This window comes from Anomaloglossus baeobatrachus, chromosome 1, assembly GCF_048569485.1.
Source record: "Anomaloglossus baeobatrachus isolate aAnoBae1 chromosome 1, aAnoBae1.hap1, whole genome shotgun sequence".
Classification (NCBI taxonomy): domain Eukaryota; kingdom Metazoa; phylum Chordata; class Amphibia; order Anura; family Aromobatidae; genus Anomaloglossus; species Anomaloglossus baeobatrachus.
The window spans coordinates 909,934,396-910,006,484 of record NC_134353.1 but is presented as its reverse complement, the minus strand read 5'-3'; the positions used below and the strand labels follow the sequence as shown (position 1 = coordinate 910,006,484).

The 72,089-nt window shown below is 46.6% G+C and overlaps 2 long non-coding RNA genes across 2 annotated transcripts; one reads left to right on the top strand and one right to left on the bottom strand.

The window, feature by feature from the left end:
- Positions 1 to 19,671: 19,671 nt before the first annotated feature.
- On the top strand, positions 19,672 to 56,569 carry LOC142302054 (uncharacterized). The gene is made up of 4 exons (XR_012752923.1): positions 19,672 to 19,759; positions 20,119 to 20,181; positions 42,488 to 42,563; positions 56,241 to 56,569. It is a non-coding gene; the product is annotated as an uncharacterized LOC142302054 (long non-coding RNA).
- On the bottom strand, positions 29,957 to 35,852 carry LOC142302047 (uncharacterized). The gene is made up of 3 exons (XR_012752921.1): positions 35,264 to 35,852; positions 32,111 to 32,236; positions 29,957 to 31,619 (listed from the first exon to the last, which is right to left on the bottom strand). It is a non-coding gene; the product is annotated as an uncharacterized LOC142302047 (long non-coding RNA).
- Positions 56,570 to 72,089: the final 15,520 nt, after the last annotated feature.

The window sequence follows — 72,089 nt, the reverse complement described above, 5'->3', positions numbered from 1 at the left end:
GTAGTCACACCAGTAGCATTTGACTGGGAAGCCGAGGAGAGAAATAGGGTTCCCACACCCAATCCAGGAACACCTTGTTAACTCCACAGGGGTTCTGGAATACGCTGTCCATGTGCGTAGGAGGCACAAACAGACAGGTGACACAGCAGCCGCAGTCCAGTTAATGCCACTGGACTGCTATAGCACAACTGGAACGGCAGCAAGGAAGCACGGCGCCTGACCCTGATGTGCCGAGCCACGAGTCTTGGCATGACAGTCACCGTTCGCCTAGCCTTACTTACCGCTTCCAACAAAGCTTATGCCACCATGAACTCTAAATGAAGACGGCGCACCTCCATGTTGTCTCCAGCCCCTTTTATAACCTGGGTCCACCCCAAACCTAGGGTGGAACCACCAAGGTCCAATAGCAGAGTGCCATGTCAGCAGCGACGTCACCAGCGGCCTATCCAGAACCGTCACGTCATTGATGACCTCATGGCAGCCACGCCCCAAACACTTCACCAGTCATCGTCTGACGACCAATGGTGAGATGCCAGATCATAGGGGCGGGCCTCTGCGAGCCAGTCCGGAGTGGCCACGTCATCAGGACACCTGACACCCTCTGCCCCATCAGGGCTTGCCACCTCACGGACATGCTCAGTGAGGTCCTTACTGGGCCTAGCCTTTGATGCACTAAGTGCCTGAGCATGCTCAGTAGACTGAACAACAGACTCAGAAATCAGACTGCCTGAGCATGCTCAGTAGGAACATCCCAGAACTTAGACACAGCACGAAGTCCAAGTACCTGTGCAAAAAGGCTGTTAGGATTAATGGTGGGAGCATGCTCAGTAGCCTGAACTGAGGACTTATTCTCAGAAATGACACAATCAGGCTGAGCATGCTCAGTAGGCAAAACACCAGACAGACTCTGGCTGGGGTAAATTGGCGCACACATGCGCACTAGCCGCCTCTCCACACTTAGACATGGTGTAAGGAGCAACCAACTGGACGACCCGAGGCACGTCCAAGAATGGCAGCCGGTGCCTGGGCACAACAGGAACCGCAGCAGGCTGCTTGCGGCTATGGCGGAGCCGGTTCGTAACAGTACCCCCCCCCTCTAGTGGCCCTCCCACTCGAATGGTCTATAGTCGCCACAGATACCACTGAGCAACGGGGGGAAGATGGAGACATGCAGTGGGAGCTACAAGACTCGCTCCACCGCATAATCACCCAAGACGACCAGTCAATACGTGTGGAATGCCGCTTCAACCAAGGAATACCCAGCAGAATATCATCTGCACCCTTAGGGAGAACTAGAAATGAAATGGTCTCCCTATGCCCAGATGACATGGCAAGGGTAATGGGCACTGTCCGCTGGTGAATTACCTTGGGCAACAAGGACCAATCCACCACATGGACTCTCACTGGCTTTGGCATTTGCACCAGCGGGAAGGCATGCCGCCGGGCAAAAGAGGAAGAGATGAAATTATGCTCAGCACCTGTGTCCACACTTGCCCTTGTGGACCATGTTGATCCCTTAAAGGAAATGGACACAGGAAACGTCACCCTAATGGATGACGCCGAGTCCAGTCTACCTCCAGCTATGGTCACCAATCGCGGTCGCTTACCCTGACGCTTTGGGCAACGGTTGGCATAATGACCATACTGCCCACAAGCGAAACAGGAAATGCCCTTGCGACTCGATGACCTAGCAGCACCCACCATAGAGATGTCCATAGAGACAGAGATGTCCTCTAAGGAAGATGCAGTAGGAGAGACCACCACAGTGGCTGAACGACCCTCTGACCTGAGCTCCAGCTGACGTTCAGATGTCCGTAGATCAATGCGAGTAACCAGTCTCATAAGGCCCTCAAGGGTAGTTGATACCTCTCGCGACTCTAACGCGTCCTTCACGTGCAAGGCTAATCCCTTCCAGAAGATTGGAATGAGAGTCCTTTCTGGCCACCCAAGTTCTGCAGCAAGTGTCCTGAAGCTTACAGCATATTGACTCGAGGAGGTACGCCCCTGCTCCAAAGTCAGTAGCTGTGGGGCCGAGTCCTGAACTACAGGGTCATTCCTCTCTCACAATGGTGTAGCCCACTCCAGTGCTCTATCAGAGAGCAAGGAGATGATAAACCCCACCTTCGACCTCTCTGTAAGGAACCATGCAGCCAGCAACTGCAGATGGATTGAGCACGGGTTCACGAATCCCGTACATGCCTTGCTGTCTCCTGTAAACTTAATGGGCAGCGAGAGGTGAGGGAGGGGTGTAGTGGGCTTGGTGGCAGACACCATTGCGGCCGCTCGAGCCACCACATCATCCATATCAGCAGCATGGGCAGACTGCTCTAGAGACCTAACTCTGGCCTCAAGCTGCTGTATGAACTGACGTAGCTGCTCTATCTCCGCCATGCCAGCCAGACCCTGGCGCAGTCTTACTGTTACGGGGGAACCGGCAGATTAGGACCAGGGGGTATATATCCCAATCGCCAGTCGGAGCCCACCGTGCTTTAGATAGCAATGGAGCCGCTGGCACCCTGTGGGTTAGACGGAGACTATAGAGCTGCTGACTAGAGTTGAGCGCGGTTCGAGGTTCTCCAGTTCACGGCTCGAGTGATTTTGGGAGCTGTTCTAGATCGAACTAGAACTCGAGCTTTTTGCTAAAGCTCGATAGTTCTAGATACGCTCAAGAACGGTTCTAGCAGCAAAAAGACCAGCTAATTACTAGCTGGCTTTCCACTGTAATAGTGTAAGTCACTCTGTGACTCACAATATTATGAAATTTCAGTGTGTAGTGTGCGGGAACAGCGCATTCAGATCACTGCTGTATGTATAATGGCGATCGCCATTTTTTTTTTTTTTCCTTGTCTTCCTTCCCTAAGCGCGCGCGTGTAGTGGGGCGGGCCAGCATGTCAGCCAATCCCAGACACACACACAGCTAAGTGGACTTTTAGCCAGAGAAGCAACAGCATGTGTGATAGGATGTCCATGTCACATGTCCCTGCATTATAAAAACGGACATTTTCCTCCAGCACGCCATTATCTGCCTTCTGCGTCCTTGGTGTCAGTCACCGCTGGCGCAGCTCCTATCTCCGATACTGCTGTGTATGCTCTATACACAGCGCTGTACAGAATAGGGATAGAATTTTCTATCAGTCCTTTTAAGGGCTAATACCGGCAGGGTCAGAGCCATAGGTGACAGGTCCGTGAAAACAGAGTTTAACAGCTACACAAGATGACAGAGTCTGTGTAGGTAAGGTCAGGGATTTCCTCGCTGCATTTCCCCATTAGGAGGGATAGAAAGGCAGGCTTCCTTTCCTCTATCCAGAGACCCACAACCCTGCCACTGTACCCTCCTGCCCTTTGTGTTACGAGGGGGACCCGGGGAAGCGTGCCAAGATGGTATATGGACAGCTTCCGCCGGTCAAGGTCCACTGTGCGGTGTAAGGGACCGCTGCTATGGTGGGAGAAGAGTGAGCGGGTTGCTGCTAGCGATCGTCTGGAATGTCACAGACGATCTGCGTACACCTGTCCGCCCTAACCCGTGAGGGTTGTATGGCACGGGGCTCACAACTCGGTGTACCTGTTGCACGGGGACGCACAGAGGTGCCTACGCACGTGTGCCAGCGGGAGTCACAGGAATATGGCATGAGGGTAGCACAGAGGTGCCCACGCACGTGTGCTTCAGAAACCAGGTGAGTCCGACAGAGATTCAAGGAGCTCACCTGGGACAGGAACACAGCCTGTTAAACGGAATACTGCCGGAGCAGCAAGGCAGGGGCAAGACCTGCAAAATACAATGTCTGTACAGTGGCGTGGCAGCACGCTGCCAGACATCCAAACATAGAAGGACGGTCGCGCGCCGCCATGATGGCAGGAGGGGTTTTTAAGGAGATGTAGCTCCAGCCAAGGGCGGGCGCGAGACGGATGTGACCCAATCATGATCTGTGACGTCCTGGCCCGGCCAGTCAGGATTCAGCACATCACCAGCCTCGTTATCTGGCCGTGTGATACCAGTGAGCGAATCAGAAGACGTCACGTGGGGCACATGCTCAACCTCCTGCCTCTGGGTCATAAAGGCAGGATCTTCGGTTTCACAATGTGCAGAGCTAAGGGAAGTCTTGCTGCTTCCCTGAGCATCTATCCTTTGCACACTGTGCAACCACTCCGACCCTCTGCGATGCTGAGCAGGAGGACACGTGGCAGGCAAGGGATGGGAGACCACTCCATTCCTTACAAGGAATAAACCACTAGGTGTCACCCTTCTGCTGCATCTAGGAGGAGGAAACTCCTACAGTCTCCTAGGCCTTTGGCGCTGCTGAGTAGGAGGACTCGCGGCAGACAAGGAATGGGGGACCACCTCATTCCTTGCAAGAGGAGAGCCACGAGATGTAACATTACCACCCCGTCTAGGGCCCCCCCGCCGCCTGTGCTCAAAGGCTGCTACCAAACCCGGAGCATGGACATGATCCTCCAATTCCCAGGTCCTATGCTTCGGTCCACGACCGACCCACTCCACGAGGAAGTACCTCTTGCCCTGAACGATTTTTGTTTTAACCAACCTCGCTACTTCAGGGTTGTCGGACGAGGAGTCGGCCGTCGGCCACCAATCCTGCCTGGCCTCTAGAACTCTGGTCCTGTTGGACCTGAAGAGGCCCACGACCTTGGAGGTATGGTCCCAGGAAAGTACATCGTTCCGTAACCTAGGAAGAACGAGGGTCTGGCCAGGTGGCACCAGGTCTAAGTGAGTGGGTGACCCGGTGGTCCCGAGGTGTTCTTTACATGACCCTGCCCAGGACGAGATCTCCCCTGTTGTCCAGTTGAGTATTGGAGCATGCCATTTCAACCAGGGGAGTCCTAGTAGGATCTCATCCGTCCCTTCTGGAAGCACCAGAAAGGACACCTGCTCATGGTGGCCTGGTGGTACATCCATCCTGAGAGGGACGGTGATCTGGGTAATGGGTTTGACAAGTAGGGACCCGTTGACTACCTGGACACTGATTGGTTTAGGCAACAGGACCAGGGGAACAGAGTACCTAGTTGCCAGGGAGGCTGAAATGAAATTGCCGTCAGCGCCAGTGTCTAAGCAAGCCAGGGCAGGGAAGACAGTGGTGCCGAACTGCAACTGGGCGCTGAGGGTTAATTTAGAAGGAGAGGCAGCGTCTAGGGTTCCTCCTCTGATGGAAACCAGACTTTGTCTCTTTTCCGATGGGTTTGAACATCGGGTAGCTACATGTCCCCTCTGCCCACAGGCAAAGCAAACGACCGGCGGCCGAGAGCCTGTGGTAGAGGAGACCACCTTGGAGACTTCCATGGGCCCCACAGAGTCATCAACAGAACTGGCTGGGAGACTGGTCTGGTGGGGAAGGAGAGTCAGAGGCTCTGTAGGCCAGGTAGACGTGGGTGCCGAAGAGACCTCGAGCCTGCGCTCCGCGTGGCGGATGTCTATGCGAGAAGCAAGCCGTATCAAGGCCTCTAAGGTGGTCGGCACATCACGCGTGGCCAGCGCGTCTTTGACGAACCCTGCCAGACCCTCCCAGAACACAGGGACAAGGACTTTATCTGGCCAGTCCAGCTCTGCGGCGAGTGTCCTGAACTGCACCGCAAAGTCCCCGACTGAAGTGGACTTTTGCCGAAGGCGTAGGAGTCGAAGCGCGGAGTCGTGGGTGACTTGAGGCCCGAGGAACACCTTTCTCATGGCCTCAAGATAAACTGGAAGGTGATTCACCACCCGATCTCCGCGCTCCCACAACGGCGTGGACCATTTTAGCGCTCTCCCTGTGAGCAGGGACTGGACGAATGCTACTTTCGCCTTCTCAGTAGCATAAAGAGTGGCGGACATCTCCAAGTAGGTGGTAACCTGGTTTATGAAACCACGGCACTCGGAGCTGTCCCCGTTGAAGCGCTCTGGGAGCGCAAGGCGAGGCGACTTTCCGCTCAATTCCACAGCCTGAGTAGCCGCTTGGGTGGCAATTGTCGCTAGAGCAGCCTTATCGGGGGAAGACCACTCCACAGCTGCCAATCGTGACTCCAACTGCTGCACATAACGCAGCAACTGCTGCTGCTCTTCTGCCATAGCCAGACCTTTGGCGCGACCGTAATGTTACGAGGGGGACCCCGGGAAGCGTGCCAAGATGGTATATGGACAGCTTCCGCCGGTCAAGGTCCACTGTGCGGTGTAAGGGACCGCTGCTATGGTGGGAGAAGAGTGAGCGGGTTGCTGCTAGCGATCGTCTGGAATGTCACAGACGATCTGCGTACACCTGTCCGCCCTAACCCGTGAGGGTTGTATGGCACGGGGCTCACAACTCGGTGTACCTGTTGCACGGGGACGCACAGAGGTGCCTACGCACGTGTGCCAGCGGGAGTCACAGGAATATGGCACGAGGGTAGCACAGAGGTGCCCACGCACGTGTGCTTCAGAAACCAGGTGAGTCCGACAGAGATTCAAGGAGCTCACCTGGGACAGGAACACAGCCTGTTAAACGGAATACTGCCAGAGTAGCAAGGCAGGGGCAAGACCTGCAAAATACAATGTCTGTACAGTGGCGTGGCAGCACGCTGCCAGACATCCAAACATAGAAGGACGGTCGCGCGCCGCCATGATGGCAGGAGGGGTTTTTAAGGAGATGTAGCTCCAGCCAAGGGCGGGCGCGAGACGGATGTGACCCAATCATGATCTGTGACGTCCTGGCCCGGCCAGTCAGGATTCAGCACATCACCAGCCTCGTTATCTGGCCGTGTGATACCAGTGAGCGAATCAGAAGACGTCACGTGGGGCACATGCTCAACCTCCTGCCTCTGGGTCATAAAGGCGGGATCTTCGGTTTCACAATGTGCAGAGCTAAGGGAAGTCTTGCTGCTTCCCTGAGCATCTATCCTTTGCACACTGTGCAACCACTCCGACCCTCTGCGATGCTGAGCAGGAGGACACGTGGCAGGCAAGGGATGGGAGACCACTCCATTCCTTACAAGGAATAAACCACTAGGTGTCACCCTTCTGCTGCATCTAGGAGGAGGAAACTCCTGCAGTCTCCCAGGCCTTTGGCGCTGCTGAGTAGGAGGACTCGCGGCAGACAAGGAATGGGGGACCACCTCATTCCTTGCAAGAGGAGAGCCACGAGATGTAACACTTTGCACACTCAAACTCATTGTTACTAAGGCATTATACTAGCAAACACTGAGTGAACTTAGTGGCATCCTAAATGTGGCTGTTGGACTTCTGTATTGTTCCACTAGTGCAAAGATATTTGCAGCACGTCTGCCTGCATTGCACACTCAAACTCATTGTTACTAAGCCATTATACTAGAAAACACTGAGTGAACTTAGTGGCATCCTAAATGTGGCTGTTGGACTTCTGTATAGTCCCACTAGTGCAAAGATATTTGCAGCACGTCTGCCTGCATTGCACACTCAAACTCATTGTTACTAAGCCATTATACTAGAAAACACTGAGTGAACTTAGTGGCATCCTAAACGTGGCTGTTGGACTTCTGTATTGTCCCACTAGTGCAAAGATATTTGCAGCACGTCTGCCTGCATTGCACACTCCAACTCATTGTTACTAAGCCATTATACTAGCAAACACTGAGGAAACTTAGTGGCATCCTAAACGTGGCTATTGGACTTCTGTATAGTCCCAGTAGTGCACAGATATTTGCAGCACGTCTGGCTGCATTGCACACTCAAACTCATTATAACTAAGCCATTATACTAGCAAACACTGAGTGAACTTAGTGGCATCCTAAACGTAGCTGTTGGACTTCTGTATTGTCCCACTAGTGCAAAGATATTTGTAGCACCTCTGCCTGCATTGCACACTCAAACTCATTGTTACTAAGCCATTATACTAGCAAACACTGAGTGAACTTAGTGGCATCCTAAACGTGGCTGTTGGACTTCTGTATTGTCCCACTAGTGCAAAGATATTTGCAGCATGTCTGCCTGCATTGCACACTCAAGCTCATTGTTACTAAGCCATTATACTAGCAAACTATGCTGTCAGTTTAAGGGCCGTAGTTGCATTGTCAGGGATAATTATTGTTGTTTATTCTGCTGTTAATAAAGCTAGACCACCGCTGCAATCTACACCACCTCTCAATTTTTACTATCACATTTTAAGTGCACAATATTGTCGCAATCAAAATGAGTGGCAAAATGACAGATGCTGGTGGAAAGGGGAAGAGGCGTGTTGGAAAAGGAAAAAAAGGTTTTGTCCGTGGTGAAGGTGACAAAGCTCCATTAACATCTGCTGAAGATAGACCATCTTCCAGCAAAAGTAAGATGTCTACTACTTACCGTGGACAATCCGATGTGCTCCCTTTTTTACGGACACGAACAACTGGAACAAGGGTAGATGATGGCCAAAAAAGGAAAATGCTTGAATGGATCTCAAGTGGTCCAACAAGTGCCCTCTCCGCCACCTCAACTACCGCATCCAAAAAACACCAGTCCTCTGAGTTGTCATCCCAATCAAACTTGCTTTCTCCCAGCTCTAAAGTCTCCATCCGCCCTGCACAGTATGGTGGAACTGAGATGGGTGAGTCTGCAGAGCTGTTCAGTCACACTATAGCCTGGGAATCAGAGGTCTGCTCCCAAGCTACAGTGAGTACAGACCAGGAAACGGTCTGCAGTGATGCCCAGAACCTTTGTGACTCTGATTCAGGCCGTGAGAACCAAGTTTCTGAGCATAATGTTGACCCTTTTTCACAAACTGTAACACCTGTTGTTATAGACAATGAGGAACATACTGATGACGATGAGACGCAGATACCAGATTGGGATGACAACTTAAATATTCGGTCAGGGCAAGAAGAGGCTCGGTCTGAGGGTGAGGGGAGTGCAAACACAACAATTGATGAGGAAGTTCTAGATCCCACCTACTGTCAACCCACAGTCAGGCACTCGAGGAGGTCAAGAGAGGCGGTGGAGGAGGATGCAACCGACGACGAAGTTACCTTGTGCCTTCCTGGACAGAGTCGGAGCACTGGTAGCACGTCTACAACTGCATCCTCAGCCACCACTCTGCCTCTGAGCACTAGTCGGGGGGGCTCAGCAGGTCGCATGCCCTCTAAGCCTTGCCTAGCCTGGTCCTTTTTTGGCATAGCAAAAGATCGCCCAAATTATGTGATCTGTAAAATTTTTCGTGATTCTGTTAGTAGAGGGCAAAACCTCAGCAGTTTGACAACTTCTTCCATGAATCGTCACATGAATAAATATTATATGTACCAGTGGGAAGCTCACCGTGCTGCAATGCGGCCTAGCGGAGCGAACCATCCACCGCCTGCCCCTTCCAGTGCATCCGCGCGCTCTTCATCTTCTAGGACTGTGGGGACAGCTGTCACACCTGGTTTTCCACTACTGTAACCGCAACAGTCAGTTTGCTTGGTAGGTCGTCAGTTGGTTTGGAAGGGGAAACAAGTGCATGTGTACAGTTCTCTCAGACATCGATAGCACCAACGCTGGATGAAGGCAACATCATGTCTCCGCCTGCACTTTCCTCACAAACCTGCATTTTTCCAGGGACACCCTACTCAACACCGTCTACACACAGCAGCCAGATCTCTGTCCCTCAGATGTGGACAAATAAAAGGCCATTTCCTGCGACCCATGACAAAGCTAAGAGGTTGACTTTATCCCTCTCTAAGCTCTTGGCTACCGAAATGCTGCCTTTCCGCCTGGTGGACACACAGGATTTTAGAGACCTTATGTCTGTCGCTGTGCTCCAGTACCAGATGCCCAGTCGCCACTACTTCTATAAGAAAGGTGTGCCCGCGCTACACCAGCATGTCGCACACAACATCAACGCTTCCTTGAGAAACTCTGTGTGTGAACGGGTGCATTTCACCACCAATACTTGGACCAGTAAGCATGGACAGGGACGTTACATGTCGCTGACTGGGCACTGGGTAACTATGGTGATAGATGGTGAAGGGTCTGCTGCACAAGTCTTGCCTTCCCCACTACTTGTGTGTTAATCCTCTGTCTGTCCAAGTTCCGCCACTGCTTCTGCCTCCTCCACCTCATCTGTGTCCTCCACCTCCGCCCCAAGCCTGCCTGGTCAGGCCACCAGCGTTCTCACTGCGCAGAAGGAAGCACGCACCCCTCATTACTATGCTGGCAGCAGAGTGCAACGGCATCAGGCGGTCTTTAGCTTGACGTCTTGGGAATAGGAGTCACACAGGTGAGGAGTTGTGGTCAGCTCTGCGGTCCGAGTTTAATAAATGGTTGTCTCCACTCAACCTGCAGCCTGGTAAGGCCGTGTGCGACAATGCTGCAAACCTGGGTGCAGCCCTTCGCCTGGGTAAGGTGACACACGTGCCTTGTATGGCTCACGTGTTGAACCTTGTTGTCCAGCAATTCTTAACACACTATCCCGGCCTAGATGGCCTTCTGACCAGGGCACGAAAACTGTCTGCTCACTTCCGCCGTTCAACCGCCGCAGCTGAGCGACTTGCATCGCTCCAGAAGTCTTTCGGCCTGCCGGTTCATCGCCTGAAATGTGATGTGGCGACACGCTGGAATTCGACTCTCCACATGTTACAGCGACTGTGGCAGCACCGCCGAGCCCTGGTGCAATACGTCATGACGTATAGCCTGGGCCAACGAGATGCAGAGGTGGGGCAAATCACCCTGATGGAGTGGTCTCAGATCAAGGACCTATGCACCCTTCTGCACAGTTTCGACATGGCGACGAATATGTTTAGCGCTGACAATGCCATTATCAGCATGACAATTCCAGTCATTTACATGCTGGAGCACACGCTAAACACTATTCGGAGTCAGGGGGTGGGACAACAGGAAGGGGAGGAACTACAGGAGGATTCATATGTGCAAGACACAACAACATCACCAAGGTCCAGACGTTCATCATCACCAACGAGGCAGGCATGGGACCATGGGGGACAGGGATCAACATGGGCGCATGGTAGCAGGCGAAATGTTGAGGAAGGTGCAGGAGAACATGAAGAAATGGAGGACGAACTGTCCATGGACATGGAAGACTCAGCGGATGAGGGAGACCTTGGTCAAATTTCAGTTGAAAGAGGTTGGGGGGAGATGTCAGAGGAGGAAAGAACGGTTAGCACCTCTATGCCACAAACACAGCGTGGACTTGGTCCGCATGGCTGCGCAAGACATATGAGCGCCTTCTTGCTGCACTACCTCCAACATGACCCTCGTATTGTCAAAATTAGAAGTGATGATGACTACTGGCTTGCCACACTATTAGATCCCCGGTACAAGTCCAAATTTTGTGACATAATTCCAGCCATAAAAAGGGACGCACGTATGCAGGAGTATCAGCAGAAGCTGTTACTCGATCTTAGCTCGGCTTTTCCACCAAACAACCATGCAGGTGCAGGCAGTGAATCTCCCAGTTGTAACTTGACAAACATGGGACAGTCTCGTCATCTTCAACAGTCTACCCGTACCAGTAGCACCGTATCTGGTGCTGGTAACAGCAATTTTATGGAATCTTTTCATAATTTTTTTAGACCGTCCTTTGCAAGGCTACCAGAGACAACAAGTCTGACACATAGTCAACGGATGGAGAGGATGATACAGGAGTATCTCCAAATGATCATCGATGCCATGACTTTGCAAATGGAGCCTTGCTCATTTTGGGCTTCAAATCTTGAAAAATGGCCAGAGCTCTCCAGTTACGCCTTGGAGATTTTGTCGTGTCCAGCTGCTGTTGTCTCTGAACGTGTCTTCAGTGCTGCTGGGTGTGTGCTGACAGATAAGCGCACACGTCTGTCCAGTGACAATGTGGACAGACTAACGTTGATCAAAATAAACAAGTCATGGATCCACAAGGAATTTACTACCCCTGTGTCATCCTGGGGAGAGTAAATGCTTGTGGATTTGGAAAGTGCTTGATGCAAATCAAAACATCCTGTTTGCAACTAGGGCACAAGTGCTGCCACTGAATGGGTGGGTGTGTGTGGGGCACAATTTTTGGAAAAAAAGGGAGACTCCGCTTGGAGTAACCCTTGCTTGCTGTGTTTTTTAAAAATGATCCAAGATGAACAGAGCTAGGATCAGGAAAGACTTTGCTACCTACCCCGGTGTCATCCTGGGGACGGTTAAGTATGGCGTATTTTTGAATGTGCTTGATGCAAATCTAGCTGTGAAGTGTACAACTAGGGCACAAGTGCTGCCACTGAATGGGTGGGTGTGTGTGGGGCACAATTTTTGGAAAAAAAGGGAGACTCCTCTTGGAGTAACTCTTGCTTGCTGTGTTTTTTAAAAATTATCCAAGATGAACAGAGCTGGGATCAGGAAAGCTTTTGATACCTACCCCGGTGCAATCCTGAGGACGGAAAAGGATGGCGTATTTTTGAATGTGCTTGATGCAAATCTAGCTGTGAAGTGTACAACTGGGGCACAAGTGCTGCCACTGAAGGGGTGGGTGTGTGTGTGTGTGGCCCAATTTTTGGAAAAAAGGGAGAACTCCGCTTGGAGTCACCTTGTGGTGTTTTACATGATTTTAGAAGGGCGTGCCATGCCTATATCTGTGTCTCCTCCTCTTTTTCCTTGTCCAGCTCTTTTGTTTTCGAATGAGTATATGTGCTTATCACTTTGCCATGTGTTTGTGTTGTGTTGTGAGTTGTTTGTGACCTTTTGGACACCTTTGAGGGTGTTTTCTAGGTGTTCTTATGTGTTTGTGATTGCCTGCCATTGTTTCCTATGCGGTTCGAGTTTGGTTCGTCGAACGTTCGACGAACCGAACTCGAATGAGACCTCCGTTCGTCAAACCGAACTCGAGCCGAACCGGGACCGGTTCGCTCATCTCTACTGATGACTCAGAGATAACCCAGGAGACCTGGGAACCGGTCACGTGTGTAGGGACACGTCAAACCGGATGTCAACCCAGTTAGCGTTTCGGTGGAGCGGGCGCTACTCCGACCATGTGTGTAGGGAACACGTCAGGCCGGATGGTAACCAGTTAGCGTTGACCGAGAAGACCACTACGACAGCGCCCTGTTGGCCACGTGTGTAAGACACGTCAGGCTGAGCGGTCCTTCGATTAGCGTTTCTGGTCACCACTCGACTGGCCACGTGTGTGAAGGACACGTCAGACCACGTAGTCACACCAGTAGCATTTGACTGGGAAGCCGAGGAGAGAAATGGAGTTCCCACACCCAATCCAGGAACACCCTGTTAACTCCACAGGGGTTCTGGAATACGCTGTCCATGTGCGTAGGAGGTACAAACAGACAGGTGACGCAGCAGCCGCAGTCCAGTTAATGCCACTGGACTGCTATAGCACAACTGGAACGGCAGCAAGGAAGCACAGCGCCTGACCCTGATGTGCCGAGCCACGAGTCTTGGCGTGACAGGCACCATTCGCCTAGCCCTACCCACCGCTTCCAACAAAGCTTATGCCACCATGAACTCTAAATGAAGACTGTGCACCTCCATGTTGTCTCCAGCCCCTTTTATAACCTGGGTCCACCCCAAACCTAGGGTGGAACTACCAAGGTCCAATCGCAGAGTGCCATGTCAGCAGCAACGTCACCAGCGGCCTATCCGGAACCGCCACGTCATTGATGACCTCATGGCAGCCACACCCCAAACACTTCACCAGTCATCATCTGACGACCAATGGTGAGGTGCCAGATCATAGGGGTGGGCCTCTGCGAGCCAATCCGGAGTGGCCACGTCATCAGGACACCTGACACCCTCTGCCCCATCAGGGCCTGCCACCTCACGGACATGCTCAGTGAGGTCCTTACCGGACCTAGCCTTTGATGCACTAAGTGCCTGAGCATGCTCAGTAGCCTGAACAGCAGACTCAGAAATCAGACTATCTGCCTTAGCATGCTGAGTAGGAACATTCCAGAACTTAGACTCAGCACGAAGTCCAAGTACCTGTGCAAAGAGGCTGTTATGATTAATTGTGGGAGCATGCTCAGTAGCCAGAACTGAGGACTTGGTCTCAGAAATGACACAATCAGGCTGAGCATGCTCACTAGACAAGACACCGGGCTTAGACTCTGGCTGGGGTAAATCGGCGCACGCATGCGCACTAGCCGCCTCTCCACACTTAGACGTGGTGGAAGGAGCAGCCAACTGGACGACCCAAGGCACGGCCAAGAACGGCAGCCGGCGCCTGGGCGCAACAGGAACCACCGCAGCAGGCTGCTTGCGGCTATGGCGACGCCGGTTTGTAACAATATGTGTTATCCTTAACTTTATGGCTTTTACAGATAATTTCATCTTCAACTTGCTTAATTGTTCAGAATATCAGTAAACTTGACATGGGGTGCTCAAACATTTGCATGCCACTGTATGTAAATACCTGAGGCTCAGGCCTTCATGGCCTCCAGGCCTCCTGATTTGAACAGCTGACATGTGTGCCTACCAGGCACGAGTGTATCCGCTCTCCATCCACGACTATTAACACCTTACGTCTCGCTGTCAACATCTAACAGCGAGATGTAACAGCGCGCCGTGGTAAGCATTCACTTATCCAGGACCATCGGAAGTCACATGACATTGATCACGTGACTTTCAATGGCTTTTAGTGGCACAGGATCATGTGATGACTCCTGTAGCTATCATGAGTCACTTTCTCCCACTGCCAGCAGGCTGACGTGTGTGAGAGGAGAGCTGCTTTTGTGCAGATCAAAGCAATGCTGCTCTAATCTACAGAAAGGAACAAGCAATCAGACTGCTGATCCTTATAGTCCCCTAGGGGACGTAGTAAAATTAAAAAAAAAAAGTTTTAAAAAATTTAAAAAAATTAAAAAACCCTAAAAGTTCACCCCCCACTTTCCCCATTGAAAATGAAAGGGTTAAAAAATAAAAAAATATACACTATTTGGTATTGCTGCGTTCCAAAATGCCAGATAAATCAAAATATAAAATCAATTAAGTTGATCGGTAAACGGCATACTGGCAAAAAAAATCCAAACACCAAAATTATGTTTTTTGGTCTTCACAAATTTTGCGCAGAATGCAATAACAGGAGATCAAAAGGTAGCGTCTGCGCAATAATGGTACCATTAAAACGTCAGTTCGGGATGCAAAAAATAAGCCATCACTGTGTCATAGATCCCAAAAAATGAAAACACTACAGGTTTCAGAAAAATTCGCAAAAAGTGAGCCACATTTTTTGGACATACTTGTCAATTTATTTTAACCTCTTAGATAAAAGTAAAGCTATACATGTTTGGTGTCTACAAACTCATACATAGGTAAGGATGGTTGACCTCAGGGAGATCAACATCCAACACCGCGGAGACACTATCACGTGTTTCTCAACACAGTGACACTAAAACAAGGCCCCCTGGGAAAATATGCAAAACAACAATGCCGTGGAGACACCATCACATGTTTCTCAATGCTGGCAGGAAACTAGCCAGGTCTTTTACCGGGAAGGAACAACCACGGGAAGGGCAGTCTCCAGTCAAGGAGACCACCTATGAGAAACAGGGTATCCATCCACAGACAGCTGTTTCGGAGTATTTGCCCCTCATCAGTGTGGAGTAGGAATCTGGCTAGTGGGAGCAATGCCTAGTAGAAGTCTACATAGGTAAGTATGGTTGACCTTGGGGAGATCAAAATCCAACACCGTGGAGACACCATCACGTGTTTCTCAACACAGTGACACTAGAACAAGTCCCCCTGGGAAAATATGTAAAACAAGAATGCCGCGGAGACACTATCACATGTTTCTCAACGCTGGCAAGAAACTAGCCAGGTCTTTCACCGGGAAGGAACAACCAGGGTAAGGGCAGTCTCCAGTCAACGAGACCACCTATGTCAAACATGGCATCCATCCACAGACAGCTGTTTTGGGGTATTGGTCCCTCATCAGTGTGGAGCAGGAAACTGGCTAGTGGGAGCAATGCCTAGTAGAAGACTACATAGGTAAGGCATTGCTTCCACTAGCCAGTTTCCTACTCCACACTGATGAGGGGCAAATACCCCGAAACAGCTGTCTGTGGATGGATACCATGTTTGGCATAGGTGGTCTCCTTGACTGGAGACTGCCCTTCCCGTGGTTGATCCTTCCCGGTGAAATACCTGGTTAGTTTCCTGCCAGCGTTGAGAAACATGTGACGGTGTCTTCGCAGCATTCTTGTTTTACGAACTCATACAGAACTGAGGCATCACACAGACACATCAGTTTTAGCATTTAGTGAATATGGTGAATAAAATATCCCAAAAACTATTGTGCGAATGTGAAGCCCACCTGTAGTAATCGTCCCAGGGACATCACTCCACCTTCAGGGATGCCACAGAGTCTTCTTTTGGTATTTCTGGCAACAGGTATGTAGGTTTTTGTTTATTACTCATAACGCCACTCACGGTTTGCGGTCAGGGATATGGGTTACCACCACTGCAGATTTAACGAGCGTCTGGGGCTGATGGAGTCTGCAGTCAGATGATTTAGCCTTCCGTGAGTGAGGCAGGCCCCAGGGGCTTGGGTATGTAGAACAACAGGTCCCAGAATAACTCAGGCTCAGTCCATAAAGTCTTTCAACTTGTTTTTACTCACTTTTGCTGTTATCGTGAGGTAACCCGGGTGATGCTGAGACAAACCAGGTGGAACCAGGAACTCCTTCGGGCCGACCTGAGGGTAACCATTAACTCGCTTTCCTAGCACTTCTTTGTTCGGATAACCCCTGACTTGAAGTACCGTGGGGTCTATTCAGGGAGTCGCTACTGCCTTTTCTCCCTTTTTGGCCCGTTTGCCGGCAGCGTGGACCAGGTGAGATGGCTTCAAGCTCTATCTCCTTATGGGTCCCTGCGTTGCTGCTGAGGCTCGAGCTCTACCACTAGTCCCCTCACCAGCAGGTTTAGCAGATCAATAAATGGACGTCTACTCTAGGGACCTGTTCCCTGTGCGTGCCTAGTCACCAGCAGTCCTCATACTCGACTGCCTCTCTCTAGGTGTCTTTCTGACTGACTCACTGGTAACCGCTCTCCCCTGCTAACGGCTACTTCACGTGCAGGGTCTGACTAGCGTGTGTGTGTGCCTGTGTTTCCTAGCAACTGCCACTCACTGCTACCGGACTGGCTCACTCCACTTCTTTCCTGACAGCCTCTCCACTACACCCCTTGACAAGAACTGAAGGCCAGACCCCTCCAGGGACTGCCCTACTGTCCCATCTAATGGTGTGCGAGACCTGGTTGCTATGTGTCTGTGCGTACACACCTCATTCTGGCCTTTGGAATTACCTGGAAGCACTGTCCCAGCGTCGGAGCAGTACTCAGTGGTGCCTGACCAGGTCAAGGGCGCCACACGATCACACTTTTTTTGCAGTTTTTCCACACTGTTTTCCAGTACACTATATGGTAAAACTTATGGTTTCATTTAAAAGTACCACACTTCCTGCAAAAAACAAGCCCCTCAGATGGCATGATTGATGGAAAAATAAATGGAAATTGATGGAAAAAGTTACAGATCTCAGAAGAAGGGGAGCAAAAAAAACCCCTAGATAAACGGAAAGTCGCCCGAAGGGCTTAAAGATACAAAAAAATACCAAAAATACAAAACACACAAAAAAAAAATCTATAAAACACAGAGAGGCAGAGAGAAAAATGGGGGGGACAGGAGAATTAATGAATTGTCATGTCATGAATTGTCATGAGTAAAAAACACACCCACAGCCACCCACTTCTGCAATCATGGATTTCTGTGGGTGTGTTTTTTACATATGACAATTTACTATTTCTCCTGTCCTCCCCCTCTCCTCTTTTTCTCTCTGCCTCTCTGTGCTTTATAGATTTTTTTTGTGTGTTTTGCATTTTTGTTATTTTTGGAATCTTTAAAAAAAATAATTTCTCTATATAATGTTTTTTGGTGCTTATACTTCAGTTTCTCCTATATTAAAAGTATATAAATATGTTGAGGCTTTGAATATTCACTGTAACTTAAAGGACCACTCCAGTGGGTTTTTTTTTCCATTGCACCGCTGGAGTGGTCCTACATATCTAACCTGTCTTATGCTCAACTTGTGCCATCTTCATCTTCTATAGCTGCTGCTCCGGTCGGTTTCTTGTATTTTGTTACTTGCCGGCAGCTCCAGTGTTTGCTGGAGCATGCCGGAGCTCACAACTCAATACATGTCTATGAGAGCCTCATTCTGGCTTCATTCTGGCTCTCATAGACTTACATTTGGAGCATGTGACGTATCTTCTGACTTAGGACCAGCCAGAAGATACAGTCACAAGATGGCACCTTGGGACCATAACGGTGTTGGCAAAAGGTGAAACTGCTAGTGTCGCGGGCGGGGAGGACGCCGCCGCTGCTAGTGCTGCTTGGTGGCTCGAGCCGTGGGCCGGATCCGGGGACTCGAGCGGCACCCCTCGCCCGTGAGTGAAAGGGGTGGTTGGTTTGGGGGATTTAGTCCGTGACGCCACCCACGGGTCGTGGTGAAGATGGGCACCACCGCTGCTAGTGACGGGGATCCCGGGAGCGATGGTAGGGAGCAGCTGGGATGTTGTTTTACCCCTCCGTGGGTAGGGGTCAGTGGTCCCGGGGCTCGGTGATGTGACGGGGAGGCAGAGTTGGTGAGGTGCAGGGTTGCAGGGACAGCGCGGCGCGGTGCCGGATGGCACGGGTGTACTCACTCAGTAAGAGATGCACAAAGTCCTCGGTAAACCAAACGGCTGGATGGACGGGTCCCGCAGCCGACTGCAGTGTCTCTCCCCAGACAGGTGATGGCGGCAGTCTTTCCCTGCACCTTGATGTACTTAGTTGATTACTATGGATCCCCAATGGTAGTCCGCTCCCCGGTGGATGGATGCCGGAGGAGCCCGTTTGCTCGCAGGCGCTGGCCCTTGGGTCTCTAGCCTTAGGCAGTAGCTATATTCCCTCACGGTGTGGGCGGTTGCCTTCTATCGGGTCTTTGGCTGTTAGGAAACCCCTGGGGTTCCGGTCACACTCGGATTTGACTATTGTCGGCGGCTCCAAACCTGGTCGGGGTCCAATGGCCCTGCCTGTGTGTGCTGGCTTCACTTCGCTCCCCGGTCGGTACCGGCGGGCTAACGCCCGACCCCGGTCCTACGGTTCCGCGTTGCTTCACCACTCCTGCAGATGGTCACCACCGTCTGCCAACCTTGCTGTCAGTGCCTGGGCCACAAACCCAGACACCCAAGTGCTTGCTCCTCTCACTTCGAACTCAGACACTACTCCGACACTTTTCCCGCCTCCAGGGCTGTGAACTCCTCGGTGGGTGGGGCCAACCGCTTGGCTCCTCCCCACCTAGTGTGGACATCAGACACTGGAGGGAGGCAACAAGGGTTTTTGGTTTGGCTGGTGTCACTGTCTAATGGGGTGGGGGTGTTTGTGTGTTATCTGTGACGACCTGGCTAGTCCAGGGTGCCACACTAGAAAGTGAGTATATGACATAGGACAGGAAGCTTAGATTGAATGCACCACTCCAGCACTGAAACCATCCCCCATTGGAGTGGTGCTTTGGTAGCGCCCCTGAGACTGGTCACTACAGGGTATTGTATTTTATGTATTTCATAGTGTCCTTCCATCCTAGGCAGGAAGAGGTTAGAGTCTGGTAAGTTTTGATTTGCCTCACACAGCCTTGCAAACACAGACAGCAGGTGCCTCACACAGAGACAAAGGGAATTTCCAGTGACCATAAACAGTGGGCTGGAACATTCCTCAGGTGGGGGCATAAACAGAGAGTTTAGTTTCTTTTTACTTCAGAACGGCTCTAGAGACCAGACCTCGACCTCTGCCCTGCCTGGGATCGACCGGAGTCATTGCAGTAAAGAACCACATCCCGGGTGCGACACGTAAGAACTGTGAGTAAAAGATCTGAAACCTGCAACCCAGTGACTCTGACTCTGCTTGTCATTGCTTTGCGCTCCAGCGATTCCCAGTCCTCCTGTTCTCCCTCCCGGGGGCCTCTCCGCCTGTGGGGAGCGATATCATCCCGGCTGCACCACAACATCTTCCCCGGCGAGGTACCCTGCAGCGGCGGACTTATTCCTGGCCGCACACCACAGGTGGCATAATCGACATTATCCATTCCACTCCTAGAGGAGGAAAGGTCGGAGGAAGGGTCCGCAGCGGAGGAGGCCGGGACCCCAGTCACCACCGTAACCGGTGACAGCTTCTCCAGGAACAATCCTTGCTAACTCCCTTTTACTGTGCTCCACAGGGCCATGGAACAGGGTCAGGCCACGACTTCTGCAAACCACTGGCCCGGCGACGGGTATACAAGGTATGGACCGAAGCTCCTATCTTGATCTCCGTGGGGTGTTACACTTTAATTTTCCCATTGGAGTAGTGTGACTATTGTGTTATTGTATCTATGAAGGGAAAGAAACCATCTCTCAAGTACTTATCTTGAGCTCCGTGGGGTGTCAACTGGTGTAGTCAGCAGGATTGCGTGCCCAATCAAATGGGTACTGCGTGCCTTTACTGGACTGTGTCGTATGTTTATTTTGTGCCCACAGTTGTGGGCACCATGACTACTGGACTGGGACTAAAATGGTGTCCGTTGAGAATGGGATGAGCGCCGTGCTGACCAACAGAGACTGGACTTGCCCGCCCTTCATGGGTGGGATTGTAGCGGGGTGCGAAAAAAGAGTGCCCACCCCTTTGTTGGACATTCACACTAGGAGCCAGAGACTCTTCCTCCCCAGAACAAGGAGAAGATGGGGAGGTGACATGTACTGACCAGGTGCGAGCCCTGGTGAGTGGTTGAAAGTGGGTAAGCCTGGCACCACAGCCCGCACAAGGATCGGACTGCTGTAATAGTTCCCCGAACCTTGACACCTGGAGGGCCCTGAAGCGTTGCAAGGAGGCCTGTTCCACAATGTTTAATAACTTGTTTCTTGATTTATGCCAATGTTTCCTTTTCCTTTCTTTTCTTTTCCTTCTTCATCTTTTCCATCCTGCTCCTTCCTTTCCTTTATTTGGTCCCAGTTAAAGAAACGTGTTAAATTACTAAATTATAAAAAAAATTGCGGTGTAATTTTCTCTTGCACCCCAGGAGTGCTGTGTTTCACTCTGGGAGAATGTAGCGCACCTGTGACTGGTCGGTACAAGGAATTGTATTTTATGTATTTTATATATTTTATATATTTTATAGTGTCCTTCCATCCTAGGCAGGAAGAGGTTAGAGTCTGGAAAGTTTGGTTTTGCATCACACAGCCTTGCAAACACACACAGCAGGTGCCTCACACAGAGACAAAGGGAATTTCTGGTGACAATAAATAGTGGGCTGGAATATTCCTCAGGTGGGGGCATGAACAGAAAGTTTAGTTTCACTTTACTTCAGAACAACTCCAGAGACCAGAGAGAATGGACGCACACTTTTGCAGCTCCCTCTGAGAGCTCCCTCTCATGGAGGCAGAGCAGCAGAACAACAAGGTCCAAAGCGGTGCATACACCCTTCACTTACCTAGTACCGGGCTGGTGGATGGCTGAAGGCCCAAGCTGAGAGAGCAAATCCAGGTGGGTACTCGATGCCGCCAGTTAAGAGGTTCCCGATCCATTAGTCGGCAGAGACCTAGAATGGGAGAGGATAGCCACACAAGAGCACAAAAGGAAGGAGCCCACAGACTTTCTCAAGTACCACCTTGGAGAGGTAGTTACTTTACAAGTCAATGTCTGAATCTTGAACATGACCGGATATAATTTTCAAACCTCAGCTGGTCTCTTTAAAGAAAATAAGTAGTTCCTCCACAATAAAGTTGCAGTAATGATTAGTTTATACCATGGGGAAAAGGTACATGTAGTCACTAAATTAACCTATATCGATGGTGGATATTTCGTATTTTATGGCACCCATTTAAATAAATGGGGTCGCTCAATAAAGTAAATGTGAGAGTTGGTTTAGTAAAGTCTCTCTTATAGATTAGTGGAGGATAAAAGTTGAGGATTCCCTAACAGTATGTTGTACAAATGCAATAACGAGACATTTGAAAATGGGTTGTCCTTTTACCCTTCTCATCCATGTCCATTTTTTTCCCATGAAAGATACAAGATAAATGTTAAATGGCTGAAGACGCCCAATATGGAACATGTCTCTTCAGTGTGGAAGTAGACTTGATCTCTAGTGCCACCTATTGAAAGTAGCAATCCTGAAAGACAATAACAACCTTTAAAAAGTCTTGTCATATGACTAAGGATGAATAGCCAAATGAGAATCTCAATTTGCAGACATGGTGTTTTGGTGTATCGCCCGTCTACAGTGCAGAGCTTGAGATCTGACTTGGCTAGATGAGAGGCTAAGACTGGGATATAAGAGGTAAGGTTTCTCCATGTGGAGAGTGACATGCCAGTATGAGGAGACTAAGGGTTTTTACACTCAACGATATCGCTAACAATATGTCGTCGGGGTCACGGAATTTGTGACGCACATCCGGCCTCGTTAGCGACGTCGTTGCGTGTGACACCTATGAGCGAGTGTTAACGATCAAAATTACTCACCTAATCGTTGATCGTTGACACATCGTTCATTTTCAAAAAATCGTTGCTGGTGCAGGACGCAGGTTGTTCGTCGTTCCTGAGGCAGCACACATCGCTACGTTTGACACCCCGGTAACGACGAACAACACCGTACCTGTGTCCTCCGGCAACGAGGTGGGCGTGACTTTCATGCGGCTGCTCTCCGCCCCTCCGCTTCTATTGAACGCCTGCCATGTGACGTCGCTGTGACACTGCACGAACCGCCCCCTTAGAAAAGAAGCTGTTCGCCCGCCACAGCGACGTTGTTAGGAAGGTAAGTATGTGTGACGGGTACTAGTGATTTTGTACGCCACGAGCAGCGATTTTCCCGTGATGCACAAATGATGGGGGTGGGTGTGAACGCTAGTGACATTGCTAGTGATGTCGCAGCGTGTAAAGCAGCCTTTAATGTCTGCAAGGCTCCTCTGGGAAATTAAATATGCAAATTGTCTTTTTAGAAAGGAAGAAGACAAACTCTAGTGTCTCCTATTGGAAGTAGCAAATCTAAAAGTCAATATTGACCCCATAATGAGCCTTCTCATATAACTTAGGATAAAAGCCAAACAAAAATCTTAATTTGCAGATACGGTGTTTTGGGTATTGCCCCTCGTCAGTGCAAAGTATGAGATCTGATTTGACTAGATGAGAGGCTAAGACTGGATCTATGGTGTAAAGTTAAGCCAGGGTAAGGGAGAAACCTTACTCTAAGGACCCCCACTATACCATTGAACAGAAGTTTCAACCATATTGTTCTGCCTCACTGCATCAGGGTAAATAAAGCTGATACTCCATTCATGTATTTGGGATATATGGAGATTAATAAATGTTATACTCTTCTATCTCAGACCCATATACACTAAACAGAGAGGCAGTGCTCTTGCTGCACCATAAAATCTGAATGCGGGGGGAAGGACAAGGAAATCAGGACTCCCATTCTAATGATTGTTGGGTCCGGACCTCCAGAGACCAAATATTTATCAACTATGCTGGGACTTTGATGGGAAATCCGCTTAAATTAAGACTTCTACCTAGATACCTTAGATTACACGTGCAATATTTCCCCCAGACCACGAGCAGTTCTGGGTAAAAATTTCTAATCCCTGCCTAACCGCCTCTGTATCTAGTAGCATACATACAGAGATCTCTAGAAAACGTTTTTCTAAAAATCGTTTCTTATATGCTAATGAGGCCAGGGACTAGTCACAAGGGCGTTAGCTGCTGAGCTCATTCCACCCTCTTAACATGTTAGCACACCCACAGAGGCATACTAACATACTATTCAATGCAGCATCACCAGCAGTGACCGGCATACCTGTCCGTTGCTGCAGCCTCAAATGCCTGGCAGTACGCATAATCAGAAGTCACTGCACCTCCGATCATGTGCACTAGACCACTCTGAAGCCGGGAAGCATACACCTGGCTTCATAGTGTCCATGACCAGAAGTGTGATGACCTGATTATGCGCAGTGCCCAGTGTCTGAGGCTGCAGTATTGTACACATGTACGCGTGTCACCACTGGTGATGATGCTAGCAGTGGGTATTGAATAGTATATTAGTACACCGCTGTGGGTGTGCTACCATGCTAAGAGGGCAGAATGAGCTCAGGAGTTACCACCCTTTAGCATATGATAAAGGATCTTTAGAAATACTTAAGCCTGCTTTACACCTTACAATTAGGTATGCGATCTCGTATGCGATGTGACACGCCCAGGTCGCATATGCGATCTAATGAGATTGCATGTAGGTCGTTCATTTGCTGTCACACGAGCGTTAGTAGTCTATGTTAAATTGATCAATTTTGTGTGCGATCCTTTAGATCATGTGTTCTGTGACGTATGCATTGGGCACCTTTTTTTTTTTATTTATTGACTTGACAAGCGTGTGTAATGTGTAGGGATGCGTTTTTACTATGTCATCTGCCGTTCAGCTCTGCTACATGGCCGCTAACAGCAGACACAGACAGCCATGTAGCAGCGGTGAATGGCCGCTGACAGCAGACACAGACAGAGCCGCACTGTCAGAATGAACTCGGGTGAACCTCACCCGACTTCATTGTCATGCTGCGGCTCTGTCTGTGTCGCGTCCTGATTAGCGGTCACCAGTGAAGGATTCACCGGTGACCGCTAATCTCCTGAGTAACTGAATTGAGCAGCCCTCTCTCATATACTCACCGATCCCCGATCCCCGGCGCTGCACGGCATTCACACTGCTCCGGCGGTTTTTACTATTTTGAAAAAGCCGGCCGCCCATTAAACAATCTCGTATTCCCTGCTTACCCCGCCCACCGGCGCCTATGATTGGTTACAGTGAGACACGCCCCCCACGCTGAGTGACAGGTGTCACACTGCACCCAATCACAGCAGCCGGTGGGCGTGTCTATACTGTGCATTGAAATAAATAATTAAATAATTAAAAAAAACGGCGTGCGGTCCCCCCCAATTTTAATACCAGCCAGATAAAGCCATACGGCTGAAGGCTGGTATTCTCAGGATGGGGAGCTCCACGTTATGGGGAGCCCCCCAGCCTAACAATATCAGCCAACAGCCGCCCAGAATTGCCGCATACATTATATGCGACAGATCTGGGACTGTACCCGGCTCTTCCCGATTTGCCCTGGTGCGTTCGCAAATCGAGGTAATAAGGAGTTATTGGCAGCCCATAGCTGCCAATAAGTCCTAGATTAATCATGTCAGGCGTCTATGAGACACCTTCCATGATTAATCTGTAAGTTACAGTAAATAAACACACACACCCGAAAAATCCTTTATTAGAAATGAAAACACACACATATACCCTGGTTCACCACTTTAATCAGCCCCAAAAAGCCCTCCTTGTCCGGCGTAATCCAGGATGATCCAGCGTCGCTTCCACCGCAGCTGCATGGAGGTGACCGGAGCTGCAGCAGACACAGCCGCTCCGGTCACCTCCACACAGCTAATGAAGACAGCCGTGCGATCAGCTGAGCTGTCACTGAGGTTACCCGCTGTCACTGGATCCAGCGATGGCCGCGGGTAACCTCAGTGACAGCAGCTGATCGCGCGGCTGTCTTCATTTGCTGTGTGGAGGTGACCGGAGCGGCGGTGTCTGCTGCAGCTCCGGTCACCTCCATGCAGCAGCGCTGGATGCGACGCTGGATCATCCTGGATTACGCCGGACAAGGAGGGCTTTTTGGGGCTGATTAAAGTGGATAACCAGGGTATATGTTTGTGTTTTCATTTCTAATAAAGGATTTTTCGGGCGTGTGTGTTTATTTACTGTAACTTACAGATTAATCATGGAAGGTGTCTCATAGACGCCTGACATGATTAATCTAGGACTTATTGGCAGCTATGGGCTGCCAATAACTCCTTATTACCTCGATTTGCCAACGCACCAGGGCAAATCGGGAAGAGCCGGGTACAGTCCCAGATCTGTCGCATATAATGTATGCGGCAATTCTGGGCGGCTGTTGGCTGATATTGTTAGGCTGGGGGGCTCCCCATAACGTGGAGCTCCCCATCCTGAGAATACCAGCCTTCAGCCGTATGGCTTTATCTGGCTGGTATTAAAATTGGGGGGGAACCGCACGCCGTTTTTTTAAATTATTTAATTATTTATTTCAATGCACAGTATAGACACGCCCACCGGCTGCTGTGATTGGGTGCAGTGTGACACCTGTCACTCAGCGTGGGGGGCGTGTCTCACTGTAACCAATCATAGGCGCCGGTGGGCGGGGTAAGCAGGGAATACGAGATTGTTTAATGGGCGGCCGGCTTTTTCAAAACAGTAAAAGCCGCCAGAGCAGTGTGAATGCCGTGCAGCGCCGGGGATCGGGGATCGGTGAGTATATGAGAGAGGGGGATAGACTGACATGGACAGAGAGTGAGGGACAGAGATAGTGACGGACTGACAGAGATTAGTTAATGACAGACATTGTGAGGCGCTTCAGAACGCAGCTTTTCAGCTGCGCTCTGAAGCAGACCTTTTTTAAGCTGCGGTGCAGAGCGCACACCTGCGCACATAGCATCAGACACCAAAATCGTATGAGGGATGTCACACGTTACAATTCACTAGTTTCGTACAACAAAACGTCCAATGTATGAGGAATAAACGACGTGTATGCGATCACCGTATTTTCGTTCAATCTTGATCGCATGTAGGTTTCACACGCAAATACGTCACGAACGATGCCGGATGTGCGTCACTTACAACTTGACCCCGACGACGGATTGAAAAATCTATTGAAGTGTGTAAAGCAGGCTTTACTCTAAAGTTCTCTTTATGCTAGTGTGCCGTCCCGTGCTCGGCGGCAGCCGAACCGCTCGGGTCCAGACCTTCAGTGGGTGGCTCGAGGATCTCCGGACCCGGGGGTCCACGGGCACTCTAAAAGCAGTTGGTGGTTTGGGGATGTAGGTGTATGGCCAGAGCCATGTTTGAGTTCGTGATGCCACCCACGGGTTGTGGTGAAGGTGGACACCACCGCTGCAGTTATGGGGCACCCTGGGGAGATGTTATGCAGCAAGTTGTTAACCCCTCCGTGGGCAGGGATGGTGGCCCGCCCCGGGACCCGTTGGGAGTGTTCGGCAGTGCAGGGAGATGGGCAGCCGGAGGGCACTTATGTACTCACTATTAGGAAACACACAAGTCTCTGGTAAACCAAGGTGATGGTGGTCGGTGCCCACAGCAGGCTGCAGTCTGGTCCCCCGCAAGGTTGGGGGTCTCTGCCTTTCTCCTGCACCTCTTTTTGTGATGATGGACTACCTGCGCCTGCAATGTCAGGAGTCCGTTCACCCGGCTTGTGGATGTCGGAAGAGCCCTTTGCCCGCAGACGCTGGCCCGTCGGATCTCTCTGCCGTGGCGGTGGCTTTCTATCTCCCTCGTTGGGCTATTGTCTTCAGCCGGAACTTTGTGTGGGACAGGACCTATAGTCCTGGCCACAATTAGTTAATTAGCTAGCCCCCAGTAGCTTCTGGACCTTGCTTCAGGGTCTGAGTACACCCCTTTGTGCTTTGGTTTCTGAGTCGGTTCCCCGGGTCGGTACCGGCGGGCCACTACCCTGTCCCGGTCAACCACGGTTCCACCGAGCCGTCTTCCCGGCTCCTGCAGGCAGAGGCCTCCATATGCCTCCTAGCCAAAGGTGCCTGGGCTCCTACCCTGTCACCTGTCAGTCTGCTACAGGCCTGTCACACACAGGACTGACCTCCTCCACTGAACTCTCAAACTGATCTCTCTACTTTTCTCGCCTCAGGCTCTCTGAACTCCTCGGTGGGCGTGGCCAACTGCCTGGCTCTGTCCCCTGGTGTGTCCATCAAGCACTGAGGGGGGTGACTAGGGTTTTAGTGTTTGGCAGCTGTCACCTTGTTAGGGGACTGGTGTTGTGCGGGGCCCTATCTGTGACTACCTGGCTGGCCAGGGTGTCACACTAGCGTATACAAGGTTAGTTAGGCAGGGATTAGCAATATGCACCAAGAACTGCTCATGGTTCTGGGTGCATATTGGTCCTGACAGGTTCCCTTTAAAACGTAGAGATGGGCAAACCAATTTGCAGGACCCTAAACCAGCAGCAAAGTCAGTACTCTATGTCACCTTGATGGTATCCCTGCGAATATCTTTGTAATTATCGGCATCTTAGGCTTCTCTTTTATTTAGCCAGTCTGGCACCGTGACATTATAATTGTGGTGTAATGCATAACATTGTAACCCACCAGCTAATCAAGAGAGGAGCTTAGGATGCCAGCAGGCCAGAGGTGGTGGGCAGGATTCCCATCCAGCAGCCACAAAACACCGACCTCATTGCTTGACTTGGATCTTGGTCATTCCTATCTGGACAATCCTGTAGTCTTTAATTTCTTTGAAACAAAAACCCATAGAATTGACTACATAGGTTTAGTAATCTGCCACTAGAGAGGCGCATTGCTCTGTGTGGGTGCTGTTGAACCAAAACAGGTTGTGGTTTTTGAACCATTTGTAGGCCCATTTCATGACATCTTTTTGCCTATACTAACTCAAACAAAAATCTGAGAAAAATGTGTAGCGCCCCAGAAGCGGAGTGTTTGTGTGTGACTGGCACTGGTCTTCTGGGGCCCTAGGGGGTAGACCCTGCATCTTGGTGGGGATACAGAACCTTGTAGCTCCCTGAAGGCTTCAGGGGCGCTACAAATGTTTTAGCTATAATTTCTGTTTACTTAAGGTCCAGTCACACTAAACAACTTACCAGCGATCCCAACAACGATAGGGATCGCTGGTAAGTTGCTAGGAGGTTGCTGGTGAGATGTCACACTGCAACGCTCCAGCGATCCCACCAGCAACCTGACCTGGCAGGGATCGCTGGAGCGTCGCTACACGAGTTGCTGGTGAGCTCACCAGCAACCAGCGACCAGCCCCCAGCGCCGCGTGGAAAATGCTAAGCTTGGTAACTAAGGTAAATATCGGGTAACCAACCCGATATTTACCTTGGTTACCAGCGCACGCAGCTACACGTGCAGAGAGCAGGGAGCAGCGCACACTGAGCGCTGGCTCCCTGCTCTCCTAGTTACAGCACACATCGGGTTAATTACCCAATGTGTGCTGCAGCTAAATGTGCACAGAGCAGGGAGCAGCGCACACCGCTTAGCGCTGGCTCCCTGCTCTCCTAGCTACAGCACACATGGGGTTAATTGCCCGATGTGTCCTGCAGCTACATGTGCACAGAGCAGGAGCTGGCGCTGACAGTGAGAGCGGCGGAGGCTGGTAACAAAGGTAAATATCGGGTAACCAAGGACAGGGCTTCTTGGTTACCCGATGTTTACTGTGGTTACTAGCCTCCGCAGAAGCCGGCTCCTGCTGCCTGCACATTTAGTTGTTGCTGTCTCGCTGTCACACACAGCGATCTGTGCTTCACAGCGGGACAGCAACAACTGAAAAATGGCCCAGGACATTCAGCAACAACCAACGACCTCACAGCAGGGGCCAGGTTGTTGCTGGATGTCACACACAGCGACATCACTAGCAACATCGCTGCTACATCACAAAAGTTGTTCGTTAGCAGCGATGTGCGCTTCACAGCGGGACAGCAACTACTAAAAAATGGCCCAGGACATTCAGCAACAACCAACGACCTCACAGCAGGGGCCGGGTTGTTGCTGAATGTCACACACAGCGACATCACTAGCAACATCGCTGCTACGTCACAAAAGTTGTTCGTTAGCAGCGATGTTGCTAGCCATGTTGCTTAGTGTGACGGGGCCTTTAACCTATTCCATTTCCCTTTATTTGCTTTATATTTCACCTTTTGATGTTTGCTAAATGCCATAACAAACCTGCTCAAGACACGTTAAAGGTTCTTATAATCATAATTTACAAGACAGGATCAATACTCGGCCAGTTATTTATACATCTCGGAAAGCTCAGGCCGGGTAATTTGTCTGGGCCGTAACATCCGAATTAGATAATCAAGCCGAGCAGAGGGAGCATTCATACCGCTCGGATTCTTGGGCTGTCATTGTGCATTTTTTATGAGAAGTGACATCAATACCTACCTAGCCTTTGTGCACCTCCAGTGCAATTATTATCAAAGCCATCTGTCTTACCACGTCAAAGTAACAGGGCGGATACGCCCTTACTTACGTAGCGCTCACTAATATACAAATTAGGCACACTGAATACAGTTTTATGGTAAAACAATAATGTAACAATTTATTAAGATAGCATCAGGATAATGTTCAATTATGGAATGACAGAAACAATATTACCCTGTTCTATTGATTCAATTAATGTAAATCATACAGTCAATATAAATCATAGTATATAGAGAAATAAAGCATCAATAATTACCGAAATATTGTAGCATCACTTCCCACCAGAGGGACCACGGTCAGCGAGAAGGAAATACTCTGGTATCACCATCACAGAAGAAGTGTGTCCACTGTACCTCCTGGAATGTTCCCCATCTCGCTGAACAGGGTCCCCTTTTTTATACACAGCTCTCACATCCTCCTCCATCACGGCTGCGTAGTTTTAGCAAAATCATCAGTAACTTTACCAAAGTTAAAGTTTTACTTAAGTTTTATGATTAACCACCACACAGTGCTTCAAGGTTGTCTCTTACTAACATAACCCAAAGTTTGTTTGTAAGGTTTGTTTGCTATTGTATAACATCTACTTAAGTTTTATGATTTAACCACCATGCAATGCTTTAAGGTTTACTCTTACTAACATAACCTCAAAGTTTGTTTGTAAGGTTTGTTTGCTATTGTCTAACATGTCAAAGTTCACTGGTATGATGTTTTCACCAAGTTAACTCCTCATGTTCAGGCATAACACTCGTGGATTGTAGCATATGGACAGCATGACTTCCATAATCACCTATTCTGAAAACTGGATACCTATTCTAATCCAATCACACACTCATATTTGTCTCATTTGTATCACAATCGGTCCTTGATTATTGATGTTATGCATGACCATTGCTACACGAAACCATCAAAACGTTTTGGTCTCTTTTGTCTCCGAGCATCATACCATTATTGAACACAAGACCCACTTGTTCAAACAACATAAACATTCATTGTTCATACAGTTTTTATCTTTTCTATTAATGTTTCAATATTAATCGATAAACTAAATCACACCAACCAGGGCTTTGTCCAACAGGACTACAATAACCCACATCTGGATTAGCACAAGTTTCTTGTCCTGGTGTGTATTCAGACGACTCATTACACATCAAATTCCCTTGTATATTACTACAAGATTCATTAGTCCTGTTCACAAACATTTTAGTAAATGTCCATGAATTATTGTGAATAAACCTTGCCAGCAATATAGGTTTAAAAGCATCCGCCGTATTTAAAGTTGATTTGAAACTTATTTGAATGTTGTCCATGGTTACAGTTCCCAATTTAGTCAATCCTGTTTTTATTTCTTGGCACCCATGATCCTCCTTGAAATGCCAAGTATTGTAAGTTTGTATTAGTTCTCCTCATGTTTCCTTGCCACCAAGGAAGATTTACCCATCCGGAGAGTGGGTTCATATCCAGCAATCCATATGTTGACTGCTGTTCAATGCCTCAGAAATCACTTGATGATGTATTAAGAATTGATTGGCCATTGGCTTCTCCTGGTAGAAATTCTTCCATCCATCCACAAAAGGGAGTACCAGGACCCATAGCCACTACATCTGACACTTCATTTTCTAGATTGACCAACAATTCTGCACCAAGGATTCCATAAACTGATTTTCACTTCTGTAATCAAGAGACACAAGTATTATTCCCGCAAATAACATTTTTTCTTGAGGAACATACTCCCATTTCTCAACCCCAGGTCTTATTAATAATAGGGTATGATCTTTCCCTACTGCAATGACCTCAGCCTCAGAAGGCGGTCCTTGAACATTTTGGATCCAGATTTTGACACCTACATTAGTGATATTTGAGGACCCAAACCCCTTGTCTCCTCTAAGGGTTAATTCAGTAGGAACGCTTCCTTCCTCAGCCTGGGCTAAAGATACAGGTATCAGCAGCATCTGTGCCATTCGCTGATCTTTTTCAATAATCAAAGATTCTTCACATATAGTGATCATTATTACTTTAATTTCACCTTGATAATCTAAATCAATTACTCCACCCACCACCACTGCTCCTTTTAATGTTAGAACTAGATCTTGTAGCTATTTGCCCATAATGTCCTTTCAGAATCTAACATCCAAAACCTGTGGGAATAACTCCCACCTTACCTGGTGTTATTAACACAACCTTAGTAGAATGAAGATCCAACCCGGCAGACAAAGGGGTAGATCTCTCTGGTACTACTGCTTTTTCTCCTTCAGTGGTTGTTTTGAGTATTGCAGCTGCTTTATCTGCTTTGGAATTAAACAGACGTTCAAGTGAGTCAATAGGTACATGCATCTACATGAAACACAGTTGTTTTGGTATTCTGAATTAGTTCTTCAAGAATTTGCCATACCTCTTTACCCTACACCTTTTTACCATGGATCAACCAATTATGTCTTTTCCACCCCATTTAAATTCATACTTTTTCCGAGTCACTTTGTACAATGGAGCCATCAATTGCCCCAAATGTGGGATATGCTGTCTCCAAAAGCCAAAAAGACCAATGTATGATTGGGTTTCTTGTTTTGACTTTGGAATAAGGAAATTGATTATTTTCTGTCTTGCCTTTGGCAAAATTTCCCTATGTCCCTTGTTCCATTGGATTCCTAGGAACTTGACCGACTGAGCCGGTCCTTGGACCTTAGCATCATGAATCTCCCACCCTTTGGATCTCATGTGAGAGTAATTTGGTCAGCTGATCTTTTACTGACTACTCATATTTTCCCTGTATCATTATACCATTGATATAATGAGAAAACTGCATTTCTGCAGACAATGGGAACTCATCCAAGTGTTCGGCCACCATCTGATGACAGATAGTTGGACTATGAATCCAACCCTGAGGCAACCTAGTGAAAGTGTACTGCCTCCCTAGCCATGTGAAGGCAAACTAATCTTGCACCTTCTCCTCTATTGGTATTGCGAAAAAGACATTAGCCAAGCCTATTACAGCATACCAGGTACCATCATGACTTTGAATATTTTCAACAATAGTGATAGTATCAGGAACAGCAGCGGTCAAGGGAGGAGTATGCTTATTCAACTCCCGGTAATCCACTGTCATTCTCCATGATACATCACTTTTTTTTTTTACTGGCCAAATTGGGTTATTCCATGTAGTGGTTGTAGGATGCATTACTCCTACTCCCACCAATTCTTTGATGGTTTCCCCAATTTCTTTATGACCCCCTGGGATCCTGTACTGTTTCATAGCTACCATTTTAGTAGCTGGAGGAATATGAATTGGTGGCATTTTAACTTTGCCCACCATTATTGTATTACAATGTACAAGATCCTGTTTTTGGACCCCAAAGGAAAATGTTCCTTCCTTCAGATACAGGGTCATTCCCTTCAATATATCTATGGACCAAGATATATTCATGGATAGGGACAACAAACACACTGAATTTTCTGATGAGTAAGTTCCCTATTTTTAAAGCAACCTGGGTTTGTACACCCATTGTTACTTTTCCTCCTAGCCCAGCAATTTTAATCTTGGGACCTTTATACTTCTTTGGATTTCCATAAATCAAAGTAGCCTCCGCCCCTGTATCAATTAAAGCAGGGACTCTTTGAATATTCCCCCCTTTCTAATGAATTTGCAAATTTACATAGAGACGTTCACCCTTTTTTATCTAAATAGGGGCTTGGCTGGCTACTTATGCATCACTATCTGATGCAGACTCTAGCTCGTGAGTAGGGGCAGATTCTGCCACACTCTTCCCCACTTGCTCTGTTTCCAAGCGTTTCAAGATATCTATCTCATTTTGGGAAAAATCTTCCACAGTCACTCGACTGCGGATATGAGGTTTTACATTCTCTACCTAGATGGGCTGTCCATCTTCATCATAATGAGGATTCCCCCACCGCCCCATGCTTGGACTCGTGTTGTTTCATATTCTATTCTTTCTGATCTCTTTTTAATGGATTTCATAGTAATCCTCCCGGGTGGATCAATAGTAGGATCTGAGAAATCTTCCCAATCCTCATCAGAGGAGGTGGTATTCCACACATCCCCATCCCAATGATCCAGATCCCAGGCTACAGAGGCTGATGCAATACTTTTATGCACCTTTTCTTTGTTGACTCTACCTCTGCGTTTTTAATGCTTGTTTTGAGCTACCTTCACTAGCTTTTTCTGCAACATTCTGATAATGTTCCAACTTGTCACGGAGTAAGCGAGTATTACATTCTAACACCACTTTTTGTCCTCCGATCTCAACTACTTTTTGTTCCATTTGTGAACACTTTCTTTGTATATTGGTATTCCGCTCATGCATAACTTGGGAAGTACTGAGCAAAATCCACATACATTGTCCTATATACACATCACCCGCCTTTACGGGGACCCCCATGAGTACAGAAACAACATCATGGGGTTCTAAGGCTAACGCATAATTGCGTCTCCCCAATTAAACTGCATCACCTGACTTTGCAGGGACCCCCATGAGTACAGTAACAACATCATGGGGTTCTGAGGCTAACGCCCAATTGCGTCTCCCCAATGAAACTGCATCACCTGACTTTGCAGGGAAACCCTCGAGTAATTTAACAACATCGAGAGGCTCATTGCGTCTCCCCAATGAAACTGCATCACCTGCCTTTGCAGGGACCCCCATGAGTACAGAAACAACATCATGGGGGGTTCCATCACCTGCCTTTTGCAGGGACCCCCATGAGTACAAAAACAACATCATGGGGGGTTGCATCACCTGCCTTTTGCAGGGACCTCTATGAGTACAGAAACAACATCATGGGGTTCTGAACCCTTGAGCTTATTCTCCCAGGGTTCTGCCAATCCACAACAACGCATCTCCTGTGCTATAACAATTATGCGGAGCCTTGGTCGAGCCAGGGATCTCCACACAATCCTCCTCCTTCTTACCTTTCTTAAACATTTTTCCTAGCTTTGTGCCAAAAAGCCAAAAATTTTGGCCTAATGCCAACAAATTATTCTCTTGCTTAAAAATAAACTCAAATGCACCCTTCCAGATATTCACTATCCTGCCGACTACGCCAATTTATGTCTTACCACGTCAAAGTAACAGGGCGGATACGCCCTTACTTACGTAGCGCTCACTAATATACAAATTAGGCACACTGAATACAGTTTTATGGTAAAACAATAATGTAACAATTTATTAAGATAGCATCAGGATAATGTTCAATTATGGAATGACAGAAACAATATTACCCTGTTCTATTGATTCAATTAATGTAAATCATACAGTCAATATAAATCATAGTATATAGAGAAATAAAGCATCAATAATTACCGAAATATTGTAGCATCACTTCCCACCAGAGGGACCACGGTCAGCGAGAAGGAAATACTCTGGTATCACCATCACAGAAGAAGTGTGTCCACTGTACCTCCTGGAATGTTCCCCATCTCGCTGAACAGGGTCCCCTTTTTTATACACAGCTCTCACATCCTCCTCCATCACGGCTGCGTAGTTTTAGCAAAATCATCAGTAACTTTACCAAAGTTAAAGTTTTACTTAAGTTTTATGATTAACCACCACACAGTGCTTCAAGGTTGTCTCTTAGTAACATAACCCAAAGTTTGTTTGTAAGGTTTGTTTGCTATTGTATAACATCTACTTAAGTTTTATGATTTAACCACCATGCAATGCTTTAAGGTTTACTCTTACTAACATAACCTCAAAGTTTGTTTGTAAGGTTTGTTTGCTATTGTCTAACATGTCAAAGTTCACTGGTATGATGTTTTCACCAAGTTAACTCCTCATGTTCAGGCATAACACTCGTGGATTGTAGCATATGGACAGCATGACTTCCATAATCACCTATTCTGAAAACTGGATACCTATTCTAATCCAATCACACACTCATATTTGTCTCATTTGTATCACACCATCGTCTAGAGGAAAAGAATTGACAAACTTTTCTGTTTTATAGCTTTAGGTTCTCCGTTGACACTGAGGCATCACTGCCTCGCCAATTCTGATCTAGCCATTAAAAGCGTATCTGTAGTTTCAGGTGACTTTAAAGAAAAGCTGATATGTGTAGAAATAATACTATTTTTCACCATTATATGACTTTTAGTCTGCATTTTGTTTTCAAGGTTTACCCTTTGTAAGCTCTTTGTCACAGTTCAGCAATGTGGATCATTTTGCATACTGGCATTTTGCTGGCAGTTATATGTTTCTTTTGTGCAGAGCATTTTGTATGTATAATGCTCTGCTGTGTTTCTTGAGCACTTGCTGACAGTTTTTTTCTGCACAAGGTTCATGCTGGTTCTGGGAGGCGTTTGCTCAGGTGCTTCTTGTCTTGTTCCTGGTAATTGCTCTGTTCCATTACTGAGTATGCTCTCCTACAACTTCGCCAGTCGTGCTTCCTGGTTCTTCAGTTGTGCTTTTGGCTCATGTTTGCATTTGCATTCTGATCTTGGCTTCCTGATCCCAGACTGTTTATTGATCTGAAAACAAGGAAGATCAGCTCACCCACTTTGATGGAGGATGTCACAGCCAGTGAATGGAGCTTCCTGGCTTGGGACGAAATCTTGTGGAGAAGAAAGAGAGGAAAATCTCCAGCATCCACGGAAAGTACAGGTCGTTATTGAAGAATCATTAAAAACAGGTATGGAGCCAGATGTAAACTACCATGATACAGACAGGGGGAAAAATCCTCCCCTGTCTATATCATGGTGGTTTACATCTGGCTCCATACCTGTTTTTAATGATTCTTTAATAAAGACTTTTTTAATTTACTCACCTATACTTTTCGTGGATGCTGGAGATTTTCCTCTTTTTCTAGACTGTTTATTGACTCCTCTCTGCCCACTCCCTGTTCTTGTCATGACCCTGACTTCTGACCTCAGACCATTACCTGACCACGTCTCTTTCTGCTCCCTGTATCAAGTACAAACTCTCCTGAAATTCTGACCCTTGGCCTGTTACTTGACTGCATTTCTGCTTACTCCCTGTGCCCTGTCATGTCTTCCTGTGTTCTGATCCCGGCTTGTCTACCCTTTCGTCCATTCTGCCCATAAATAGTGACTAGTGTGGTGCCATGGACTAGCCAGGTCGTCACAGATACTGCAACACACACACCCACCCCGAGACAGGCACATCAGCCAGACACAAAATCCTTGTTGCCTCCCTCCAGGGGCTGATGTCCACACCAGGTGGGGTGGAGCCAGGCAGTTGGCCCCACCCATTGAGGAGTTCAGAGTCCTGGAGGCGGGAAAAGGAAGAGAGTTCAGTTATGGAGGTGCAAGTGAGAGGAGTGAAGTAGTGGTGAAGGAGTAAACTGACCGTGTCCGGGTGTGTGGCCCGGGCACTAAGAGCAAGGTTGGCAGACGGTGGTGGCCGTCTGCAGGAGAGGCGAATCAACGCAGAACCGTAGGACCGGGGTCGGGCGGTGGCCCGCCGGTACCGAACCGGGGAGCGAAGTGAAGCCAGCACACACAGGCAGGGCCTGCGGACCCCGACCAGGCTTGGAGTCGCTGTTAAGAGGTCAAATCCGTCAGTGACCGGAACCCCAGGGGTTTCCTAACAGCCAAGACCCGATAGAAGGCAACCGTCCGACCAGTAGAAGGAAATACAGCTACCGCTACAGCTAGAGTTCCAAGGGCCAGAGCTTGCGGGCAAAAGGGCTCCTCCGACACATATATACGCTGGGGAGCGGGTTACCGGTGGGAAGCCATCGGGATCAAACATACACAAAGGTGCAGGGAAAGGCAGCCACCACCAACCGTCCAGGAGAAGCCACAGCAGCTGGCTGCGGGACCCGTCCATCCAGCCGTTTGGTTTACCAGAGACATTGCGTACATTTGTGGCTGAGTGAGTACAACCGTGCCATCCGGCACCGCACTACGCAGTCCAGGCGACCCTGCACCTTGCCGACCCTGCCTCCCCGTCACCTCACCGGGCCCCTGGACCACCAACCCCTACCCACGGAGGGGGAAAATGACAGCCCAGCTGCTCCCTACCATCGCTTCCGGGATCCCCGTCACCAGCAGTGGTGGTGCCCAACCTCACCACAACCCATGGGTGGCGTCACGGACCAAATCCCCAAACCAAACTATCCCCTCTCACTCATGGGCGCGGAGCGCCACTCGAGTCCCCGGATCCGGGCCCCACAATCGAGCCACCGAGCAGCAGCAGCGCCGGACCCGAGCGTTAGCGAGCACAGCGCCCCGCCGCCTGCGACACTAGCATCACACTCTTACTCTATTTGTCAGTTGTCTCTGAGCTAGTGAGTGCAGACTAGCTGCTGTGATGTCTCCAATACACATCACACACAGACATGTGATACGTGATTGATGGATTTTTTATCTCATATCTCTATGTGGCACATGTTAAGAAGCAAAAGTATTTGTATGACAAAGCTACAGCAGCCTGGGCTGTGTGTTATGCTCTCTTTTTCTTTTCGTCCTCTTACAGCTGTAATCTGATCCCTCAGTGAGCTAGAAGACTGTCTTGTTTTGAGAAAATGGATTTTAGCTGTTTCTAAAAGTGATGAGTTAAGTAATACGTTAAGGAGAAAAGAAAATAAACTGTAAGCTATTGAAAGAAGCCTATTTTTCCTTGACAAAATTATTAGAAATGCTTCATATATTACGTTTTTGATTTTTGCTTATACTATTCATATACAGTGATTACTGAAAGTATTCCGACCCCTTTAAAGTTGTCACTGTTTCATTGCAGCCATTTGGAAGATGCAAAAAAGTTCATTTTTTTTCTCATTTTTTTGCAAATTTATTTAACAAGAAAAACTGAAATATCACATGGTCATAAGTATTCAGACCCTTTGCTCAGACACTCATATTTAAGTCACATGCTGTCCATTTCCTTGTGATACTGCTTGAGATAGTTCTACTCCTTCATTGGAGTCCAGCTGTGTTTAATTAAACTGATAGGACTTGATTAGGAAAGGCGCACACCTGTCTATATAAGACCTCACAGCTCACAGTGCATGTCAGGCCAACTGAGAATCATGAGGTCAAAGGAACTGCTCAAGGAGCTCAGAGACAGAATTGTGGCAAGGCACAGATATGGCCAAGGTTACAAAATAATTTCTACAGTACTCAAGAATCCTAAGAGCACAGTGGCCTCCATAATCCTTAAATGGAAGAAGTTTGGGACCACCAGAACTCTTCCTAGAGTATATAATAATAATATTATTAATAATAATAATAATAATAATAATAATAATAATAATAATAATAATTATATATAAAATAGTTTCAATACACTACTGCGCTAAACATTCAATTATATATAAAGCATATTTACCTGTCTACTAGCAGCTTCATTCATATATATCGTAAAAATATTAAAAAAAAAAAAATATATATAAGTAACTATTTCACCTAACACCTCATTCAAAGGGTTTTCTTTATTTTCAGGACTCTGAAAATTGTAAATTCACATTGAGGGCATCAAAACTATGAATTAACACATGTGGAATGAAATACTTAAAAAAGTGTGAAGCAACTGAAAATATGTCTTATATTCTAGGTTCTTCAAAGTAGCCACCTTTTGCTTTGATTACTGCTTTGAACACTCTTGGCATTCTCTTGATGAGATTCAAGAGGTAGTCCCCGGAAATAGTTTTCCAACAGTCTTGAAGGAGTTCCCAGAGTTGCTTATCACTTGTTGGCCCTTTTGCCTTCACTCTGCGGTCCAGCTCACCTCAAACCATCTCGATTGGGTTCAGGTCTGGTGACTGTGGAGGCCAGGTCATCTGGCGTAGCACCTCATCACTCTCATTCTTAGTTAAATAGCCCTTACACAGCCTGGACGTGTGTTTGGGGTCATTGTCCTGTTGAAAAATAAATGGTCCAACTAAATGCAAACCGGAAGGAATAGCATACCGCTGCAAGATGCTGTGGTAGCCATGCTGGTTCTGTATGCCTTCAATTTTGAATAAATCCCCAACAGTGTCACCAGCAAAGCACCCCCACACCATCACACCTCCTCCTCCATGCTTCACGGTGGGAACCAGCCATGTAGAGTCCATCCGCTCACCTTTTCTACAAAGACACGGTGGTTGGATCCAAAGATCTCAAATTTGGACTCATGAGACCAAAGCACAGATTTTCTCTGGTCTAATGTCCATTCCTTATGTTCTTTAGCCCAAACAAGTCTCTTCTGCTTGTTGCCTGTCCTTAGCAGTGGTTTCCAAGCAGCTATTTTACCATGAAGGCCTGCTGCACAAAGTCTCCTCTTAACAGTTCTTCTAGAGATGAGAAGGTGTGTCCAAACTTTTGGTCTGTACTGTATATATATATAATTGTGTAGGCGGTGGAGGGTTTCCTAAATCTCTGTAAATTATGCATGGTTGGTGATCGGGTTTAGGAACGCAAAGTTATAATTTGGAACAAGACAGCTCAACGCGTCTTGAATACACGATGCTTTTTATGGTTATACTTCTTTAGACTAACTATTTTTTTTTTTTGAAAAGTGTTTGACTAATGCATATTTAATAGAAATCTCAGTACAGTATATGTTAATTTATTTAAATGAGCTAAATGACTTCCTAACCTTATGTATGGTCAACTTTGAATGCTTGGTTTGGGACCGATTCGGAGGATTTGTAGATAAGTCGATGTGACTACAGGGATCTATTTCACTTGCTGCTTCTCATTAAACTTGTCTTTGTATCAAAAGAAGGTAATAAATTAGTAATATACTGATGGGATATTTCCCTTATCCGTCACTCATAACCTCATCACATGCACATTACAAACTTCGAGAGGAAAAAGGACACGATGTCTAATTATCAGATTGCGGCTTGACCGGGCTCCAATGGTGCTATGAACATCCAAATTAAATTACTGCAGCATGCAGCTACCTGCCATGATCATTCAATTAAGCCCATCATTTTATGTCAGAGGAATGTGCCGACACAATTATAAAATTAATAATACATTGGGATAATTTCTGCAATGTGCAATTTGTATAATCCAATTAGGAAAACGTAACCTCAGATGGTATGTTGGCTAACTTGCATTTTAGAAACCTCATTACCAGGTTCATTTGCATAAATGTAGTTACAGACTAAAATAATGGTCATTCTCTGCTAGCAATTCAACCCTGTATATAACAGCACATGAATCGGGCAAACAGATTATCATTAAGTAAGCAATTTACTAATCACTGAAATATAGGTTCTTGAAGGGTCAAGGAATAAACTAGCAAGGTAAAAACCTTAAAGTGGCTGTCCAGGACTTTACCATTGATGGCCTATCCTAAGGATAGGTCATCAACTTCTGATTGATTGAAGTGTGACACCCAGTACCCCACTGATCAGCTGTTCCTGATGCCACCGCTTGAACTACTCAGATGTGGAGTTGCTCAGCACAGCTTTATAAACTGTATGTGTCACGGATGTGTCAAGGCCGGCTGACAATCCGGTGGCAGCGAGTGTTAGAAAATCACAGATTTACTGCATGTGTTGTTATCCGACAGTTCCCTGTTTCTGCAGCTGAAGACTCTAGGACCCAGGGAAACTGTCAGTTTTTCCTCTCAATTGCCAGTCCCTAACTTCCTTCATAAACCTCACCCTAGGAATATTTAGGTGCAGTTTATAGTTTGTTCCTTGCTGTGCTCTGAAAAGGTCATCTTCTGTTGCTCCAAACTTCTGTGGTTGTTGCAGCTCAGTTAAATGTTTTCTTTTGCTATCTACCAGGGCTCTGGTGATTGCTGTTCTCTTGTGTCTTCCTTTAGTGACTTATAGAGCTCACACCTTTCATCCTTTCTTAGGGCCAAGATCAGGGTTTTCCTAGGGTTGAGATATTCCTGCTTTGCGACAGGTACAGGATATGTATAGGGCTGGCGAGGGCAGTGAGGGTGAGCTGCAGGTTATTGTCAGGGGTCACCACTTCCCCCTTTCCCTAGTGATAGGGCACTCCTTTGTGCTGTCCTATACAGCCAGTATAGTTTCTATTCCCGGGTGTGACATTATGGTGGTTTCAGCTAAGTACTGCAAATCTGCCCCCGATTCAAATCAATAGGGGGCACATGTGCAACACCCAGCCATGGACACTATCCTTTTGTCAGATATGTGCAGTTCTGCAACTGAGTAGTTCCAGATGGCGGCTACACCAGGAACAGATGATCAACTGGGGTACCAAGTGTCACACTCTTACCAATTAGACATTGATGACCTAACCGATAACAGGCAATCAATGGTAAAGTCCTGGTCAACCCATCAAATTGTTCTTGAAAAGTAGTAAATCACCAGCTATGTACCAACACATAATGGCACTAACATGAGGAAGCATATGGTTGCCAAGAAAAAAAGTAGCCATAGAAATGCCTTGTGCCCTTATTGCCAGTCTAACCATTCTAAGGCCATATAGTTCGTGTTTACACAGTGATCTGATTTCCTACCATTCATTGTATGAGCAGACAGTTCATTGAGGAACCCTGGAGATGGACATTTGCTCTGCAAGTTCATATGTGTATATGTGAAAATGTAATATTTGTTAACAGGAACCTGATAGCTGCTATATGTTGACCAATTCACAGGTAGCGTACCTCAGACAGTGGCTGCATGACAGAAAATGACCAGAGTGGCCCAGTGAACAGAAGAAGATGGTGTCCGGTAAGTACCGTATATTGCTAGGGGCAGGGAATATGCATTAGTGTTACCACCCTGGTGTTGAAATAAATAAAACATCAGATCTGTGCTTTAAAAGTCACCAGGGACCAAACTGTATAAGAGACTAGTCATAAAGGTTCCCCGGCAGCACTTACACGAGGAGAGACCTGTCACTCTAGTGGGGAGAAATCGCCAGAAACCTGTCTGTCCAACTAATCACTTGTGCGGCTTGATCCGTGGTGGCTGAAGTCAGCCAGTGTGTGGAACATGATGCCTTCAGATTGGCAAAAAAGCTATACCTTTAACATGGGAAAAAAAGGCCAGGCAACGCAACTGTGCAGAGGGAAGTGTTTGAGTGCCTACACATTTGTTCTGCTGGTGGACAATGACACGCCCACCCCAGGGCTGGGAGACTCAGAACCAGACCGGACTAGTCTGGGGACGTCAGCCGTGGCGGGTGTCCAGTTCCGGTTCCGTGGCCCTTGCGGTATCTTCTGGAGTAAATAAAGGTGGTTTTAAATAAAAGAAAATAAAAATGAAAGAGTTTTTGGCGACTACGCCACTTGCGGTGTGCGGTCAGGTTATTTGGGGCCGCTGCTGCAGGTTTCTGCTGGGGCTAATGGAGTAATGCAGCTTGGATGGTTAGAGCCCTCCGCAAGCAGGGACAGGCCCCAGCAGTGGATGATGGGGGTTGTAGTGGGGAACAGTCTATGTGAGTTTACGCCGTCAAGGAAACAGTCCACACCAGTGTTGTAGTTTAACTTGCCTTTCTTTACTTTGCAGTGATTGTACCTGAACCCGCTGGTGCCGGTTCCAGGTGTATCCGCTCCCCTTGTTCTCCGTGCCAGCTTTGACCTGGGTTGGCTGTCCTCTGTGCACACTTATTGTTGATGGGCTCCCGTGGTCTGGAGCTACTTGGGAACCCCTCTGTTTCTGTCTTGGTCCTATTGCAGGCAGCCTGGACTATTTAAGGGGTTCAGTCCTCGGTCCCCTCTTTGCTGCTTGTTCTTCAGACTTTTTGGGTTGGCAATGGACCCTGGATATCTTCTCGCCCGGCAGAATGAACGGCTGACCGTAAAGTGTCCCACTGTCCTAGGGTCTGCACCTCGCCTTGTGCTGAGTCTTGTGAGCATTGGTTCCGAATTTCCACAGGCCCTCCGTGGTACCTGGAGTCTGCTGCTTCCACAGGTAACCCACGGTGCCTGGAGTCTCGTTCCATACTCCACAGTTCTCACTCCTTTTACAGCACTCTGTTCTCACTGCAGTTTTTTTCAGTACTTTACACTTTCTACTACTTCCGACTACTACTCCTCTCCTCCTCTCTTCAGACTCAGTACTTCCTTCTTCACCTCATTGTCTGACAGACTTCTCCTGACAGACTCTCCTGATAGACTTTCTACTGACTGCACACCACTTCCTCCCGCCTTTTCCAATTGACCACTGACCCCTCCCCCTCGCTGGGTCTCTCCCTCAGGTTGAGTGGCTACTATCCAATCAGTGCCCTGCCCTTTTACCTGTTACTAGGCAGTCTCCCAGGTTGGTGTTGGGGTTGTGTGTGTGGCTGAAGGTGCTGGTGTGTTTACTCTGGCACGGATATTCTGGAGTTTGGATTTTCATGGGTTACATTTGTGGCACCTAGTACCTTAGGGGTGCTACAGACAACAACCAGAAACATTCTGCCAACGTCATTGAAAACCATCTTCAGCACAAAGAAAAATAAGGGTATGTGCCCACGATGAGGACTCTCTGTGTTCTGAACGCAGAGAGTCCTGACCTACAGGGTTGCGCGTCTCCTCCACAGGTGAATGCAGGAGACCACAGCTGATTGTACCCACGATCAGGGTTCAGTGCGCTGCGGTCTCCTGCTTGTGTTCTTCCTATGGAGGACGCAGGTAATTCCGCAGCAAACAATTGACATGCTGAGGTGTGGAAAGACGCACCGCAGATACGTGTTTCCTGTGGAAAAAACAAGCACAGTGGGCACGGGATTTCTAGAAATCCCATCCATTATGCTTGTACTGTACAAAGCAGCATTTTGAACGCAGCTGAAGCATGCTACATCCAAAACGCTGCAAGTACTGATCATGGGCACGCACCCTAAAGAATCTAGAAGTGATGATCCGACCCCCACAGAGCCCTGATCTCATTATCATTCCATCATTCTAAGATTACAGGATGAAGAAGAAGAATTTGTGCAAGCCTCATACACAGAAGATCTGTGGTTAGTCCTCCAAAATGTTTCAAACATTCTTCCTGCCAAGTTCCTTCAATTGTGTGCAAGCATACAAGAAGAACTGATGCTTTCATATGTTTTTGGAGGCAAAAGGTGGTCGCACTAAATATTGATTTGATATAGATTTCTCTTTTATTCATTCACTTTGAATTTTATTTGATAAATACTGCATAAACTTTTAAACAGTTCTATTATTGAAAGATTTCCGAGTTTGCAGCATTGTTGCAGACCTACCCAAACATTTACACACTGCTGTCTAAATAAATAACACATAAATAATTGGGACAACATTTTCAAAAATGTTATTGTATTTTGTATCCTTTATAATTATGATCTTTGTAAAAAAAATAAATCCTAAAATAACAGTATTTATGCTGATTGGTGAATGTGAAAAATTATATTAGTTTGTTACATTTCTAAGGGGTACTTTGCACACTACGACATCGCAGCTGCGATGTCGGTGGGGTCAAACTGAAAGTGACGCACATCCGGCATCGCAGGCGACATCGTAGTGTGTAAAGTCTAGATAATACGATTAACGAGCGCAAAAACGACGTAATCGTATCATCGGTGTAGTGTCGGCGTAATCCATAATTACGCTGACGCGATGGTCCGATGTTGTTCCCCGCTCCAGCAGCAGCACACATCGCTGTGTGTGAAGCCGCAGGAGCGAGGAACATCTCCTACCGGCGTCACCGCGGCTCCCGTAGGATATGTGGAAGGGAGAAGGTGGGTGGGATGTTAACATCCCGCTCATCTCCGCCCCTCCACTCCTATTGGCCGCCTGCCGTGTGACGTCGAAGTGACGCTGTACGACCCGCCCCCTTAATAAGGAGGTGGGTCGCCAGCCAGAGCGACGTCCCAGGACAGGTGAGTCCATGTGAAGCTGCCGTAGTGATAATGTTCGGTACGACAGCTATCACAATGATATCGCAGCTGCGACGGGGGCGGGGAGTATCATGCTCGGCATCGCAGCATTGGCTTGCAATGTCGCAGCGTGCAAAGTGCCCCTAACACATGATGGCAAGATATCAGAGTACCAAAAACAAAAATTCTTGCTTTTAAGACAAAAAAAATGATAAAGTCTAGAGTCCATAACTTACTTGAGTTAAAGATAAAGATAAAGATGTAAAATAAAGGAAATCATGTTTTAAACAATCACTAACATACGGAAAGCAGAGTAACATACTCAGATAAATGATTGCCTCGTGGACAGTATTAAATGGTTTAACCTGTTTAGTCATAAGACAAATCATGAGTCAAATGCCAGAATAGAGATTAAGGCGGGCTTTGCACGTTGCAACATCGCAAGCCGATGCTGTGATGTCGCACGCGATAGTCCCCGTCGCAGCAGCAACATCTTGTGATTGCTGGTGTAGCGAACATTATCGCTACGCCAGCTTCACATGCACTCACCTGTCTTGCGACGTCGCTCTGGCCGGCGTCCCGCCTCCTTCGTAAGGGGGCGGGTCGTACACATCAGAGCGACGTCACACGGCAGGCGGCCAATCAAAGTGGAGGGGCGGAGATGAGCAGGATGTAAACATCCCGCCCACCTCCTTTCTTCCGTATAGCCACCGGCGGCAGGTAAGGTGATGTTCCTCGCTCCTGCAGCTTCACACACAGCGATGTGTGCTGCCTGCTGGAACGAGGAACAACATTGTACCTGTCCCGGCATCGGCATTATGGAAATGTCAGAGCCTGCACCGATGATACGATAACGACGCTTTTGCGCTCGTTAATCGTATCATCTAGGATTTACACACTACAATGTCGAAAGTGACGCCGGATGTGCGTCACTTTCGATTTGACCCCACCGACATCGCACGTGCGATGTTGCAACATGCAAAGCCGCCCTAAGGCTAATGTGATAATATTTCACAAGGTCCCATACATTGTAGCAACAGACATATTATTACTTTCTGATGAATATCAGTAAATATAAACATCTGATGAAAGAAGTATAGAACATGTTACCGATTTTCGAAGGTAAATATATTTCTAAAGGTGTTATTGACATGACTTTCTCATCAGATGTTGGTAACAACCAATCCAATCCGGTCATTCAAAAAACAAAAAAATAAATGTTCATAAATTAAGTTAAAAGTAATGGTGAGAAATGATATTGGGAAAAAGTATTGAACATATAAAGAAAGAAAGGTGCAAAAAGCTGGAATCTATCAGGAATTATAAAAACAATCCTGTCACTTAGCAATAAATAATATCAGCTGGTTCAACTCATGGCCTCTAAAAAATTGTCTCATTACCAAGGTGCCACACAAGAAACAACTCATGATGGGTAAAACTAGTGAGCTGTCTCAAGATCTTTGAAACCTTTTCCTTGCAAAACATACTGACTACACTGGTTCCAGAAGAATTTCTAAACTACTGAAGGTCCCAGTGAGCACTATTGGGGCCATCATTTGGAACTGGAAAGATAATTATTTCACCAGAAAATGGCCATGGCCAGGTGCTTCGTGCAAATTTTCAGAGGAGTGAAAAGACATATTAGAAGAGTGGTCCAAGAGCCAAAGACCACCTGTAGAGAGCTACAGTAACACCTGAAATCAACAAGTACAATTGTTTCAAAGCAAACAATAATTAATGGCCTTTGTCTATGCTCACGAAGCAAGACTCCATTGTTCAACAAAAAGCATGTTCAAGCACGTATAAAGCTTGCTCAACAACATTTAGACAAATCCGTGAAATACTGGAAGAATACAGTCAGGGCCAGAAATATTTGGACAGTGACACAAGTTTTGTTATTTTAGCTGTTTACAAAAACATGTTCAGAAATACAATTATATATATAATATGGGCTGAAAGTGCACACTCCCAGCTGCAATATGAGAGTTTTCACATCCAAATCGGAGAAAGGGTTTAGGAATCATAGCTCTGTAATGCATAGCCTCCTCTTTTTCAAGGGACCAAAAGTAATTGGACAAGGGACTCTAAGGGCTGCAATTAACTCTGAAGGCGTCTCCCTCATTAACCTGTAATCAATGAAGTAGTTAAAAGGTCTGGGGTTGATTACAGGTGTGTGGTTTTGCATTTGGAAGCTGTTGCTGTGACCAGACAACATGCGGTCTAAGGAACTCTCAATTGAGGTGAAGCAGAACATCCTGAGGCTGAAAAAAAAGAAAAAATCCATCAGAGAGATAGCAGACATGCTTGGAGTAGCAAAATCAACAGTCGGGTACATTCTGAGAAAAAAGGAATTGACTGGTGAGCTTGGGAACTCAAAAAGGCCTGGGCGTCCACGGATGACAACAGTGGTGGATGATCGCCGCATACTTTCTTTGGTGAAGAAGAACCCGTTCACAACATCAACTGAAGTCCAGAACACTCTCAGTAAAGTAGGTGTATCTGTCTCTAAGTCAACAGTAAAGAGAAGACTCCATGAAAGTAAATACAAAAGGGTTCACATCTAGATGCAAACCATTCATCAATTCCAAAAATAGACAGGCCAGAGTTAAATTTGCTGAAAAACACCTCATGATGCCAGCTCAGTTCTGGAAAAGTATTCTATGGACAGATAAGACAAAGATCAACCTGTACCAGAATGATGGGAAAAAAAAGTTTGGAGAAGAAAGGGAACGGCACATGATCCAAGGCACACCACATCCTCTGTAAAACATGGTGGAGGCAACGTGATGGCATGGGCATGCATGGCTTTCAATAGCACTGGGTCACTTGTGTTTATTGATGACATAACAGCAGACAAGAGTAGCCGGATGAATTCTGAAGTGTACCGGGATATACTTTCAGCCCAGATTCAGCCAAATGCCGCAAAGTTGATCGGACGGCGCTTCATAGTACAGATGGACAATGACCCCAAGCATACAGCCAAAGCTACCCAGGAGTTCATGAGTGCAAAAAAGTGGAACATTCTGCAATGGCCAAGTCAATCACCAGATCTTAACCCAATTGAGCATGCATTTCACTTGCTCAAATCCAGACTTAAGACGGAAAGACCCACAAACAAGCAAGACCTGAAGGCTGCGGCTGTAAAGGCCTGGCAAAGCATTAAGAAGGAGGAAACCCAGCATTTGGTGATGTCCATGGGTTCCAGACTTAAGGCAGTGATTGCCTCCAAAGGATTCGCAACAAAATATTGAAAATAAAAATATTTTGTTTGGGTTTGGTTTATTTGTCCAATTACTTTTGACCTCCTAAAATGTGGAGTGTTTGTAAAGAAATGTGTACAATTCCTACAATTTCTATCAGATATTTTTGTTCAAACCTTCAAATTAAACGTTACAATCTGCACTTGAATTCTGTTGTAGAGATTTCATTTCAAATCCAATGTGGTGGCATGCAGAGCCCAACTCGCGAAAATTGTGTCACTGTCCAAATATTTCTGGACCTAACTGTATAGTGTGATTAGGTAAGACCAGAATTGAACTCTTTGGAGACCATAATACACCATGTTTGGAGGCCAAAAGGCAAAAACCCAATACCAATAAAGAAGTATGGAGGTGGGAACATCATAGTGTGTGGCTGTTGTTTTACATATGGCACTGGCAAACTTCATATATTTGAAGGAAGGATCAGCGGACAAATGTACCATTCTTGTAAAATTGTGTATTATATTTCTTAAAACCTTTTTTCATTTTAGTGTCTTGAATTCAAATTTCAAAAAGCTTAATTATACAGACAGGCATCCAGGGATTAGTGGGAGAATTAAGATGGCAGCTATATGACACATCGTTAGGCTATATGCGGCTGTGACAAAGCACCTGAACCTCTATGCATTGTCTAACCCCTTAGACACAACAGTCACCATTAATCTCATCATTTAAGGGTTTTATCTACAAGGATTGATATTTTCTCTTTAGTGTTAGCTGGAGGCTGCTGTGTGTATCAGCTGATGTCACTGGCAGACACCAAAAGAAGAGGGCCCCTGTGTGACAGAACATGGGCCCGTTACAGTCTAAGAGCTCATCAAAATGCACAATTCTACCTCTTGGGCCCCTGTGTGGGCGCCAGGCTGCACCAATGATATGACTGCTTCTGGCTGGGTTCATGCCAATATACCCTCCCAATCAGAATGATATCTGTCCCTGTCATGTGTTGTAGGACAGATGAAGGGTCATTATAGTGGTTCAGTATAGCAGAACCAGCTATGGACCATCCATGTAATTACGGGAGTCTATGGGTGTTAGTAAGGAATGTAGCTTCCTCAGGGCTTGTTAGGGACAGTTCCGTCTGTGGTCACTGGAGGAACCCGGCCTGGTAGAAATATCCATGCACCCTGGCCAGCATCAGACTGGCTACCGGAGGAATCTCCAGTAATGCCAGGCCTGGATTCAGTTACCTGCATTGCACTCCGGTGCTCCCATCTGAGCTCCAGAGTGCAGCCTAGACTGCACCGCGAGCGCCGAGTGATTGATTCCCCGGCGATTGTGGGGTTTTTCTCTTTACCTTTTTTTTTTGGTGTGGTAAGACCACTGTCTATCCCCTAAAGTCTGAAATAACACATCTTTTTTGTTTACTGTTTTGTTTTGTTTGTTTGTTGTGTTTTTATGAATTAGTGGTGTCCTAGGCAGGCTTTGGCCAAGATTTCTGATATGACTTAAAGTTTTGATTTATGATCCTTGACACAGTTATTAGTTTTCAACAATTACCTCTGTAGGAGCATATTGGTATATGTGTGTCCGTTGGGACGTAAACATTGAATGAGTAGTTATTAAAAGTTAAATTTTAGTCATTTGCTGATCCCTTCAATTTTTTATGACTAATAAGTATACCTATTGGTTTTTGTGCTGTATTTATTACCAATATCCATCAAGGAAGAAAACTGCGCCACCATGCTTGTAATATGCCAAATTAATTATACCAAGAACAATATTTTTTGCCTATTCATTAAGTCATCCTACAATACGAGGGACTGCTGATAAGTCTTTGGCTTTATGATTTTTTTTGTTTCTAAGGTAGCGAATGTTACATCACATGAAAGTCTTATGAGTCTATTATATATTTTCAAAATTTTGTGTTTGTAGCTTATGGTAACAGTGTTCTACGCACGTATGAAAAGAAAATGGTGGAGTCTAATGCGATATTCACTGCAAATGAGAGCAGAGGAGGGATAAAATTCTTGTTTCTGCAAGGAAAGTCCGTGAAGGATATTCATGGTGATAGCTCACAGACATTGGGGGATCAATGCCCTTCATATTCCACAGTTAAAAACTGGATTGCCAAATTTAAAACGGCCACTTCAGCCCCAATGATGAGGAACATCCTGGACGACCGAGAGTGGTTGTTGTTCTGGAGATCGTCAATGCTGTACACAACCTCATACTGGAGAATCCACGAATTTCAGCTAAAGCAATAGCAGACATCATGGGGATTTCCCGTGAATGTGTTTATGTCATTATCCATGAACATTTGGACATGAAGCGATCTGCAAAGTGGGTCCCCAAATGTTTGACAACAGATCAGAGAAGCAAGCGAGTGAAAACTTCCCGATCAATTTGTCAGCGTTTCCGGACTGATAAGAACTTCCTGGATCAACTGGTCACTATGGATGAGACCTGGATTTATTAATATGGCCCTGAAAACAAGGAGCAGTCAAAATAGAGGAGGTACAGTGGTTCTCCTTACCCAAAGACGTTCAGGGTGAAAAATTTAGCCACTAAGGTGATGGTGTCTGTGTTCTGGGATAAGGAGGGCGTGCTGCTAGTGGACTAACTTCAAAAGGGTTCCACCATCGATGCAAGGTATTATATTGACCTTTTGTACCAATTGAAGGCAGCCAAAAGGTGCGTCAAGCTGTCCAAAGGAATCTTGTTCCTGCAAGACAATGCCTCCGCTCACACTGCACAAGCGAGCACGGCAAAACTGGCAGAGCTGGGCTTCCAGCTGGTTCACCACACACCTTATTCACCAGATCTAGCTCCCTCCGACTATAATCTGTTTCCAAACCTGAAGAAACACCTCAAGGGTACTAAGTTTCACACCATTTCTGATGCCACGGTTGCTACAGATGCCTGGTTTGAGACACAACCAAAATCCTTCTTTTTGCTAGGCTTACAGAACTTGGAATATCGATGTAAGAAGTGTGGTGACATCAATTGAGAGTATGTGGAATAAATGTAAAGTTTCATTTATCCTATCTCGTTTCTTTCTTGGTAAAGGCAAAGACTTATCAGCAGCGACTTGTATTACTATATACCCCTCAATGTGCTAATACTGAAGTTTTTTACTTTTCCTGTTCCAAATACACACAAAAACCTTAAAATTCTAATCAGAAGTTTTAACATCTGTGATAAAGTCTTCACTATACACTGAAAATGAAAAGGTAAAAGATTTTATGTGTCCTTGTGTCTGCTCTAACCATTCTGCCATTAGAGAAATATAGATTGGACGGGTTTAACGAGCCGCCATTTCCATCTACAATACAACACTGAAGAAATTGTTCACTGCAAAATCTCTTTTTATGAGAGACGATATGGACATGATTGCTTCTCAATGATCTAAGGCTGGAAACATTGTGACATTTATGAAGATCATATACTTGGGAACTGTCCAAGGGACCTAAATACAGTACTTCTCCCCTGACCAAAATCCCCTCCATCATCACATTTTACAAGACCGCTCTCTGCAAAATACAATTGGGAGTAGGAATGTTGCAGAAGAGAATAACCTTTATTTGTTACTGTAATTTAAGATGTGCCAAACTACCTAAATGCCTGAGGACGCCGCACCAATTTATCAGAGTCAATGACTCCCAAGCCCTACATTGATTTAAGCTGTGTTGTATAAGAAAAAATTGTATAAACTTTGTGCTAGAAAAATACATAGAAGAAACAGGCTAAGGTCAACTTTAGAAAAGGGTATGTAGACTTCTGCAACAATTTTTTTTTCTACTCTAAGGAGTACTTTGCACTTTGCGACATCGCTACTGAAATATTGTCGGTGTCACAGTTGTTATGACGCACATCCGGCGCCGGTAGCGACATGGCAATGTGTAAATCCTAGGAGCGACGATGAACGAGCGTGAAACAGTCAAAAATCGGTGATCTGTGTCACGTCATTCATTTTAATAATGTAGCTCCTGCTGTAGGTACGATGTTGTTTGTCGCTCCAGCGGCGTCACACATCGCTGTGTGTGAAGCCGCTGGAACGACAAACATCTCCTTACCCCTCTCCCGACGGCAATGCAGAAGGAAGAAAGTGGGCAGGATGTTACATCCCGCTCATCTCCGCCCCTCCGCTTCTATTGGCCGGCCGTTTAGTGACGTCGCGGTGACGCCGAACGCACCTCCTCCTTGAAAGAGGGATTGTTAGGCGGTCACCGCGACGTCGCCGAGCAAGTATGTGCATGTGACGCTGCCGTAGCGATAATGTTCCCTACGGAACTATGTATTATACAGTGTGGGCCATAAATATGGATACACCCTGGGTGGGCCATTAGTATGGATACACCCTGGGTGCATATTAGTACATGGGAGGTGCAAAACATTTGAGGACAGGTGACGCCCATGGCGACCATCTGCAAAGCCGCCATTTTCAATTCAACTTTACTCTTTTTTATCAGGGTGTATCCATACTTATGGCCCACCCTGTACTTAGGGGTTCCGCCACTGATAAGGTACTATCAATACCAGTGGAGGCAGTTAGATGTAGGCTGTGTATGTAGTAGAAAACCAAAGTTCTGCACAATGTTTTTAGGCCTCTGCAAATCAGCCCTAACTGGGTTTTCTTGGTGTCAGACCCCCACCAATCTTATGACGACCTACCCTAAAAAGAAGTCATCAATGGAGATGAGCGGACCTGTGTAAGATCGGTTCGGCGGATTCAACCAGACTTTAGGGAAAGTTCGATTTGGGACCCAGACTTGACCTGAATCCCAATGAAGGGCACTAATTAGGCAGTTCTGGTCTCCGTCCATATGCAGCCAGCCATAAAGAGTTCACTTCTGGGTGGGCGGCATTTTTTGCACATTTTTTGTACAGACTACATCCGATCACGCTGTTGTTACCCCCAATGCGAGCCATTCAAACACTGTAAGCGGCTTGCACTGGGCTGAGCACCAAGCGTACCCAAGCACAGCGATGTTCCTCACATGGTCAGCATTTGAAAAGCACCCGAACTGTGAACTTGAATAAGCAGTCATGCTCTATGGCGGCTCACTGTGATCTGGATGTAGCAGAGCTGAATCATCTTGGGACCTCGTGTGGATTACATCGGATCTGCAGGATTGTTTGGAGTTAATAAAATGGTGAAAGAGGGTGATTTTTTGTATTTTATTGCAAATAAAGGATTTTTTTGGTGTTTGTGGTATATTTAATTTCACTTACATATTAGTGATGGGGGTGTCTCAAAGATGCTGCCATTACTAATGTAGGGCTTAATGGCAGCTGTGGGCTGTTATTAACCCCTCATTACTCCTATTGCGACCGCATCAGGGTAATCGGGAAGAGCCGGGTAAAGCACCAGGCTTGTCGCATCTAATGGATGCGATAATCTCGGGCAGCTACAGGTTGCTATTTTTAGGCTGGGGGCGGCTTAATAAACATAGGCCTCCCCAGTCTGAGAATACCAGCCTAAGCAGTCAGGTTTTACCATGGCTAAGTATCAAAATTGGGGGACCGCACATCAATTTTTTTAATTTTTAATAAAGTGCAGTTCCTCTTATTTTGATACACAGCCTAAGTGTGGTTCTGCTCCCATTCTGATGTAGTAATGTTGGTTCTGTTCCTGTATCTATGCAGTAGTTTCTTTCTCTTCTTGTATCTATGTAGTAAGTTCCGTTCTGTTCCCATATCTATGTACCAACCACTATTATGTTTAAAGCCTGTGACCTATGCTACTTTAATGCAGCCGCCAGAGATAAGCAGACTAAAGATAAGCAGCCATGAGCCACAAGGGTCACTGCTTTCTGATTGCTCCCAGGCCAAAATTTGCAAACCAGCCCCTGCTCACCTGGCATAGCAATGTCATATGAGCCCTGATGGAAGTGCAAGGTTGTATCTGTTATTTTTATTGTACAGTATAGAATGCAGTATGTAAGAAGGGTTTCTCCGAGTAGTGGGCAACCTCTTAAAAGTTTTTATCCTGAAAAAGCTTTGAAAAGGCAGTAAAAGGTGCTATGTATTATTGGTTGTACTGAATAAGAAGGCTTTTTCTAATAATCACCATTTTTAATGGTGACCATTTGGATGGAATCATCGGCATTTGTTACATGAGAAGGATTTTATGATAGAACCTGAAAAATAATGGACTCTGTGAGTATCTAGAGAAAATAATCAGAACGTATTGTTACAAACGCACACAGACCAGTCTGATGAAGTCACAAAGTAGTGAGATCATTGGGTTCATCCAGATATACAGTATATCAGTAGAAATTCTATAACTGACCATAGATATTCTGTGATGACACCTAAAAAGTGTATATAATGCATCACTAAATAAGGACTGCGTATCTAAAAATAAAATAAATAAAATTAAAATGCCAAAAGTATACAAAAACTCAAAAATCTTACACATTACAGGACTTCAACTCTTTTAAAGAGAATCTGTCCTCAGGTTTTTTGCTACCTAATCAGAGAGCAGCATAATGTAGGAAAAGAGACCCTACACAAACAGAAGAGATTCTGATGATGTATCACTTACTTTACTTGGTGCAGCAGTTAACACACACAGATCTTAGATGTAGCATTGAAGCAGAGCTCAGAAAGCTAACCCCACCCACAGCACAGCTCTCTGTGTACATTATTTATTGACAGTGACCTGCTTATCAGAGGAGGAGCTGTGGCTGGACCAGGGCTTGCGTGGTCTGTAGTCCTGGCAGTGATAATATCCTGGTAATAAAACCTTTATTGTGAGTAAACAACACACGGCCTAATAAATGACATATCCCTGAATTCAGTGTTTAATACGTAAATAATGCTGACCTCACAATACATACCAAAAACCTGGTGAGAGTGAGAGATTCTCTATAATTATCTTTTTGTGTCTGGAGAAAGGGCAGAACTTCGTAATGTCATGCTCCCCGGGTCCCCTGCCTTGCTTCCCGGCTCCCCTACCACGCTCCCCGGCTCACCTGCCACGCTCCCCGGCTTCCCTGCCTCGCTCCCCGGCTCCTCTGTCAGGCGTCCCCCGCTCCACAGCCTCCAGGCCCCATCACCGGCGGTTCCCAGGCGGCCCGGTCCTCGCTCCCGGCGCCCGTCGGCAGATCTGCTCCAGGCCGGCTCTCCTGCCTCCTGTTCACCGCTCCCTGCCCTGGCTTCTGGCACCCGGGCCTCGCGCATGCGCATTAGGGCGCGCGCGCGGTCATTGACCCTTTCTTAAAGGGCCAGTGTCCTCAAACAGGATATTGAAGGATCAGGTACTGGGTATATAGGGGGATCCTTTCCAAGTGGGCGGGGCCTGTTCTTCGTGTTTTCTAAGCTAGGAGTCAGGTCTCCTTGTGTCTGTGATATACTCACCTATCTCTCTCGTAGAGCCGTTCCTGCCTCGCCAACCGGTCCTGACGATACCTGAACCCCGAACGGTGACGGCCTGCCACCCCGTCAGTTTCAGCCATCTCCGATCCCTGTGGTGACCCGCCATCTCGCTCCATTGGTTCCGGACTCTGCCTGATGACATCTCGGCCTCCGAACCTGAGCTCCGTCACCCGGACTACCATCAGAGACCCCGTGGTCCCATGGACTTCTATACTCCACTCCTCTAAACGGACTGTCCTGCTAGTGCTCCGGCTACCGGGCACCTTGCCCTCGGTGAGGTGTTCAGCCCAGTGGATCCACCTCCTGGGTCTGCCCGTCCACCTGGCCCTAACACGTAACTTGTAACACTTGAGATTTTAATAAACTATTGTTTGTTTATGTATGGCATATTCATTTTATTTTTGGAAGCGCAGTCCATATATAGCTATTAGTGATGAGTGAATACTAAATATTCAAATTCTGGTTATTCGTAGCAAATACCTAGCACCTACATTCATCACGAATAATGGTCCTAAGAATTTAAATTACTATAGAAGGGAAAGAAAGCGCATTAGGGTCTTACCCGTTATGAGGCTAGAAGGAAATAAGGAATGTTACATTCACCTGATGAGGTTGTGCCAATCACAACCCCTTATAATCGCTCTTGAGTATCCTGGTGGTTCAGCAGCGGCCCCGTGAAGGCATATAGTATATAGTTGAAAAATAGAAAATGGGTTTAATGCCACGCTAAAAACCCCAGATGCTGGGTATTCGTATCAAATACCTAGCACCTGCATTCATCACGAATAACGGTCCCAATGCAAGTCAGTGGGGAATCGGAGTATTATTTTGGGAAATCTTTAAGAAAAATGCTCGCATTCCCCATTGACGTGGATTAGGTCCATTATTCATGATGAATACTGGAATAGTACTAGGTTTTCGGTATGAACAATCCAAAAACAAATATTTAGTATTTACTTAACACTAATTGTGATACATTTTACCCATTTTTTTTATCTCATCATTTGCTTTTCTGATGGACTTAAAATGCTAAACTGAGGCATCTAGGACTTTCCTGATCACTAATTATAACTCCAAAATCTAAACTTTCAAAAAAAATTTGAGGCGATTTCCATCCCATTCATTCATTCATTCATTTATTTATTCATTCATCTTTAATTACTATATCTCATTGCAATAAAAAAAAGTTTGTGCCACAGTTCTAAACTGTGGCTATGTGCCTACAGTGCTTTTTTTCCCACTCCTTTTTTCCTTGCTTTTTTTAATAAAAAATAAGAGCATGGAATCACATCCCAGCAAAGTCTATGAGAATTTTGGCTTGCTGTGAACATGCTGCTTCTTTTTCAGTTGCTTTTTTTGTTGCTGAAAAAAGAAGCAACATGTCTATTGTTTCTGCTTCTAGAGGCATGAAAAGAAGCATGAAAAGAAATATGAAGAAAACGCATGAAAGCATGAAAAAAAGTATGAAAAGAAGCATGAAAAGAAACATGAAAAAAAGCATGAACGCATAAAAAGCATGAAAAAAAGCATGAAAGCATGAGAAGAAGCATGAAAAAAGCATGAAAGCATGAAAAAAGCATGAAAGCATTAAAAGAAGCATGAAGAGAAGCATGAAGAAAGCATGAAAGCATGAAAATAAGCATGAAAAAAGCATGAAAAGAAGCATGAAAAGAAGCATGAAAAAAAAGCATGAAAGCATAAAAAGAAGCATGAAAAAAAGCATGGAAGCATGAAAAGAAGCATGAAGAGAAGCATGAAGAAACCATGAAAGCATGAAAAGAAGCATGAAAAAAGCATGAAAGCATGAAAAGAAGCATGAAAAGAAGCATGAAAGCATAAAAAGAAGCATGAAAAAAGCATGAAAGCATGAAAAGAAGCATGAAAAGAAGCATGAAAGCATAAAAAGAAGCATGAAAAAAAGCATGAAAGCATGAAAAGAAGCATGAAAAGAAGCATGAAAGCATATAAAGAAGCATGAAAAAAAGCATGAAAGCATGAAAAGAAGCATGAAAAGAAGCATGAAAGCATAAAAAGAAGCATGAAAAAAGCATGAAAGCATGAAAAGAAGAATGAAAAGAAGCATGAAAGCATAAAAAGAACCATGGAAAAAAATGAAAGCATGAAAAAAATAAAGAACAAAAAAGCAACTTTTTTCCTGCCAAGACATGTTTTTTTTGTGCCGACAAAAAAGCACTGGGTGTCACTTTCTAGTAATGTAACCACCAAGCTGAGAGACTGTTCCTGTTGTGTAACTGTAAAATTTGGGTAGTGCCCCATGATATAAATATGCTATGTTTTATGTATTTACTGTCGTATATTATATATGCATGTGTAGATATGTAAGCGTTTTAAAAAGGAATACCATTAGGGTGTAGCAGAGTTAGGATTGTTCAACATGTTACCAAAGATTGTTCCAGTGGTCAGGTTAGCCGGCTGTAGATTGAGTTTAGAAGTGGTGTGAGATACCATAGGGTTAAAATAGTTAAGGGAGGAGTGAGAAATGGCACGGTGGATAGTTAGGAAGGAGAACTCCAGAGGGAGTCAGTCAAGAAGTGAGTTCAAAGTCAGAAGACATGCTCTTGTTTTGAGGATCAGCTAGGGAACCCTAAGGTAACCTCTGGAGATCTGGAGCCTACAGCTCACCCCAGCAGGTTTAGAGAGTCTTCTGGTTAGAGAACCGTCAGGGCCAAGAAGTGGATGAAGTTGTGTGGTGTTAGTGAGGAGGCACAGACCCCAGAGGATTGACAATGTGGTCCAAGATAGTGGGGGACAGTGCGAATAGTAGTAGCCCACATAGAGGAAGGAAGGCCAATGTATGCCATAATGGTGTGAGAAATAAAAGCAAACAAAACTGGTTGGGTAAGTGAACTCTTTTGTTTCGTGTCTTACAACGTCGAGGTTCGGCAGCAGGGGTGACGGACACCAGCGTGAAACAGCAAGTAAGTGTGGTGCACCCAACATAATGTCAGGCCCGCACAGAGTGTCCTTGGTGAAGGAGAACGTTGGCCAAACAGCTCGGGGCCGGCACTCTCCTTCATAACCGCCAAGTTCATTGCCATGGTATTGAAGTGTAAACTTTTAAATTTGTACCAAATTTTTTGTGTAACAGTATAACTCACACTCTCGTGTGTGTAACCATTACTCTTGCTTCCCTCACCTCAAGTGTTCATCACAGCGCCATCCACATTGTGGAAGTCATTTCTACAATCAAAATCTAATATATAAAGCTGAGTGTATGTATGTATGTATGAATGTATGTGTGTATGTCCGCTAAAGGAAATTTTGCACAGACACCCCATTTGGCTCAGGTAACGTCATAGGCTATATTTTGAGGGGAAATTTTAACCTCACGCTTTACAGTTATTCGACAAAAAACCTGCCTCCATTAAAGTCAATGGAGCTGGGAGCCACAGTGTAGCCAGAACTTCAGAAGAATGTGCAGCCATGCCCTTAAATTAATGTTGGCGTGTCACAATGTGGCCAGGGCAAGACACAGACGGAGACAGACACAGAAAGACATGCACAGACAGAGACATACACAGACTGAGACACAGACAGAGAAAGAGACAGACACAGACAGGGACACAGACAGAGAAATAGACAGACAGGGAAAGAGACAGATAGACAGAGACAGACAGACAAAGAGACAGAGAGACATTGAAAGAGACACACAGACAAAGAGCCACAGAAAAAGAGACACACAGACAAAGAGCCACAGAAAAAGAGACACACAGACAAAGAGAAAGACAGGCAAAGAAAGAGACAGATAGCAGGGAAAGACAGACAGACAGTGAAAGAGACAGAGACAGAGGGAAATAAACAGAGACAGACAGAAAATGAGACAGACAAAGAGATAGAGACAGACAGACAAAGAGAGAGAAACAGAGAGACAGAGACTGGGAGAGAAACAGAGAGACAGTTAGTATCCTGGGCATTGCCGGGTGATATAGCTAGTTTATACATAAAAACTAATCAGCTTACAGGTTATATCTAACATGACCGGCCACCTCCAGGTGCCTCACCTTGGCATTGAGAAAATGTATCTGTTGTTCTGGGAGGCACTAAAAAATCTCAAGATGCATAAATCATTTTAATGTATTATTTTCATATTGTCATTATTTGTTTTAACATTTTAGATTTCAGTGAAATACGGTGGGCAGTAAAGTGCTATTTCCCATGAGGACTGAGTGTTTATGGTTAAAAAAAAAATCACTTTCCAAAGTTATCACAGGACAGGGGTCACTTTGTGTTTTTAGCACCATCAGAATTAGGCATTTGTTTTATTACCAGTTAACGTGAGATATTTGTATTCTTCCCATTTACGGCCTTTCAAACAGGGCTATTTGTCATTTTTATATCAATTACAAATGGTCTTGTGCCATCTCTCATCCCTCTGGCTATCAGTTATACATCTGCGGTCCTAAATAATAAAATGAGTAATCAACAATTTTTTTTCCAGGAAACATGTGAAAATGTAAAATCTAAAAGTTGCCTGCTGAAAATAGCCGCCTTCATTTAATGACATCATAAAACCTAATCATAAATGAGCATAATTCCTCAATAATAACGTGGAGATTACGCGCAGAATGTCAGATAGGAGAGATACTTGCTGTTTATGGTTCATTTTATTGGAAAAATGTGTTTTGTGCTCTACCAGAACTTTACACATGATTGATAAAGCTATTTCCTTGCTCTGTCTATCCAGGGGCCAAAACTGATAAGTTTGGGCCCCTGTGCCCATGAACTTCATTCTGTTCTGACCAGTTATCCCCTTGCCCACAGCATACCATGGACTAAAAAAGATATTACACTAGAACAATCTTCCATTCTTCTTCCATTTGATTTACTGGAAGAGATGAATAGTTTGTACTTGGAGGACATGGGGTCGGAGTAGATGGAGGACCCAATTTAAATGCCAGGCTGTGTTACTGTCTCTTTAAGCCATGGTGCTACAGGCAGTGGCAGTGGTATTAGTTGAGAATCAAGCATGGGGTCAAGGATTTCTGGACATTTCCCACACAGAGGCAGTTGTCCGACGAATTAAGGATGGCAATGATGATGATGAGGATGATGATGAAGATCCTGTGATAGACATTTTCATTCATTTGGAAGCTTGGCCAGGAGGACTATGGAGGTGGAGAAAGCCTGTCTCGGTTTTGTTATGTTGGCTGCAGCATTGGTGCTTGCTGCAGCAGTTTGTGGTGTGCTGATGTTATGGTTTAGAAGTTACCATGTAGTCTGTTTATTTCCTCTCTTTTAAGTTGTTTCCCCCTTTTGCACTTTTAGTGTCTCCTTTGTGTGTGGTTGCCTTATGTATGAGTTGTCATTCCTACACTTGTTAGTCTTTATTTGTTGGTGAGGTTGTTGACTTCTCTTCTTGCCCCTTCTCCCCGGGTGGTGGGTTGTGGAGATGGGTCTTACCATCAGGAAAAATGACAGGAGGTTGGGGGCCCAGACCTCCCTACCTTCAAGGGTACATCTGGGTGTGAGGGTGAACACAGGGGCCCCAGCCTTAGGGCCAGCATAGGTTACCCTGTGTTCTCTGGGCACCCGTGACAACAGGCAGCACATGACTAAAGGAAACTTTGCAGCAACTGGTTCTGTGGTTGGCTTGGAGCAGATGCTTCTACACATGTATTTAACGGAATAGGCTCAACAGAGCCTAAAAGATCTGGTGATAGTGCTGGTAATCTGTAGGCTGGAGACTAAGCCATGGGTGTCCTGGCTGTTATAGACTAGGAATTCTGGCTCTTTACCAGAAAATAAAGCAACAGCACCTGGTTATTTGACATAGTCAAGCCAGCCAGAAATCAGAGCAAGCTTCAAATTATTCTCCTCCCTCTTCTTGTCAAATTCATCTTTCATACAACCTGGTCACTGACATCATCATTTTCATCCACCACTACCTGTCATACTCCATGTACACCTCCTCCTCCCTCTCCATCTCACCAACAAATATCCATTCCTGATTGTGTTTTAAGGAAACAAGCATATGCTCCCATCTGTTGGTTTCTCAGCTAAACTCTCATCTGGTCAAATTGCTGATGGTACATTCACTGCCATAACACCTTGTGGAGTTATAAGTCTTTTGGGAAATCATGGCATGCGCTCAGCCTCATAGAATCATAGAATGGTAGAGTTTGAAGGGACCTCGAGGGCCATCGGGTCCAACCCCTGTGAGTGCAGGTTTTCCTCATTGGAAGATCTTCAGTTGCAATTATTTCCCACAAAAAGCATGCCTGATCTATGTTCTCTCTGTATACTCTCTTTACTTGTCTATGATCTCCAAAGTGCACTGCACTGTAGAAACCTAGAAATAAAGTAATGGACAATACATTAATTTCAGGGCATATTAAGGGCCTGTTACATGCTACGATATATCTAACGATATGTCGTCGGGGTCACGTCGTTAGTGACCCACATCCAGCATCGTTTGACATATCGTAGTGTGTGATAGCTACGAGCGAGCAAAAATACTCACCTTATTGTTGCTCGTTGACATGTCACTCATTTTCAAAAAATCGATCGTCCTTCTGCGCATCGATTGTTCATCGTTCCCGAGGCAGCACACATCGCTACGTGTGACACCCTGGGAACGATGAACTGCAGCTTACCTGCATCCCGCCGGCAACGCGGAAGTAAGGAGGTGGGCGGGATGTTACGTCCCACTCATCTCCGTCCCTCCGCTTTTATTGGGCAGCCGCTGTGTGACGTCGCTGTGACGCTGAACATCCCTCCCCCTTCAGGAAGAGGATGTTCGCCATCCACAGCGAGGTCGTTCGGGAGGTAAGTACGTGTGATGGGGGTTACCGACTTTGTGCGGCACGGGCAACAAATTGCCCATAACGCACAAACGATGGGGCGGGTGCGATCGCATATGCGAACGCACGATAAATCGTAGCGTATAAAGCGGCCTTTAGGCTTGGGAATTCTTTGATGAGCAGACATTCACGACCTCAAATGGGACAGGTTGCGAAGCCACTAAGACTTGGAGATATGTCAGTTTTCACTACTATTTGAGTAACTAAGGTGGAAAAAGAGCACAAATAGGGTTTTACAGTACCTGGCAAAACTTGACTCTTGTACTCAGCTTCCTCATGGCAGCACAGAGGAACTACAGACTATCTTAGTAACTCAGTTAACTACTAGTTGGTGGTTATCTGTCTCCTTCTACACGTCATCCAAATCCTGTTTAACAGGCATGACCCCATCTCCTACAGGCACAGAGGACAGCACTGATTCCACATACTGCCCTCATTCATTTCTCTCATGCAAGGCACAGCCTTGCCAAGCTGTCTTGCAGCTTGAAATCATGGGTGAGATAAGCCATACAGTGGACGACTTGCTCCTACGCTTCAACAAACAACTCTCTCGCTGGCTGGCTCCCGTTAACTATAGCCATGAATTTTCAAAACTAGGGATGACAAAACCCAAACTATAAACTTCAGGTTTCCATACCAAACCGACTTTTGACTGTACATCCGTTTCCTGTTCAGCTTTGTCTGGTAAGGAGGTCCAGTAGTCAAGGTCCTCAAAGTGTTTTGAGGACCTTGACTATTGGACCTCCTTACCAGATGAGTATTAACTATATTATATACGGAATATTGGTGCTTAGTTATATCTGTCTGGTGTTTTAATATTTTTTGACAATTGCTTTTCACCATATTTTTGGTAGGTGTACTTGCTTGTATAGTGTAGCGTGATTTAGAGACTGTCAGGGTTTCCAGTTGGCTCCATAACCCTAGGGCGTCATACCCTCCATTGCTACTTAGGGTTATACTCAGGGCTCATTATGGTGAATGTAATCTCTGCCTATATACTTAGTACTATTATTGTTAATATAATCCCTTCCTTATTACCTTATTTTCACCATAAAGGTTATTATTGGTCTTCTGACCTTTTAAATATATTAATAAAGGTTATATTTTATATGGGGTTCTCTTTTTGGTTTTACACACTATGGTATCCCTTTTTTTTTCTTTCTTATTCCTTTATTAGCTGTGGCTTTGGTTTTTTAGAGCAGCCAATCAGCAAGCTTTTAGGTTGTGGGCACTTCTGGAGCCATCTCAGCCATGCCAAGTATTGGCATGGCTGTGATTGGCCAGGGTAATCACTGTAAATAAAAAAATGAAGTGGGCTGCAAATGGAAGTTAAATGGTAGTAAAAGCAGGATAGTTACACATGCCATGTTTCTCGGTGTTTCTCGAAGAATTGCAAACAAACTCTCTTCTGGGCCAGCTAATTAAGGTTCATGAATATTCACTGCTTCCCCCGCCCACCTCTGTGCCAGTGTCTGTGATTGGTTGCAGACTGATATACATGCCCCCACCCTGTGTCTGCATTGATCGGAGTCAGTTTACTTTTTCACTTACAAAACAGCTAGCCGTAGTTTTTGGACGGCTTGGTAAAAAGCTTTTGTAATTCCTTAATCATTTTTAGAACAGAAAACCTTTTGAAAATGCCAAAACAGATCATTTTTTTTACTATTAGTTAATTACTTCTTTACTTTAAAAACATCATATATTTGCACTCTAAATAAAAGGATAATTTTTGGACAGTTTGTGAAAAGCTATCGCTTCTACGTTGAACAAACAACAAAGTTCTTAATACTTCCAAAACTGGGGTCATTTTTGCACCGCCCTATGTGAAAATGCCACAGCTTCTGACGTTTGCACCGCCTGTGTATAAACACTAGGCAAGGAAGGAATTTGCCCCCAATAGGGAATTTTTCAATTGCATTAATAATTTAAGTAGTCTAAAAAAGTCTGGTGATGCAGAATGATGTTAAATAGGCTTTTGGTTATGGGTAGAGATGAGCGAACCGGTCCCGGTTCGGCTCGAGGTCGGTTCGCCGAACGGAGGTCCCGTTCGAGTTCGGCTCGTCGAACGTTCGACGAACCGAACTCGAACTGCATAGGAAACAATGGCAGGCAATCACAAACACAGAAAAACACCTAGAAAACACCCTCAAAGGTGTCCAAAAGGTGACAAACAACTCACAACACTTGGGAAAGTGACAAGGACATATACTCATGTGAAAACAAAAGAGCTGGACAAGGAAAAAGAGGAGGAGACACAGATATATGAGTATATGCAAGGAAACATCGATTCCATTATTGTGCAACTTGAGCCCTGCTCATTTTAGGCTTCCAATCTTGATAAATTGCCTGAGCTCGCCACGTACGCCTTGGGGATCTTGTCGTGTCCTGCAGCCAGCGTTCTCTCGGAACCTGTCTTCAGTGCTGCTGGGGGTCTGCTGGCAGATAAGCACACATGTCTGTCCACTGACAATGTGGACATGGCTCTCAGAGGACTTTTCTTCCCCTGGGTCAGCCAGGGGAGGCGAAAGGCACGCATATTTTTGAGAGTGCTTCATGCAAAGCATCTTTTTCATTTTGAAAAGGGGGGTCAACTGATGCCAGTCAAGTGGGGTGTGTGTGGCCCAATTAGTGGAAATGAGGGAGACTGTGGTTGGAGTCCCCTCGCTGTGTTTATAAAAGAACCAAGATGAACAAGTCATGGCTCTCAGAGGACTTTTCTTCCCCTGGGTCAGCCAGGGGAGGCGAAAGGCACACGTATTTTTGAGAGTGCTTCATGCAAAGCATCTTTTTCTTTTTCAAAAGGGGGCTCAACCGATGCCAGTCAAGTGGGGTGTGCGTGGCCCAATTAGTGGAAACGAGGGAGACTGTGGTTGGAGTCCCCTCGCTGTGTCTCTAAAAGAACCAAGATGAACAAGTCATGGCTCTCAGAGGACTTTTCTTCCCCTGGGTCAGCCAGGGGACGGGAAAGGCACGCGTATTTTTGAGAGTGCTTCATGCAAAGCATCTTTTTCTTTTTCAAAAGGGGGCTCAACCGATGCCAGTCAAGTGGGGTGTGTGTGGCCCAGTTAGTGGAAACGAGGGAGACTGTGGTTGGAGTCCCCTCGCTGTGTCTCTAAAAGAACCAAGATGAACAAGTCATGGCTCTCAGAGGACTTTTCTTCTCCTGGGTCAGCCAGGGGACGGGAAAGGCAAGCGTATTTTTGAGAGTGCTTCATGCAAAGCATCTTTTTCATTTTGAAAAGGGGCATCAACTGATGTCAGTCAAGAGGGGTGTGTGTGGCCCATTTAGTGGAAACGAGGGAGACTGTGGTTGGAGTCCCCTCGCTGTGTCTCTAAAAGAACCAAGATGAACAAGTCATGGCTCTCAGTGGACTTTTCTTCCCCTGGGTCAGCCAGGGGACGGGAAAGGCAAGCGTATTTTTGAGAGTGCTTCATGCAAAGCATCTTTTTCGTTTTGAAAAGGGGCATCAACTGATGTCAGTCAAGAGGGGTGTGTGTGGCCCATTTAGTGGAAACGAGGGAGACTGTGGTTGGAGTCCCCTCGCTGTGTCTCTAAAAGAACCAAGATGAACAAGTCATGGCTCTCAGAGGACTTTTCTTCCCCTGGGTCAGCCAGGGGACGGGAAAGGCACGCGTATTTTTGAGAGTGCTTCATGCAAAGCATCTTTTTCTTTTTCAAAAGGGGGCTCAACCGATGCCAGTCAAGTGGGGTGTGTGTGGCCCAGTTAGTGGAAACGAGGGAGACTGTGGTTGGAGTCCCCTCGCTGTGTCTCTAAAAGAACCAAGATGAACAAGTCATGGCTCTCAGAGGACTTTTCTTCCCCTGGGTCAGCCAGGGGACGGGAAAGGCAAGCGTATTTTTGAGAGTGCTTCATGCAAAGCATCTTTTTCACTTTGAAAAGGGGCATCAACTGATGTCAGTCAAGAGGGGTGTGTGTGGCCCATTTAGTGGAAACGAGGGAGACTGTGGTTGGAGTCCCCTCGCTGTGTCTCTAAAAGAACCAAGATGAACAAGTCATGGCTCTCAGAGGACTTTTCTTCCCCTGGGTCAGCCAGGGGACGGGAAAGGCACGCGTATTTTTGAGAGTGCTTCATGCAAAGCATCTTTTTCATTTTGAAAAGGGGCATCAACTGATGTCAGTCAAGAGGGGTGTGTGTGGCCCAGTTAGTGGAAACGAGGGAGACTGTGGTTGGAGTCCCCTCGCTGTGTCTCTAAAAGAACCAAGATGAACAAGTCATGGCTCTCAGAGGACTTTTCTTCCCCTGGGTCAGCCAGGGGACGGGAAAGGCACGCGTATTTTTGAGAGTGCTTCATGCAAAGCATCTTTTTCATTTATAAAAGGGGCATCAACTGATGTCAGTCAAGAGGGGTGTGTGTGGCCCAGTTAGTGGAAACGAGGGAGACTGTGGTTGGAGTCCCCTCGCTGTGTTTGTAAAAGAACCAAGATGAACAAGTCATGGCTCTCAGAGGACTTTTCTTCCCCTGGGTCAGCCAGGGGACGGGAAAGGCACGCGTATTTTTGAGAGTGCTTCATGCAAAGCATCTTTTTCTTTTTCAAAAGGGGGCTCAACCGATGCCAGTCAAGTGGGGTGTGTGTGGCCCAGTTAGTGGAAACGAGGGAGACTGTGGTTGGAGTCCCCTCGCTGTGTTTTACATGCTTTTAGAAGGGCATGACATGGCTTGGAGGTTGACTTTCATCATCTGCAAACTGTTGGCTACCAAAATGCTGCCTTTCCAACAACTGTGGTTATAGACAATGAGGAACATACTGATGAAGATGAGACGCAGATACCCGATTGGGATGACAACTTAAATTTTCGGTCAGGGCAAGAAGAGGCTCGGTCTGAGGGGGAGGGGAGTGCAAACACAACAATTGATGATGAAGTTCTAGATCCCACCTACTGTCAACCCACAGTCAGACAATCGAGGAGGTCAACAGAGGCGGTGGAGGAGGATGCAACCGACGTCGAAGTAACCTTGCGCCTTCCTGGACACAGTCGGAGCACTGGTAGCACGTCTACAACTGCATCCTCAGCCACCACTCTGCCTCTGAGCATTATTCGGGGTGCATCAACAGGTCGCATGGCCTCTAAGCCTTGCCTAGCCTGGTCCTTTTTTGACATAAAAAAAGATCGCCCAAATTATGTGATCTGTAACATTTGGCATGGTTATCTTACTAGAGGTCAAAACCTCAGCAGTTTGACAACTTCTTCCATGAATCGTCACATGAATAAATCATATGGCCTGGTGGGAAGCTCACCGTGCTGCAATGCGGCCTAGCGGAGCCAACCATCCACCGCCTGCCCCTTCCAGTGCATCCGCGCGCTCGTCATCTTCTAGGACTGTGGGGACAGCTGTCACACCTGTTTTTCCACCCACAACTTCCACCACTGTAACTGCAACAGGCAGTTTGCTTGGTAGGTCGTCAGTTGGTTTGGAAGGGGAAACAAGTGATTGTGTACAGCTCTCTCAAACATCGATAGCACCAACGTTGGATGAAGGCAACATCATGTCTCCGCCTGCACTTTCCTCACAAACCTGCATTTTTCAAGGGACACCCTACTCAACACCGTCTACACACAGCAGCCAGATCTCTGTCCCTCAGATGTGGTGAAATAAAAGGCCACTTCCTGCGACCCATGACAAAGCTAAGAGGTTGACTCTATCCCTCTGTAAGCTGTTGGCTACCGAAATGCTGCCTTTCCGCCTAGTGGACACACAGGATTTTACAGACCTTATGTCTGTCGCTGTGCCCCAGTACCAGATGCCTAGTCGCCACTACTTCTCTAAGAAAGGTGTGCCCGCGCTACACCAGCATGTCACACACAACATCACCGCTTCCTTGAGAAACTCTGTGTGTGAACGGGTGCATTTCACCACAGATACTTGGACCAGTAAGCATGGACAGGGACGTTACATGTCGCTGACTGGCCACTGGGTAACTATGGTGATTGATGGTGAAGGGTCTGCTGCACAAGTCTTGCCGTCCCCACGACTTGTGTGTCAATCCTCTGTCTGTCCAAGTTCCGCCACTGCTTCTGCATCCTCCACCTCATCTGGGTCCTCCACCTCCGCCCCAAGCCTGCCTGGTCAGGCCACCAGCGTTCTCACTGCGCAGAAGGAATCACGCACCCCTCATTACTATGCTGGCAGCAGAGCGCAACGGCATCAGGCGGTCTTTAGCTTGACATGTCTTGGGAATAAGAGTCACACAGCTGAGGAGTTGTGGTCAGCTCTGCGGTCCGAGTTTAATAAATGGTTGTCTCCACTCAACCTGCAGCCTGGTAAGGCCGTGTGCGACAATGCTGCAAACCTGGGTGCGGCCCTTCGCCTGGGCAAGGTGACACACGTACCTTGTATGGCTCACGTGTTGAACCTTGTCGTCCAGCAATTTTTAACACACTATCCCGGCCTAGATGGCCTTCTGAACAGGGCACGAAAACTGTCTGCTCACTTCCGCCGTTCAAGCGCCGCAGCTGAGCGACTTGCATCGCTCCAGAAGTCTTTCGGCCTGCCGGTTCATCGCCTGAAATGCGATGTGGCGACACGCTGGAATTCAACTCTCCACATGTTACAGCGACTGTGGCAGCACCGCAGAGCCCTGGTGCAATACGTCATGACGTATAGCCTGGGCCAACGAGATGCAGAGGTGGGGCAGATCACCCTGATGGAGTGGTCTCAGATCAAGGACCTAGGCACCCTTCTGCACAGTTTCGACATGGCGACGAATATGTTTAGCGCTGACAATGCCATTATCAGCATGACGATTCCAGTCATTTACATGCTGGAGCACACGCTAAACACTATTCGGAGTCAGGGGGTGGGACAACAGGAAGGGGAGGAACTACAGGAGGATTCATATGCGCAAGACACAACAACATCACCAAGGTCCAGACGTTCATCATCACCAACGCGGCAGGCATGGGACCATGGGGGACAGGGATCAACAAGGGCGCATGGTAGCAGGCGAGATGTTGAGGAAGGTGCAGGAGGACATGAAGATATGGAGGACGAACTGTCCATGGACATGGAAGACTCAGCAGATGAGGGGGACCTTGGTCAAATTTCAGTTGAAAGAGGTTGGGGGGAGATGTCAGAGGAAGAAAGAACGGTTAGCACCTCTATGCCACAAACACAGCGTGGACATGGTCCGCATTGCTGCGCAAGACACATGAGTGCCTTCTTGTTGCACTACCTCCAAGATGACCCTCGTATTGTCAAAATTAGAAGTGATGATGACTACTGGCTTGCCACACTATTAGATCCCCGGTACAAGTCCAAATTTTGTGACATAATTCCAGCCATAGAAAGGGACGCACTTATGCAGGAGTATCAGCAGAAGCTGTTACTCGATCTTAGATCCGCTTTTCCACCAAACAACCGTGCAGGTGCAGGGAGGGAATCTCCCAGTTGTAACTTGACAAACATGGGACGGTCTCGTCATCTTCAACAGTCTACACGTACCAGTAGGACCGTATCTGGTGCTTTTAACAGCAATTTAATGGAATCTTTTCATAATTTTTTTAGACCCTCCTTTGCAAGGCCACCAGAGACAACAAGTCTGACACATAGTCAACGGCTGGAGAGGATGATACAGGAGTATCTACAAATGAACATCGATGCCATGACTTTGCAAATAGAGCCTTGCTCATTTTGGGCTTCAAATCTAGAAAAATGGCCAGAGCTATCCAGTTACGCCTTGGAGATTTTGTCGTGTACAGCTGCCAGCGTTGTCTCTGAACGTGTCTTCAGTGCTGCTGGGTGTGTGCTGACAGATAAGCGCACGCGTCTGTCCAGTGACAATGTGGACAGACTGACGTTCATCAAAATGAACAAGTCATGGATCCAGAAGGAATTTACAACCCCTGTGTCATCCTGGGGAGAGTAAATGCTTGTGGATTTGGAATGTGCTTGATGCAAATCTAGCTGTGAAGTGTACAACTATGGCACAACTGCTGCCACTGAATGGGTGGGTGTGTGTGGGGCACAATTTTTGGAAAAAAGGGAGGCTCCGCTTTGAGTAACCCTTGCTTACATTGTTTTTAAAAGGAGCCAAGATGACCAAGTCATGGTTCAGCAAAGACTTTATCTACCTACCCCGGTGTCATGCTGGGGACGGTTAATTATGGCGTATTTTTGAATGTGCTTGATGCAAATCAAAACATCCTGTTTGCAACTAGGGCACAAGTGCTGCCACTGATGGGGTGTCTGTGTGCCCAATTTTTGGAAAAAAGGTAGACTCCGCTTGGAGTAACCCTTGCTTGCTGTGTTTTTTAAAAATGATACAAGATGAACAGATCTGAAGGCAAGATGAAGGCAACATCATGTCTCCGCCTGCACTTTCCTCACAAACCTGCATTTTTCCAGGGACACCCTACTCAACACCGTCTACAGACAGCAGCCAGATCTCTGTCCCTCAGATCTGGTCAAATAAAAGGCCACTTACTGCGACCCATGACAAAGCTAAGAGGTTGACTCTATCCCTCTGTAAGCTGTTGGCTACCGAAATGCTGCCTTTACGCCTAGTGGACACACAGGATTTTACAGACCTTATGTCTGTCGCTGTGCCCCAGTACCAGATGCCCAATCACCACTGCTTCTCCAAGAAAAGCATGCCCGCGCTACACCAGCATGTCGCACACAACATCACCACTTCCTTGAGAAAATCTGTGTGCGACAGGGTGCATTTCAACACAGATACTTGGACCAGTAAGCATAGCGGGGTCATTACATGTCACTGACTGGGCACTGGCAAACTATGGTGAGAGATGGAGAAGGGTCTGCTGTACAAGTCTTGCCGTCCCCACGAGTTGTTTCAATCCTTCTTCTGTATGTAGAAGTTAATACACTGCTTCTGCCTCTTCAACCTCGTGTGGGTCCTCCACCTTGGCGCAAACCCTGTGTGGTCAGGCCACCCTTCCTTGCAACTGCGCACAAGGACTACCACACACCTCCTTACTATGCTGGCAGCAGAGCTCAATGCCATCAGGCGGTCAAAGTTTTACTTTGAAATGTATGGGAAAT